At 46.6% G+C, this 71897-nt stretch overlaps 1 protein-coding gene across 1 annotated transcript; it reads left to right on the top strand.

Moving 5' to 3' along the window:
• Positions 1-14665: 14665 nt before the first annotated feature.
• Positions 14666-53551, top strand: APOB (apolipoprotein B). Its single transcript, XM_066235052.1, has 29 exons — positions 14666-14800; positions 15163-15201; positions 16408-16523; positions 17722-17867; positions 19893-20046; positions 20897-21052; positions 22556-22680; positions 23295-23380; positions 24509-24728; positions 25481-25708; positions 25921-26038; positions 26145-26291; positions 27002-27213; positions 27478-27715; positions 28253-28429; positions 29784-29975; positions 30817-30984; positions 31452-31666; positions 34193-34360; positions 35102-35232; positions 37040-37250; positions 37819-37994; positions 38117-38304; positions 38763-38908; positions 40940-41313; positions 42208-49773; positions 50168-50282; positions 50386-50566; positions 51634-53551. The coding sequence occupies exons 1-29, from the start codon at positions 14731-14733 to the stop codon at positions 52876-52878; spliced, it is 13308 nt and encodes a 4435-aa protein (XP_066091149.1). The 5' UTR covers positions 14666-14730; the 3' UTR covers positions 52879-53551.
• The last annotated feature ends 18346 nt before the right edge of the window (positions 53552-71897 follow it).

Genomic DNA, 71897 nt, shown 5'->3' with positions numbered 1-71897 from the left:
TTCTTTGCTGACAAAGTGAGCTGCTGGTCCATGTACCAGAACATTTATATTTCCAATTCTAAGGTATTTTTCTAAATCCCAAAGAATTTTCCAACAGTGAAAATTACATCTCATTACTGAAACATAATAAAGAATTAAAAAGTGGATTCTGTGCTTTTGCTCAGAGCAGAACAATGTCTTGTGGAGTGGAGGGCCAGAAGGCATTTCTTCGGACACAAAGGAAGCACATTCTCCATGTTGTCTGACCAGACAGACCATAGAAACTGCTGAAAGCCATCTATTGCACCAAGATAATGTCTTTTTCTTTCTTTGTTCACTAAATGAGATTTATAGATGAACTGTGTGTGTGTGTGTGTAAACAGCTTTTAAAAAGTGAACTGCAATGAATCTGCAATAGAAGCTATTTTGTTACTCTTTTAAAATGCATTCCAGATGAAAAAAAACTACTCTCTTAATATCCCAGTGTCCTGTCCAACTCCACCTGTGCGTCCAGGAGGCGTCCCTATTAACTCTCTGCTTTAAGTCAAGTGATGCTCTTTCCACAGAATGATGAAAACTGCCTTAGAGGAAAAACAGTCTTATTTGTCACAGCGTCTAGGCAACTGAGATTTGGGAAGGGGACATGTTGTGAATGATAGTTGAGAACTAGTAAGTTATGAATCTCCACTGATCAAGACATGTGATAAAATATTTGCCACCAAAGGTAATAAAGATAGTTCCTTCCCAACCTCAAGATACAGAAGGTGGAAAAGATCTGTTCAACAAACTCATCTATGTATTTATTTATTCAAAAAACATGCCATGCTTGAGATGTTTGTGGAACATCGAAGGGGAGATGTTTGGGTGTGCCCAGCATTGAGACGACACAAATGAGGAGCCACAGCCTCTGCCTGTCAAGTACTCAGAGTCGTGGAGAGATGGGGATCCAGGTAGACAACCAGAGCACAACGGATATAGCTACAATGGAGATATATACAAGCATACCCATAGCATTCGGGGTGCCAATTAAATCTGCTGGATGCATCAAGGGAGGCTACAAAGAGAATTTTAAGTTTGTCAAACTAATAAGAAAGAAGCATTCTGGGCAGAGATAAAATCAGCTTTCAGGATTCCGAGTCATGAGAAAGCTTCAAATACTCAGGAATCTTGTGTGGCTGTAGCTAGGGTTCTGGGGGCTGTTGTATGAAAGACTGGGGAGGTATGACCATGGCAGGAGAGAAACGGTGCAAAATCAGGTGGAAATATTTAGAAAGCAGACTTGACTAGGTTTTGTGATGGACAGGGTGCAGAAGTCAAAGTGGGAACACCAGCCAAATATTTACCCCAGCACCCTGCTCACAGAAAAGACAGGATTTGATGCAACATTTATTTCTCTGTTCTCCATCCAAGCATTCACAGGATCAAAGCATTAATCTGCCTTGTCTCTTCAGCTAACAGAGTGGCTGGTCTGCAGGTACAAAGGAATCCACAGCTCCCCCGGGTGAGTTTGCTCTGCTAGGAGAAAATGACCCCTGAAGAGCAAAAGTCAACAGGCTTTATCATCCTTCTTCCTGGGTCAGTTTGTTGTTCTTGGCAAGCTATCTTACTGTTGCAGGCCAGTAGTTTCTGATTTTGTCTTACCCTTGAAGTGAATGCCATGGGTTTTCATGGCTCTGTATTCCCCAGGGTGCATCAGTGATGCCTACCGGCATGGCCAGAGGCATCCTTCCACTGTAGCAACCACCACAGCTAACCCATCTCAGGAATCAATGGGACACTGAGGAAGTCAATACTTAAAATAGTGGGCAGTTTCAAGACCATCTAGACCAGTGGTCAGCAAGCTCATTAGTCAACAGAACCAAATATCAATAGTACAATGATTGAAATGTCTTTTGAGAGCCAAATTATTTAAACTTAAACTATATAGGTAGGTACATTCCTTATCGAGGTAGTGTCCGCATGTGGTATTTTGTGGAAGAACCACACTCAAGGGGCTAAAGAGCCGTGTGTGGCTCACAAGCCGCAGTTTGCTGACTACTGATCTAGACCATAGTCCATAGTCAGATAGTTAACAGGATCGTCTTGAAGCTTTTCAAAACGCTCCTCAGAAAACACAGGAAGTGTGGGTCCACATCTCCCCACACTGTAAGGAGATTGTGTACTTCTGTTTGTAGTCCCTACTCAGGTATTAGAGGTTCCCCCAAAATTTATGTTGAAGTCCTCCTCCCCAATGTGACAGAATTTAGAGATAGGACCTTTGGGCAGTAATTAGGTTTAGACAAGGTTGTGAAGGTGGGGCCCTCATGATCTAATTAGTGCTCTTATAAGAAGGGTCATAAGAGAATGCTCTCTCTCTCTCTCTCCCTTCTCTCATTCTCTCTCTCACCCCACCCCCTACTCCCACTCCCCAACCACATGAGGACACAAGGAGAAGGTGGCCTGCCCAGCTGTCTGCAAGCAAAGAAGACAGATCTCACCAGACCACACCCTGCTGGCACCCTGATCTCGGAGGTCCAGATGCCCTACAGTGAGAAACGAATTTCTATCTGTGGTACTTTGTACAGCAGCCCTAGCACGCTAATACACACACTACACTACCGTGGGAGTCCCTGTAGCATATGTCACATGGACCTGTATCATGGCCTATAACATAACTCAAAAAAACAAATTATTCCAGCAATAATGTGGTACCCAACTGATGGCAATGATAAAGAGAATGTGAAGGAGGAAGGAATACGCGACAGACAACCTTAACAGGGAAAGGGGAGTTGAGGACTGCAGTTCCATGACAAGGGTGAGACAGTGAGTGAACTGAGAGAGGGTGAGGGCAAGGGCCATGGGGAGGGGAGTGACAAGAGAGATGGGAGACATATAAGTCACACAAAATCCTCTCTCCATGGAAGAGTTTTAGGGAGGGAAAGATTTTGTGGAGGGTAAAAGAGGGGCAGCGGCTGATGTGCCCTAAAGACGGGGGTCCAGTCATCAGTGGGATGGGCAGACCTGCCTGAGTCCACTGACTCCCCGCCCTCCACCTCCCTCCTCTCAGGAAGGGCCCAGTCTCTCTGAACATTAAGGGAGAAGTAGCTGATCTGGTCTCCAACGAGGAGACACAGCTCTGTTATTAATGAGGTGAGGATGAATAATTCTCTGAATAATTCAGACATCCATCACCATTTTCAACTAAAACATCCAGGTTAAAAAAAAAAAAAAGGTCTAAAAGTTAAGAAGAACAGATTGATTTGAATTAATTGTCTCAATTTACCATTTTATATTGGACTTATCCAAACTAAGTGACATAAGTGGCCTTTAGCTGTGCTTGTGGGTCAGCAGTGATGAAGAGTGCTGCCAACCAGTATTCCGCCAAGAGACTCCAGTGCCCAGACCTGATCTGGAAGGAGGGGATGTCCTGCCTGGAGGCATTTTCTGGGTGAGATGCAGGGTGGTAATCCAGTGGGGCTCATCATGCAGAGACCATTATGTGCAGGATAAACAAGGAGAAAGACGTGAGGTGTGTGAGTCCACGTCTTGTTTACCGACGTGGGAACGCCTGCAGTTAGAAGAGGAACATTACAATAAACAGCATTTACATTAAGAACTCATCTGAAGAGCAGCAACCACAGGTGTCCAGGCACATCTGTGCTTTCTCCCTGATCACACTGCATCAGCAACCTGGATGTTCTCCAAGGCAAGCCTAGCAAATGCCACTGAGCTGCCTATCTCCTCCTCGGGCGCTGGCATTTTGATGGTATTTTCATGTTGTCTCTCTGAGTGTGCTCTCTAGAAGCCAGCTGAGGCTCAGAACCCTCATGTCCTTTTTTTTTTTTTTTTTGTCTCTAAAAAAAATGCCACAATTCAGAGACCTAGATTTCCTAATGCTCTCATTGAGATTCAGGATAGTGGAGTATAAACTACCTGGAGTATGAAGTCAGACCCTTGAGTTTGAGGTCTAGCCCAGTTAGTTATTATGTTAGGGGATCCTAAAAGTCATTGAACTCTAGGTATCTCACCTGTGATACATAACATTAAACTCACAGGGTCGTTAGAAAGATTAAAAGGAATAACAAAAACCAAAGCCTTAACAGACCTTAAAGCAATATGCAATTGGCACTCATTAATAAAACACTAGCTGATTTCCCAGAGAGAGGGCAACCTGTGTGTGTGTGTGTGTGTGTGTGTGTGTGTGTGTGTGTGCCCAGAGTCACTGACATGCGGCCCTGCTGGTGTTCACCTGAGCCTCTTATGCATCCACACTCATCCCCTCTAGGTACCTGACTGGCATAACGAAGACAGGAGAATTAGGTTAGTTGTACAGAATTTAGCTCTGGCTTCTTTATTTGTAAGGACTGGAGTTAAAGTATCTATTTTGCAGTTTTTGTCTTTTGAATATTAAATAATTTATATATTAGCTATCACAATGATTGGTACATTTCAGGGTGTTTAATACATATTGGGTTTTTACTAAATATTTATAATGACGTAACTATCGTTCTGTTGCTTCTCAGGAGCAGAGGGATGGCTATTCACCCTTCTCAGCACAAGGGACACTGTTATTGTGTGAAGTGTGAGGGCCCTGTCTCACAGTGTTGCTTTAATTGTTGTTTTGTTGTTGTTGTTTTCCGAAGTGAGAAGTGGGGGGGAGATAGACAGAGAGACTCTGCATGTGTCCAACCAGGATCCAGCTGGCATGCTCACCAAGAGGCGATGCTCTGTTCATCTGGGGTAGTGCTCCACTGCAACCGGAGTCATTCTAGGGTCTGAGGCAGAGGCCATGGAGCCATCCTCAGCGCCTGGCCAACTTTGCTCCAATGGATCCTTGGCTGTGGGAGGGAAAGAGAGATACACAGAGAAAGGATAGGGGGAAGGGTGGAGAAGCAGATGGGTGCTTCTCCTGTGTGCCCTGGCCGGGAATGGAACCTGGGACTTCCACATGCCGGGCCGAAGCTCTACCGCTGAGCCAACCGGCCAGGGCCTTTTAATTGTTTCTTGATTTGCCCACGTAGCTGCACATCTTTCCTTCCAACTCCTGCTTTCCACTTCACCCAAAGGAACCATTCCGTAGTGCTTAATGTCACTTCACTTAATTTATTTATTACTAATTTTGAATGTTTTCTTATACACGTGTTGAGCTGTTTTGGAGGCAGGAAGGCTTCACTTCTCTAACTACTGGATACTTCCCGAACAAAGAAAGAAGGTGGTTACCTGAGGACGATGGATTCTGTAAGCAGGTGGAGATCCCAGCTCCAGAGACCAAAAACATCTCTTCTTTGCCTTCTGAAAAGACAAGCACTTGGGGCCTGGTCCCACAGTGACTGTGGCTCTCAGCTCCAGGTGACTGGTCACTGGTTGGAAAGTCCCTGGGAGGAGCAGCACCCTGAGAAGGAACTGGCCCTGCTCATTGAGCAAGAGTACTGATGTCATCCTCAGGGGGAATAGGTCATGCCCTATTAGCAGGGAGGTGGAAGAGCCTTACTCAGGGCCATGTAGAGATTCGTGGAAACTGTAAATATCTAAAAGCAAGCTCAAAAGGAATCTCCTATACGCAAAATTTGATAGAGCGCAGACATACACACAAAGCCTAAGATTATGAACGTCCTGGAAGAAAATATAGGAATAAATGTTCTCAACTTTGTTTCAGGCAATGTTTCTTAGAAATGACACCAAAAGAAAAATTAGATAAACTGAACTTCATCAAAATGAAAAACTTTTGTACTTCAAGGAATACCATCAAGAAAGTGAAAAGAAAACATGCAGCATGAGAAAATATTTTAAAATTATAAATCTGATAAAAGACAGAGCCAGAATATAACTCATATAACATAATAATAAAAAGCAACTCAAAGAGTTCAAAACTCAAAGGATTTGAATAGACATTTCTCCAAAGAACACAAAATATGCCCCACACCATTAGCCATCATAGAAATGCCAACCAAACTACAAGGAGACACCATTCCACACCCACTAGGATGGCCAAAATGAAAAGACAGATAATAACTAGTGTTGGCAAAAATGCAGAGAGGTTGGAACCTTCATATACTAGTGGTGAGACTATCAAATGGTGCCGTCACTTTGGAAAACAGTCTGGTAGTTCCTCAAATAATTAGTCATTGAATTACCATGGTACCCAGCAATGTCACCCTTAGGCATATACCCAAGAGAAATGAAGGCACATGTCCACACAAAAACTTGTACACAGATGTTTACAACAGCATTACTCAAAATAGCCACTAAATTAAAACAACTATCCATCATTGATGAGTAGTCAAATAAACTGGGGTACATCTATACTATGGAATATTGTCTGGCAATAAAAAGGAATAAAATTCTACAGCATGGATGACCCTGGAAAATATTATACTAAGTGAAAAAGCCCATCACAAAAGACCACACGCGGTATGACAGCATTGATAGAAAATGTCCAGAATAGGCAAATCAAATCAATGGACACAGAGTATAGATTCATGGCTGCTCTGAGCTGGGGAAATGGGGAGTTTAGGAAATGATGTCAAACTGGTACAAGAATATTTTGAGATGATAAAAATGTTTCAAATTTGATTGTGGTAATGGTTGTACAATTCTGTGAATATACTAAAAACCATTAAACTATACCCTTTAAGAGGTGTATTTTATCATATGAATTTTATCTCAATAAAACTATTTTCAAAAGAAGTCCCTTTTTCAGGTGGACCATAGAACAGCGGACGGTAGTCATTTTTTTTAATGACTATTGAAAGCTAAACTCCACTATTAATAAAGAAAGAAGAGAAGGAACCCCTGACATGTTTCTACCCCTTTACTGTTTCAGGGACCAAGTAACGCAAGCCAACCAAGTTATAGGGAGGCCTGACTCCTCCTCCTCATGCTAACAGAGAGACAAGGATGTATAGATGAATACAACATCAGGGGCCTGGCTGATTGACTCAGTGGTAGAGAATCAGCCCAGCACGTGGATGTACTGGGTTTGATTCCTGGTCAGAGCACACAAGAGAAGCAATCATCTACTTCTCCACTCCCCCCTCCCTTATCTTTCTCTATCTCTCTCTTCTCCTCCTGCAGCCATGGCTCGGTTGGAGCAAGCTGACCCTTGGCACTGAGGTGGTTCCACTGACTCACTTCAGGCACTAAAATAGCTGAGTTGCCAAGCAATGGATCAAGGGGCCTAGATGGGCAGAGCATCACCCCATAATGGGCTTGCCAAGTAGATCCCTGTCCGGGCACATGAGGGAGTCTGTTTCTATGCCTATCCACTTTTCACTTAAGAAAAAGAAGAAAAAAGGAAACAACATCAGGCCATCTGGTCAGTATTTGACTTTCACTTCAGAATAGAGGTGAAGACAGTGTCAGAAAAACTTCCATCCCCAAATTGGAACCTTTCCCAGCTCTCCCTGAAGTGAATGGTCTGTGACCCGGATGGGGGACAGAAATAGAAGAAACCTAAGATATGACCACAAAGCATTGCTCTCCATATATGAGACCCATTTGGCCATCTGTAGTTTGACAGGTGAGAGAAGTTTTCCTTTAGGGACTCTTCTATTGCTATCCTGACTAGAGCACATCTAATTTCACAAAATTCTACCATTCACGCAGCCTGTGAATGGGTGGCCAGATACTCTCAGATTGAAGGGACACTCATCTGGGGATTAGATTCAATGACCATAACGGCCCTTTGAGACTCTGAGTACCTGTAAGTCTATATAACCAGTTACATCACAATATTTATTCTGAATACAAACCCACAAAAAAAAATCAATTAAGTGTTTTTACTTTTAATGACTAGTAAATTACAAAGAAATACACTGTCAAAGATTCATCTTCAGAAGGCAATCTCCAAGCAATTTTATGTCATCAACCTAGATTTAGTGCAATTAGGGTAGGATGAATATTCTAGGTATAAACTAGATCTGAGTCCATGCCCTCACTCCTTTCATTTTCATGGGGGGGAGGGGGAGACTCAGGCTGTCCAGGCCTCCGCTTCTCTAGCTATAAAATGAGAATCCTATGTAGAGTCAGTCTCTCAGAACCTCTCTGTTCCCTATGTATCAATACTAAACGGAATGCTGAATATATACTCTGCAGTTATATAGTAACCCATGGTTAAATCAGAGATTGAATTAGCCAGCAAGCTCTGTGCCCAGACCAGGCTCAGCACACCATGCTTCCTCCAGGCCTCTTACTCCACTCTTCTTCACCGTCTCCATGGCCCCAGACTCAGCTGGTGGGGTTCCAGGCCACCAGACATGCCCAATGTAGTCTCAGCTTCCTGCCATGGCTTTTCAGTGGCACCAACTGACCGAACTCCACACATCCTGCCCATCAACCAAGATCCTCTCGCTCCTCACTCCTCCAGGATTCCCAAAACTACCTTGGGCCACCGCAGTCTGCCCGCGCAGACCCCTCACTGGGCACTTCATGTGCGCTCGTTACTACCTGCGATGTGCAGCCCTGCTCTTCTCCGTATTGGTGAGCTCTCAGAGGACAGAAGGCTCAGGGGCTCCCTAAATCCTTAAAGAGAAACAGTGGTTGTGGGAATGGCGAGGCTTGCTTATCCAGTCAGCCAATACGCTTATTTCTCACAAGCACTGTTTGTCATGAGCACTGGTCTCAGCCTTTTGAGAGCAGTGCTGTCTGGAGAGTAGTGCTGTCTGACTCTTAGTCCTGTGAGAACATAAAGAAAACAAAGCCAGACAGAATGGGTAAAGGGTAACTGACAAAAAGCAACAAGCAAACTGCCTTTCCAAGGATAAGCTAAGGAAGGACCCATCTCAACTCAAAGTCAGGATGAAGACTAAAGCTAGACATGAGAAAGAACTTTCAGAGAGTTCCTCAGCACCCCCAGAAGGGCATGCCCTCTTCTTATTTGGAAACCTGTTTTAAATGGATGCAGCATTCAATTTCTCAAGCAACGTGACTATCTGTCTTTGTAAAGGTAGGTGGCCTCCCAGAAAATTCATCCTGCTTAATGATTCTGAATCCTCAGCCTCTCACTGTCATGCATATAATTTATGCATTCTTTTAAAAATTGCCTCATGAAATCAAAGTCCTCATGAAATCAAAGTAATCAGAACTATAATGGGCCTAAGAGGTCATCTATTCCTTGCCACTCGTCATGCAGATGAGGAAATGACAGTCTTCGAGATCGTCCAATGTTCCTGGTTCATAGATCCTGCCCCTCTCATATTGATTGAAATCCACCATACATATGGTGGCGCAGTGGGCAAAGCGTCAACCTGGAACGCTGAGGTTGCTGGTTTGAAACCCTGGGCTTGCCTGGTCAAGGCACATATGGGAGTTGCTGCTTCCTGTTCCTCCCCATTCCTCTCTCTCTCTCTCTCTCTCTCCCTCTCTCTCTCTCCCTCTCTCCTCTCTAAAATGAATGAATAAATTAAATGTTTTTAAAAAAAGAAATCCACCATACACTTTACATTAGGCTACAAACATCTGCAACAGCATCTAAGAGTAAAAATGATGTGCATATGAAAAACACCTGTCCCACAAGGACCACCCCCTCAGAATCCCAGTATTTACTCCTTAGCCACGGTCTGCCTAGCCTGGACGAGGTGCTGGTGAGGGAGAAGGGAGAGAGATACAAAGGTGAAAATTGCACACAGTTCTTGTCCTCCAAGCTTATCTCTCTGGTTGGCAAGGTAATATGTAAACAGGTGAAAAATTAAATCGTATTTCCAGAGAAAAATACAAGTTCAGAGCAGCAGTAGGCGGTTTGTGGGCAGGCCCTTTGGGATGGATCGGGGTCAGAAGGCCTAACTGGGCCAGACCCAGGGAAAGGCTCTTCGAGGAGGTGGGAGCCGCCGGCCAGCTCAGAAAGGGCTGATGGGTAAGATCTGCATCTCGAGGAAGTAACACTTCCTACCCATAGGGCCGCACTGCACATTGAACAGTGCTGACTTCTGGCTTCCTTCCCCCAGAAAGAACCGCTGCTCCACATTCTGACCTTATCTCCTGGGTAGCAGAATGACGGAGTAGGAAAGTTTCTTCTGCCTCTCCATGGGAAGTGCATCATCCGTTGGTAATGTCTCCATTTGGTGGACTCTGGTCCATTCTACCACCTCCCACCTGTACCATTCACCTAAATGCCCCAATTTTTACCTTGACATTTCTCATTCATGTGCATGCATGTGTGGCTGGCATGCACAGAACACACTGGGCCTAGTTCCATCTGCAAGTCTTGCAGTTCACGAAATTTCCAGCTCCTGGGCATCATTTGCAATTGTAATGCTGTTACAGGCAGAAAAGAGATAGACAAATTAATCATTGTCAATACTCATCCCTATTTGCCAAATGAGATTTTGAACAGCATAGCTGAAAAGTAATTTGTAACACATTGTATATCCTTGTTTTGCTTCACTGAAAGAGTTGTTTAGCATCACAGTCAACGTACATAAGTATCCCGGTAGCAAAGGGGTTTATGAATGGCATAGATTCATTCATCTGTAGCCACCAAATTATGTACTGAATACTTACTCTAGTATGTAAACTACACTGAACTCAGAATAATGGGCTTCTGAAGGACTCTTAATAGCTTCCTTACTTCCCTGGACTTGGCTAGGACCCTTCAGGTCACCTACAGATAAACAGAATGCACAGTTCCATGTCTAGAGGCCCTCACTGGCCACTCCACATTATCTAATTCCTGATACTCCCCCAGTCAAGCTGCTTTCTAATGGGTACCCATAATTCTGTGTCTACTCAGAAGGATGGTTTACCCCATGGGACTCTGCATTCATGAGCTGATAAGTCACAGCCACTCACTGAGATTAATCTTTGTGACACCAGAATGTATCTCTGCTAGAGCCTTGGTCTCCCTGCCGTAGGAAGACCTCCTGCCCACACTCCCTACAAGAGAACAGTGATTTCAAATGCCCAGAAATGTTAGGACTCACCGGAGACAAATGGATACTTAGTCACCACTATTCCCAGTCCTCATGAATGCCCTCTTCTGCTTCTGCTCCCTTTCCTCAGCCCTGGTTCCCTGAGTTCGTTCTAAACCTATTTCCATGTACGCTGTGGTTAGCTGGCTCACACAGGTACCCTACACATACACCTCCACGCTAACATACAGATAACAAATGGTAACAGTTACCACTTACTGAGGATCTTTTATTCACCAGACACCATGCTATCCATGCAATCAGTAACATAATTATTTCATTTAATCCTCCAAAAATTCCTATGTGAAAGGCAGGTATTTTTAATCCTGTTTTAAGGATGACTAAACAGAGGGCTGGGCTGGTGAAGTCATTTGCCCAAGTTTCCAACCTCACAAGAAACCCAGCTAGGATGCAACTTCAGGTCTTCTTGAGTCTGGTACTCACCCTGGTTTCCTTTAGGTAAAGCTGACCTATGGACGAGACTTTTCTCTGTTCAGTGAGTAATTCACACTGGAAGGTTTATATTTCATTTGATGTCTCTATGAAAATTGGTTGATAGTCTTTTGAAACTTGAAACATGTTTAGGAGAAGAATTTGAGAACTCTTATGCTTAAAGGAAAGGAGGAAGGGTGATTATCTGTGGTCACAAAGAATACTACATTTTCCAATAGCCTTTTGAAAAAAGATCTCGGTGGGTTGTGTGATTTAAAAAAAAAAGTCTAGGCACTGATCCTTACAGTACTTTTGTGAGTCTGCTCAAGTCAACCCAACAATTCTCCAGGGCTCTGTGGTGTTTGTGCACTTGACCCTGTCAGAGAATGGGTGCCAGAAGCCCAGCATAGGGTGACTTTCCTGAGGACATCAGGGGAAGGAAGAGAAGCTGACCCCAGTCTTAGGCTTTCTCCTTCAGAGACGATGACAGTCAACTCCGGGACATCCAAACACCCCACAGGTTCTCCCTACATCCAAGTTAGTAGACTGATTTATTGATTCCCAAATCGTAGAAGTCACGTCCTCTACTGAAGCTGACTATAAGATAGTGACTTAATTTGTTATCCAACAGAGAAAGCCTGGACTTGGGCTGGTAAATGGAAGTTAGCCATCTCCGTCGGCTTTCTTTATGACCAAGTATCCTCACCAGTGGTGGGAGTCAAATAATTCAACTACCGGTTCTCTGCCTTAATAACCAGTTTAAATATAAAAAAACAATATACTGAAAGGTAGTTTATTTCATGCATTTAATATTTAAATAAGAACAATAGAAGAGGTATACAAAACTAGATTATAAAAAAGAGTTTTAAAATATTAATGAAAAACTATTAAATAATACCTGACAAAAAAACCAATAAAACTGTTATCTAAGGTATTTCCATATTGCTTCTTTTTTTTTTCTCTTGACAAAATGTTTATTTTGGCACTCTTTACATTAAAAATAATATTGAGTGGTTAGAAGTGTATAATTATAAGTTTTAACTGCTAGATTCGAAACATCATTTTAGTTAAAAAAATAGTTTTCATAGAGTGGTTTTAACAATTAAAGAGAAAAATCCATAGGAAGGGTATAGGTCGGAGGCTGGGACCCTGTCAAGTAGGCAATTAAGAAATGTTTGCTAATGTGATATTCAGAAGGTTCTCCTTCTGAATAAACAAAAGCTCAGAGGTTATGGTCCTTACTCTCTGGGAAATATGGAAAAAAATCTTCGTTCTTTTTTTTCTGTACCATATTGCTTCTTGATTGGAGCCCTCACTTACAATTTTTTTCACCGATGGATGAAATGAACATGACTATGGGCATTTAGAATACGCTGTTGCACAGATGAATGTTAAAAAATAGTAAGGAACGTAAGTTTGTGATTTCCACATTGGGCGGCTGCCCAGGCACCTACCATAGAGAGAACCCTGATGACAGTGCCATTTTAACAACCAATTCACTAAACTCAACAAAACCCACACTGTTCTTCACTCACTCTCCCTCCAATGAACACACACGGGGCGGGACCATTTCCCAAAATACAGCAGCCCCTTCTGTGGTAAGTCAGCCTACTTAAAAGAGTTCAAACAAAATGCTCAGAATATATACCTGAAACTAATACAAAATAAGACTGAATGTAAACTGTAAGTGAAATATAAAATTTTAAAAATTTTAATGCTCAGAGAAAGGGTGTTTAGAGACAGTTTTTCCAGAACCTTCACTGTTCAGTGGCGTAGGTTTGACCAGGCTTGGGTTGAGACCTTTGTAATACCCCCCTTTTTATGATATTAATATACCATGGTTGCAGAGCAACCAGCCACCAACGGGGGTTTGGTTGCCCTAGGGATTTGGTGTTGAAAACGACAATATCATACATGAAGGAGATGAAGTGTGGAGGCCCAATGGCCAGCAAGAAGGCACACGCTATAGTCGTTACACACGATCACTGTTTCAGAACATGATGCTTCTGAAATGAACCGTCAGTCTTGCTGCCAGAAGTTATAAACAACTTTATGCTTATTGGTTTCATCTGGGTCTAGCAGATAAACAACAAATTACAACAACAGACGATGACTCTGCCCCTGGGGCTTCGGGTCGTCATTAGAGTCCATTCCCATCTCATTGCTTCCAGCCCCCCCACGCCCACTCGTCCAGCAGGCACACCCCACACCACTCTGCGCTGCTCACAGTCTCCCCGCATGGCTCACCGGAGTCTCCTGTCTATGCATCTTGTCTCCCCAGCTAGACCGGAGGTGCCTGGTGGACACCGCCAATCTCACACCGCCCCATCCAGCCCCCTGATTTTGCTGCAGGGTCAGTCAAACCTACATGGCTGAGCTATCTATACAGACCCTGATTTCCTACAGCTGGGAAGAGGAAGGGGCCTTGTGGAAAGTCTCTCGTGGGTAGTGGTCAGCGCCTAGAAGGGAAGGGAGGGATTTATGGAGAAGGTTCCGGATGATTAGGAGTCCAGTCCACTCTGCTGCTTCTCCTCGCTGGCCTCCCCACCCCTGGAGGAATCCCAGGAACTGGTTCATGCAGGGGAAAGGCTCCTCGCCTCAGTTTCCCAAGAAGACCCTGCAATAGGGGGTGGGGGGACCGCTGGAGGGAGGGCGTGGTCTTCTCAGGGGCCCCACCTCCCTGGGGGTTCTGGAAGATTTGGGCACCTGGCTCCTGCCCGGACTGTGACTGCTTGTCCCTTCGGGGTGACTTCCAGTCAGTCACTTAAAGACCCCCCTCCTTCCCCTTTCCCTCTGGACCGGCTGGAATCAGAACCAGTAACCACAGCCCGGCACCAATCAGGATTAGGGGCACCCACGCAACTCCCAAATCCACGGAAGTGGGAAAGAACCAGAGTGGAGGGAAACTGTCTCCACTGAGAGGACGTGAGGGCTGGCTCCCCAAACGCTCACACCTGGGAGCAGGGCCAGGCCGCCGGTGGGTTCTGGCCGCTGTGCCTGGGCATCTGAAGGCATAGCTGGGTGGGGACAGGCTTTCAGGGGCCAAGCCCACTGTTCCCACGGCCTCAGCTTGGGAAAGGCCTGGCCAGGCCAGGGGAGAGGCCGGGCTGCCGGCCGGGTCCCCTTGAGCCCCTCGCTGCGGGCCCCTCTCGGCTCTGGCTCCTAGCAGAGCCCTGTCCGGAAAAGCAAACAGGCCTCCGGGACCCTGCCCTTTGGACCTTGTGCAACCGGCGGGGCACTCTCTAAGCCCGGGGTGGCCCTGGGCGGGCAGCCCCATATAAAAAGGGTGCGGGCTCCGGACGCGCATTCTCACCTCGGTACAAGCAGGCTGTCGGAGGGCGCCCGTTCTGTTCCGTTCCATCCGTGTGGCAGCAGGAGCTGCGTGAGGCCAGGCAGAGCCAGCGAGGCGCGGGGAGGGAGCCGGCCCAGGTCGGCCATGGGCCCGCCGGGGCCCGCGATGTTGCTGCCGGCGCTGCTGATGCTGCTCGCCGCCGGCGCCGGGGCAGGTGAGCGAGGGGCCCGCCCGCCGGCCCGCTGGGATGCCCGTGGGGGCGCCCAAGGAGCTAGCCAAGGTGGCAACAGCCAGTGGCAGGAGGGCTGGCCAGGACAGCTTGGACTGGGACAGCGTAGGGCAGTTACAGTCGAGGGACAGAGCTAGGTGGCTGGCTCCTCCAGGCTCAGGATGGGGTTGGGGCCGGGGGTGCAGGAGAAGGAGGGGGGGAAAGGAGGGGCAGGGGTTGGGAGGGGCTGCGAAGCAGTTCTCAGAACCTGCCTCGGAAAGGAGAGCCCCGTGCATCAGAGTCCTCTGAGACCTAGGACTCACCTGGAAGACGGGGAAACCCACAGTGTCCTTCTTCATTTCTTACAGAAGTCGAGGTGCTGGAAAATGTCAGCCCCAGCTGTCCAAGTAAGGCATTTGCTCACAGGGCAAGGAGGGGCACCCAAACTCCAAACCACCACCCCACCTGCACCTCGGGATGCTGTGATTGATGTGCATGGCACTGAACCCCAAGCATCCAGGTCCCTGGGCCTCTGCCCACCAAGGGGCCTCAGCTCCTTTCTGCCTGACCCTGTGCTCTGTCCATGGCGTGATGGGGGGGGGGGGTGTCACTCTGTTGGCCCCTGGACATTTTGAGACATCACCATTCTGTTTATCAGTGGCTAATCATTTATACAAAGCACATGAGGATGAGGAAATGCTGACTTTAACCTTTGCGCAGAAACCCAGACCCCCACCTCTTTGTATTTACCTGACCCTTAGAGGTCAAGGGAGCTGGCTTCCAGGTGATACCTGCCACGGTGTTCGCCAGAGAGCGAGGCTGGCCATTGATGGGGAAGCACTGCCATCTCGTGGGCATCTGCCTTCACTGCACCTAGGCTCATGACTCCAGTGTTCTTTTTCTCAAATTGTTCAAAAAATTCCTCTTAAGCGCAGTGAAAATATCCAGATGTCCCTTCTTGGGGATTTTCTCAGTCAGCCAGATACTCCTCAAACTTAAATGACTTTGTCTCAGGCCCTGGCTGGATAGCTCTGTTGGTGACAGAGTCATCCCAATATGCCAAGATTGCGGTTCAATCCCCACAGGGCACATGCAAGAATCCACCAATGAATGAATAAATAAGTGAAGCAACAGAATGATGTTTCTCTCTCTCTCCTTCCCTCTTGCTCTCTATAATTAATTAATTAATTTAAACAACACCAACAACAAAAACCCTTGCCTCAGGTATTTATTGTAATAGAACCAAAGAAGAGCCACAGAATTATGCTCTTTTCAAGCCAAAAAGGCATTAGAGGGACCTGCTATATGTAATCAACCCTTAATTTTTTTACTCTCCTATAGACTTTCTGAGCCTCATTACTTGAAAATCACCTTCTTGTATCTCAGATGATATATTCAGGGAATGCCAGCTAATTTAGACATTAACCTCAGCAAACTGCAGTAGAGAACTTAAATCTATAAAGGAAAATTACATATAATGCAAAGTCAATTAAAAAGAATTTGAGTTTAATTACTTTTTTATTATCATCTCTGCTGCTGCTCCTGTCTGCCCAGAATTGACTCTCAAGAGTGTTATTGCTGCTCTGTGGCTGATGTATTTCTTGTCATTTTAGAAGAGTCGACTCGGTTCAGACACCTCAGAAAGTACATATACAGCTACGAAGCTGAGAGTTCCAGTGGTGTTCCTGTGGTCAGTGATTCGAGCGGTGTCACCAAGATCAACTGCAAGGTAGGCGGGGAGATGGGGGACACCAGAGGGCCCAGAGCCCATGGCCGAGCAAACCTTGCTCGTGCCCAGGTGTTTGGAATCTCGAAGCGCTGGGAGCTGGCCCTCAGCTTCCAAGATGCAATTGTAATATGTGATCTGGAATGTCAGCACCACAGGACAGTGGGTTTCATGTGATGGGAGAAGTCCAGGGGTGACCGAAGGGGTGGGCACCTCCAGAAAGCATTCTGGCGTGCAGTGTTGATCATCTATGTCAAATAGCATTGTTTACAAAAGAAAAAAATTGAAAAACTAAAAATCTAAAGATGCAGTTCTCAAGGAGAACTTTTCTTCTTAAGACTGACACTGACGGTCATGTTCATATGGAACCGATCTAAAGGCCACTACTGAGTTTGTGTGGGGAAGTCGGGGCAGGATGCTGCCCTCTTCTTTCTAAGGACCCCTTGTCCGTATGGTCAAATCAGGTAGCCGTTAGCCACCTGTGCCCATTAAAATCGGATAAAAGTAAAAATTCTGTTTCTTAGCCTCACTAGCTACATTTCAAAGGTCCAGTAGCCGCCCATAGCTAGTGGCTCCCATAGTAGACAGTGCAGATACAGAACCTCTCCTTCATAGCACAAAGTTCTCTGAACAGTTTTGGATAACAACCAGGGATCCATTTAAACTTCAGCTACATCGCTTCTCGGCCTTTTGGCTAAGATCAAGTGTAAACTTCAGCTACATGCAAAGGTGGGAATAGCCCCTAATAGATATGAACGGTTTTGATTTGGGGGATTTTTTTTGATGACTTTAAGAAGACATTTGCTGTTAGAACCAATGACAACCCTCCTCCTGCTTCCTGTTTTTCTTCTTAACTCTCCCCCATAGGCTTTGTCTCTTCCAACCAATCGTACCTCTCTATAACTAAAGCAAGTACATCTAGAACCAATAAAGAGATGTCCTCATAATACCTAAGGGCAGATTAGAGACTTGGTACCCCAGAGCATAGAAAAGATCCAAAATGAGGCTGTGACGAGGCTCATTCATGGAGAACTCATGAGGCCTGTGAAGGCCACATGTGGTTCTGGAGAGCAGATGTCGTGTTCCCCAACAGCATTCCCCTTGGTGTCCTGATTAGGGAGTAATCATGGGTCCCTGGAGTGGGAGTGCGGATATCAATTCTCAGTGGAGGGTCTTAATGTGCCATGACCCTGTCTTTTAGGTCGAGCTGGAGGTCCCCCAACTCTGCAGCTTCATCCTGAGGACAAGCCAGTGCACCCTGAAGGAGGTGCATGGCTTCAGCCCTGAGGGCAAGGCCCTGCTGAGGAACACCAAGAACTCTGAGGAGTTTTCTGCGGCCATGTCCAAGTAAGGCGTGAGCCTATGCATTTCCATTTCTGAGCTTCAGATGTGCTCAGATGTGTGCCAGATTTGTTGTGAGTGAGGGTGTGCGTGTGTGTCCACTGAGGTATGAACATGTGTGTTCATAGTAGGCCTATATATGAGAGCAAGTGTTTGTAGTCTGTATTCTTCAGGGGTCAGGGAACTGCTGAGTCTTCACAACAACCCAGTGGAGAAAAGCATCATTTACTCTCCCCAACCAATGTTCCCCTAATTATCATTTGTGTTTCTAAAAGATCTCATGCTTAAACTCCTGAGCGAGTAAAGCTGAGCTGGTTTGTTTATACACGGGAATTCTTGTTCAGAGAATTAAGCAGGAGTGGGTGCATGGAGTCTCCAGGGAAGGTCCTCGTGTTGTGGTCCACATATGGCAGTGCAGGGTCTGGTCAGCGGGGGTCAAGCCCTGGCCTCCGGGAGTACAGGGAGAGCCCAGACCTGAGAACCTTCCAGTGCACACTGACCAGGCACTCCTGAGGTTCACAGCTGGCCTCCCTCCTGACTGGTCAGTGGCCACATTGTACCAGTTGCTAAATATTTTGAACATCACCCCTGCCTCATCTTCAAATCAGATTGCAATGTCCTTAGAGGGTGTTAATGCACGCAGCCATAGGTGTGTGGATTTGGTAGCATTGGAAATTCCCTGCCCATCTTTCGATCCGTTGACCATGAGACCAGGAAGCCAGTCTTCTGTTGGCGGAGTAAGACTTGACCCTGCTATCTCCCACCACTACACCTGTTGTCTGAGACTTAGATATGTATTGGGGGCAGGTACAGTGACGGAAGGGAGTGAGCAGGAGTTACATGTTGGTCCTTACCCTCCTCCAAACAAAAGGGACTCCTGTTCTTGACCACCTCAAGGCTTTCCAAGCATGCATCACAGTGTCTGGAACTTCCGGAGAGAGTGTAGAGCCATGGGAGACCTGCCTCTTCTCCTTTACCTCCTTCTGACTTAGCGAGGAAGTTTCCAAAAGAAAATCCATGGGACCCAAGTGACCTGGGCTTCACACATGGCCTGAGACCTTATCAGAGACCGAGTAAGCAACCAACCTATGAAAAGAAGCTCAAATTGACTAGCAGTCAGGAAATGCAATTAACATAGCAAGATATTTCTCACATTATACTGATAAGACTGTAGAAATTTAAAACAGCAGTAGCCCCCGCAGCTGGTAGGTCTCTGAGGAAAAGTATACTTTTGTGCCTTCCTGGTGAAATGAAAGCCATTGGTCAATATCAAGTGCAATTAAATATACTGTAACCTTTGACACAGCAAATTCAAACTGTGGGACTCTAGCAGTAATGTGTTAAGACACAAGGATGATTATTTCAGTGTTATTCATGTAGCCAAAAATATAGATGATATAGATGATATAGATATAGATGATATAGATATAGATATAGATATAGATATAGATATAGATATAGATATAGATATAGATATAGATATAGATATAGATATAGATATAGATCCAGAAAGGAAGTGAAGGCCGTTAAATAGGGGAATGTCTGAATAAATTATATGTAAGCATAGAATTGATGTTTTGGAGTTTGGGGGAAGAATCTGTTAGAGCCCTATCAAGTGACTCAGAAGGATTTTCATGGAGGATAATTGAGAAAAGGGAGATGAATAAAAAATGTGCATAGTGCAATGGCATTTGTACAAAACAAGCAAGGACAAAATCTTTGGAGGTGTGACATCCACACACATGTACAGGACAGTCTGAGGGTGGAGGTGTGGCAGCAGAGATGGGAGTGGAGGAGAGAGAGGGGACAGGTGAGACAGAAATAAAGGAAAAGAAATGAAAGAATGTCAAACACAGGCACATTCTTGTGTATCTTTTTTAAAATGTAGAGATATATTCATAAAGAAAAGATGTAAAATAAAAAGCAATAAGTAAAAAAAATTAAAAAGAGGCTACAAAGCCACCCAGTTTGTGTTCTACAGGCTTCTGATGGAGAAAGGACACTTCTGTGACCACACTCTGTCTGGGACAGGTACGAGCTGAGGCTGGCCACCCCCGAAGGGAAACGGGTTTTACTTTACCCCGAGAAGGAGGAGCCTACGCACATCCTGAACATCAAGAGAGGCATCATCTCAGCCTTCCTGGTTCCCCCGGAAACGGAAGAGGCCAAACAAGTGTTGTATATGGTGAGAACTTAGAAAGGGGAGAAGTATGGCCCTTGGAACGCATCGTCACATATTTGAGCTGGGTCCCACTGTCTACATACAGTGAGCCGTTGATGTCACTGCCTGGCTGGGGACACAGGAGGCCCTACATTGGTGGGAAATACCAGTGCCCACGGCTCCCCGTGACCCCTGTGTTCACTGTCAGATGGTCCCAAGCAGATCAAATTTTAAAGCAGTTTCTGGGGAGCTACCACCACCCTCCTCCTTTGTCTGATTCTGTTCTATTCCAGCAAGGTGGGGCAGGGTAAAGCCTCCCAGTGTTGTAAACACAGAAAAATGATCGGGCTGCTTGCCAGCCTCGCATAAAACTGTCAGTTTTTCCATCTGAGAAGTTGCCGTCCTTCAGCCCGGGGGCCATGCTGAGCCCGCGCCGTGCTCTGAGTTCAGGGTTGTGCCACAGTTGGAGAGCACAGAGTCGCACCCCGCAGAAGCCCTTCCTCTGAGACCCACTCAGGATTTGGGGGGAGGACCAGGACGCGTACAACACAAGGCAGACGGAATACATGCTATCAGTGAGCAGAGGAGAAAACAGTCTGAGAGCACAGGGCATAAAGCCGGGCTCAGCTGAGTCCGATGGGGCCAGGCCACTGTGCCTTGGAATCAAAACCATCCCCACCGATGGGCTCACACAGCTCCGGCTGGCGGGGCACCGACAGTGCCCGCGCTGGGCCTGGCAGGAGCAAAGGTCTTCTGAATCCATGGTGCTCCTGCCCTCTCTTCCACACCCCTTGCTCCCTTCCCAGCCCCTCCCAGAGCACCGGAGGAGGATTTCCCACATTGAACGTCCCTGTTGTGTCTTCTGCTCCCGTAGGATACCGTGTTTGGAAACTGTTCCAGTGACTTAACCGTAAAAACAAGGAAGGGAAATGTGGCCACAGAAATGTCCATCGAGAGAAACCTGGAGAAGTGTGATCACTTCAAGCCCATGAGCACTGCAGTGAGCCCACTGGCTCTAATGAAAGGCAAGGTGAGTGGCTAGTCCCACTGGCCTGTTTGTTATTAAAATCACGGCATATAGAGCTAGGAGGGACCTCGGGGAAGAACCTGCCCAGCCTCTTCTTCATATGACTGTAGCGGGAAACTGAGGACCAGACAAGGAAAGGACTACCGCCACATGGCCTGTTACTAATTGACCAGGACTAGTAGCAAGTTTCTGACTTCCCATCCAGAGCTCTGCCCTTTTTGCTGTCATTCTGTCCCTGGCACCAAACATTCTGCCATCACTTGAGGACTGCCCATCCCTGACAAGCCTCCAAGACTTAATGTAGGGGAGCAAGCTACTCACTCTTTGTCCCTGTGCAGGGGCTGATGTCCCCAGCACTCAGCCTCTGGCCTCCGAGAAAGTCCCAAGACCTGTGCTTTGCCCTCCCTAACTCCCACGAAGTGACGTGACCAAGAGTGGTCCAGAGTCCTGTCTTTCCATCCCGTGTAGAACCTTGCTCAATGCCTAGCCCCTCTGCCTCCTGCCGGGGCCACCTCCTCAGTACTAACCTTCTCTGGTGTCCCCTCAACAGCAGTCAGATAGCACTACATTATCTGCATTTGGCTAATGCCTTGTAATATCTTCTGGGACATGAATCACAGCTTATTTCAGTAAGCACGAAGGACTTGAGCAATCATGCCATGCCTGGCAATGTTTTTGGTCACTGTCCTTGAGACCAAGCACTGGGAGTCTGGTGAGCACAGTGCCTCTAGCTAGAAGAGGCCAGTGCCCTGGTGTCTGTTTCTTCCTGAGCAGCTGCTGTGTGCCCAGCCCCACTCAGGTCAGCCCTGAGGGAGGGACCGTGGCAGATGAATGTGGTCCTTCCCCTCAGGGTGCTTACAGTCTAATGCAGGAACATGGTTCACACACATGCCAACAAAGTACTGTAGATGGCATATGCGATAAAATGATAAACCGAAGGGGGCAGACAAGCAGTCCTAGGCCTGAGCACAAAGGAGAAAGCACCATTCACATAGCTCCTTCAGCAAAGCAGCTAATAAATCTAATGAGAAGAAACAATGGCAAGTATCATTGAGGCTAGCTCAGAGTTTCACAGAGAATGTGGAGCATGAGGCTAAAAGATACAAAGAGTATCTAAATGGAAGAGAGACATAAGGCTGCGCTCCAGGCAGGGAAAACATGGGGAGCAGTGAGTAGTGAGTAAAGTGTTCATGTGTGGCGGAGCAAGTACGTGTAGGACGCCAGGCTACATATCCTCTGTGCAGGATGAGATGTCCATTGGGCGGAATAACAAGAGTCTATAGCATGACTCAGTATTGAGTATGCCAAGTTGTTGCATTCCTTTGTCTAAATGTCAAGTACTAAGTTCTCTTCTTTAACTGAGTTTGCCTAACGGGACAGAATTCTCGCTCTCCCCACCCACCCTCACCCCTTCTTTCCTTAAGGTAAATGTCTGTGGCAGAAGACTTAGGTTCAAGCCCTAGGGACTGATCAAACTGCTTTCCCCCCACCCCATCTCATTCACAGACCGACCCCTTGTCAACACTGATCAGCAACAGCCAGTCCTGCCAGTACACCTTGGACCCCAAGAGGAAGCATGTGTCAGAAGCCATCTGCAAGGAACAACACCTGTTCCTGCCTTTCTCCCATAAGTAGGTCACCTGCTGCAGCCCTGAGTCATCAGTGATGGGGTCTGTGTGAGTGCATGCTTCCCAGGCTAGGCTGGGCCTGGGAGGGGGCTGTGAAGAGGTACAAAGCAGAACCCATTCCTGCCCCCCTTTTCAAGCTAACAGGCATGTGTTAGGAAAATCTCACACATGCCAACCAGTTTGAGACCAACAAAAGCTAAAAGCTATCTGAGACCCAGAGGTTAAGGGTTATGGATGAGGAAAAGCCAGGGTCATTGCAGGCTGCCCTGGTCAGAAGGGCTTTGTGGGGGGATTTGGGGTTTGAACTGGAGACCTATGCACCCAATCCATTTTGAAAATTGATCAGTCAACTAATGTTTATTGAATAACTGTAATCCTCTTGGCACTGTGTGGTGGGAGGTACAAAGGAATTTCGAGGCTCAGAGCTAGCTCCTTGCATTCCAGACCAGTAGAAGTTGGAGGTGCATGTGTCCTTACCAGTCTAGATTTATCCATGGTTTGAAAGGTAGGCAGGATTTGGGTAGAGAGAAGACAGGGGTGGGGGGGACATTCAACGTGAAAAGTTGCTCTGGGGAGCCAGCCATCCTTTGTTACCTGATGTCCTTCCTTTATTCCAGTAACAAGGACGGGATGATGGCACAGGTTACACAGACTTTGAAACTTGAAGACACACCTAAGATCAACAGCCGCTTCTTTGATGCCGGTAAGACTTTATACCCCCACGTTCACCAGGGATGGGGAATCTACCCAACATGGTCCATGTATCATGGCTTAGCTCCTCGCTGGGCCCCATGAAAGTTCTGACTAATGAGTCACGTGGGCTCTGGGGTTCTGGCTGTGGGCTACTTTATTAGTGAGAAAGCGTGTTCATTTTAGAGTCTCAAGTGACAATGGCGTCCAGGAGAGGGAAAAGTTTCCCAAAGCTACCTAGGTTTTTGTAAGAAGGGAACTGGACTCTTAAGTCTACCTTTCATAGACCTGATAACCTCATACACCCTGTGATAAGGCCTGGGGTCTTGGGCAAGTGGCAGAGGGCCTTCAAGGTCAGGAATTCGTTTTTAGAGCTGGAAGGGACTTCAGAGATCTCAAACCCAACTCTAGCCCTGATTAGTCTTGTGCTCAAACCTGTCTTTGGCATTACCTCATTGTTCTTGTCAACCTGTGAGATCAGGGGGCACCAATGTGTGCTTTCATAGTCATCTACAGAAGGGAAAATGGCACATAGAGAGGCTTAGTGATGGATGCAAAGTCATAGAATATTAGAGGCAGTACAAAATGAGTCCCTAGGTCTGATCTAAGCCTGGACTCTTTCTAATACACCACACTTCCATATTGAACCAACCTGCCTCTCTAGCAGGTCAGAGCAGGGTAATGGAGGGTCAATAAAAAGGGCTTTCCTTCCCCTACAAGCTGCTCTTAGATTCACTTGAAAGAATGATGGGAGAGCCTCAGCTGTAGCCCTATTGGCAGCTGCATCTCCTCACCAGTTTTTTGGGGCAAAGAGGGAATAGGATACCAGATTCAAATAAACCTGATTCAATTCCAGCTCTGCCTCTTATACCTAGAGAGGTCTTGGACAAGGTGAGTTACTCAAATCTGGGTTTTAGCTTTTTTGTCTTTAAATTGAGGAATAACACTCACCCACAGAGATATACGATGGCTCAGGGAAGTCACATACTTACCCCAGAGCCAGATACATAGAAGGCACTGAATCCGGGACCATGTTCTCTTCCCCTGTGCTCTTACCCGATGGTTTTCAGCTTCCAGTTGACCAAGATAGGGTTGAGATGTGGAGGCAAGCAAGAATCACCTGACACTCTGCCCCTTCCAGGTACCGAGGAGGTGGGTCTTGCCTTTGAGAGCACCAAATCCAGCTCGCTGCCAAAGCAGGCCGAGGTCATTGTGAAGACGCTGCAGGAGCTGCAAAAACTACACATCTCCGAGCAGAATGCCCAGAGAGCCCGCCTCTTCAATAAACTGGTTACTGAGCTGCGTGGCCTTGACCATGAGGCAGTCTCAGCCCTCTTGCCAAAGCTGGTCAAGTTATCCAGGTATGTCTTTAATGGTTGTAGCTCCGTCTTTCATGGGTTGGAAACCTATGGTAGCTGCCAAACCTTGGCCAAACAGAGGATTGCAGGATCTATTGAAATATCAACCCTGTTAGGGAATTGGTCATTTCACGTTGACTAGACGAGAAATGTCAGGTGAGGTACCTAGAGCTCCATGGGAAGCACATGTGTACAAACACACACTGCATCCAAGGCAGATATGTATTTGTGTGTTAAAGTAAGAGGGATATCATTCCCACATTTTGCTGGGTATCTTCTCATTCCTCACTCTATTACCCTGGAAGTTTTGAGAGACAGAGAAGTCTGGGCCTTTCAGAAATCTCGAGCCTAGCGGAGAGAGAACTCAGACAAACTAAAATAATATTGTGATCTCTGCATACGTCAAGGCACTGGTTCTCAGTGCTGTGAAGGTCAGAGATGACCATGCTGATGTTTGCCTGGCAGGTTCGGTGTTCTGACCAAAGGGCAGTGATAACTGCTCTTTTGGCGACAACACCAGGGTGTTCTTCTTCAGACTTGCCTCCACAATGGCTCTTCCATGGATAATGCTTATAAAGCAAACTTCCTGGTTCTTGAGATAATGATTCTTGAGACCTGAGATGGATTTTGGAATGCCATTGGGTTTGGAGAGTAAGTGAGGGAAATAAGGGCACAGAGTAATACCATGGGCCAAGGAGATTTCAGCCGCCTTAGAAGTGATCTACGTAACTTTCTCTGCCCCCTGTCCTTCACAGCCCCATCACCTTCCAAGCCTTGGTTCAGTGCGGACAGCCTCAATGTTACACTCACATCCTCCAGTGGCTGAAAAGTGAGCAAGCCAGCCCACTTCTGATAGATGTTGTGACCTATCTCATGGCCTTGATCCCAGAGCCCTCGGCCCAGAGGCTGCGGGAGATCTTCTACACTGCGAAGGAGCAGCGGAGCCGGGCTACCTTCTATTCACTGAGTCACGTGATCAACAAGTGAGTGTTACCCTGTTTCCCCTCGTAGGAGCTAAGGAAGACCCCACATCTCTGGATGAAGACTATACCCCTTTCTCTACTTCCAGGCTTACTCTTGTTTTTCTCCTGGTCTTTTTGAGAGTAGTGACTGGAAATAAGAAATCAGCAAACACAACTTTGGATTTTAAGATAAACTGAGCACTGCTTACTGAGCCCTAACTCATATTCTATAGGTATCACGAGACACACCCTGCAGACACTCAGAGCCTGCTGGACATTGCTGACTACCTGCTGGAGCAGATCCGCGACGGCTGCACCGGGAGCGAGGAGCACACCTACCTGACTCTGAGGGTACTCACGGCCTTCGTATAAGATGCATCCTTTCGGAAGCACTTTTCCTGGACACCCTTCCTTCTCCCTCAGCGCCCTGACTCCCGCTTGCCGTTTCTCAATGCAGGTCATTGGAAATACCGGCGGAACCCTGGACCAGCTAACCCCAAGACTCACAGCTTCCCTCCTGGAATGCATCAAAAGTACAGAGCCCTCACTGCTGATTCAGAAGGCTGCCATTCAAGCCCTGCGGAAGATGGAAAATAAAGATGAGGTAAAGTCCACCGATGAGGTCTGAAAGTGAGAGTTACTCTGAGGGACAAGGATTTGGAATGAGATTCTAAATCTCGTCATTCTACAGACTTGATTCCTTCTGCTTTCTAAAATCGCAAGTGTTCAGCAAGACTGGGAACATGGGGGAAGTAGTTGACCTTGCTGCTTCTCCAGAATGCGGAAGTCGAGGTTTTCACCACGCGCTCTCCTTCCTCATTGGCTAGCACTCTTCTGCTCATTTTAGGAAAACAAGCCTGATTTCCCCCAATCTACCTAATCTAGGATAGTCAGCCTGCCCACCCCTTAGCCTCCATATCTTTGGACATTACCTTATTTATCAGCCCCAACTCTCACTATCCCTTCCCACCTTTACCCTCATATTGAAATAATTTATATTAAAACACCTTTATTTTCAGTAAGTGGCAAGTCTCCAACACATTATAACTTGGCCATAACTTGCATATTTTTTTAACTTGCATATATTAGTGAAACTGAATTTGACATGCATTTGATAGGAGTCTTCTGTGCACCCTTCCTTGAGCTGGTTGCTCTGGGGAACACCAGCAAGAAGATTCAGTGCCAGCATTTGAAGAGTTATTGGAAATATGGCTTGCACATCATAAATTGCTTGCAAACCACGCTGAATGTTTGCCAGGCTTGTTCTGTGTTTGACCAAAGGACAATGATAATCATCTCCTCTCTTGGCTACAGGTCCGGGAAGTGCTTCTTCAGACTTTCCTGGATGCTGCTGCCCCAGGGGACAAGCGTCTGGCTGCCTATCTCATGCTGATGAGGGACCCTTCTCAATCAGATATTAGCAGAATCACCCAACTTCTTCCAGTGGAAGAGGATGAGCAAGTGAGGAACTTTGTGGCTTCCCACATCGCCAACATCTTAAACTCAGAAGAGCTGTACGTCCAGAAGTAAGTGAGAGTAATTTTCCCCCAATTCTTACAAAGGGCTGAAATTCCAAACCTCCATTTGGATTTAGCCACTGCCTGCCCTTTTGATATAATTCTTTCTTCTGGAGCAAACACTTGTGCAGAAGCACAGAGGATCAGAGCCAAACTCCTGGCAGACTCATGAATTTGTTAGCAATCGAGAATCCATCTTCCCTTCGGGTCAGAGAGGCAGTGAGTAAGTGGCACAATGTGTTGGCTCAAAATATACTCCTTCTTTCCACCTAGTTTGAAAGAGTTGGTGAAAGAAACTCTGAAAAACTCTCAGCTCCCAACTATCATGGACTTCAAAAAGTATTCCCAGAACTACCAGTTTTCCAAGTCAGTTTCTCTTCCATCACTTGACCCAGTCTCGGCCAAAATCGAGGGCAATCTTATATTTGATCCCCATACTTACCTGCCTAAAGAAAGCTTGCTGAAAACGACCCTCACTGTCTTTGGATTTGCTGCGGCGGACCTCTTTGAGGTGAGAGTGAGACTGAAGGGGAGTCTTATGTCTTCTCGCCCATTCTGTTCAACCTGAGTAGAAAGTCCAGAGAAACTGCACCCACCAGGGAAGGGCCAGAATCGTCAGGCAGTTAGTTCTGTGCCATCACTTGGAAGCCTTTTTCTTCCCACCTCCCTTACTCCCTGCTAGGGACCCCCTCAAGCATGACTTATTATAAATGGAAATACAAATGTCCCAGGAAAGCCCTCAGACCCCAAATCCATGAAAGTGCATGGGGGGTGCGGTCAGACCAACCTGGTTGAAACCCCAAATTGGGGTTGAACCCTCCCAACTCTGAGTCTTTGGTTTAATTATCTGTCCTTTCTAAGCCTTAGCTGTCTCTTCTGGAAAAAAGGGCAAATGATAAGACAACTCCTGTGGGGTGCTAAACTCAGTGCCTGCCTTATGGTATTCATCAAATACTTGTCTAAATAAGTGACTATAAAGAGGGGAATGGGGGAATTGACCTACAACAAAGAAACCTGAGAGCATTTCTTGCCTAATTTTCTTTCTTAGCTTGGTTTGGAAGGAAAAGGCTTTGAGCCGACATTGGAAGCTTTCTTTGGGAAGCAAGGATTTTTCCCGGACAGTGTCAACAAGGCTTTGTACTGGGTTGATGGTCAAGTTCCCAATCATGTCTCCACAGTCTTGATGGACCACTTTGGCTACACCAAAGAGGATAAACGTGAGCAGGTATGTTCTTGTTAAGTATCCTCACAGGGAAAGCTTTGGGTCTCAGTGAAAAACATTCTAATCTAAGCCTGGAAGTAATCAAGGAACTATTTAACTAAAGTGGCAACTCTGCCTTTTATTAATCAGTCCTATGAAAGTAAGAACCAGCATCTTCTGCAGCTGTGGGCCTCCCGGAGAGTCAGAGTGCCCAGGAACTGAGTCTTCAGAGGCACTCTGGCATAGTGGCTAAGTGTGTGAACTCTAGGGCATGGGCTTGAATTCTAACTTCACTGTCTTCAAGCTGTGCAACCCTGGGCGTGTTGCTTGATATTGTGTCTGTCTGTTTCTGCATCCCCAGAGTGCCAATCACTCTTCACAAGGTTAAAGACTAAATGAAATAAAGCATGTAAAATATTAAGCGGAGTGCTTTGGCTCTGGTACTGATTGTTCAATAAGCAGGTACTATTATAATGTTCAAATTCATATTTTCATTATCATTAACTTCTTTGGCTCCTACATCAGTGCATTAGCTGATGAAAGCAAAAGTTACTTTGAAGCTAGCGTAACCCCCCATCAAAGAAGGAAGATCATAGATCACGTAATCTGGAGCTTCTTATTCACTAACTGTGCTACCCAGAGTGTGGTCTAGTCATCGGCGTCACATCAGAGCTTGGTAGAAATGCAGGTCCTCAAGCCCCGCTGGGCTCTCCTGAATCCGAACCCACATTTTAATGACGTCCCCTGGTGACTTGCATGCACATTTCAGTTTGTGAAGCAGGACAGTAATTTCCTCCTAGATGTTCACAGATGGCTCCAGCTCCATCTTCTCATTTACTTGCCTCCACATGAGGCTGAGGGCCATTGATCTATTTGGGCCTGTCAGTCACTCTTTCCTCTCTCAATGCCTAAGCATCGCTAAGAACTTATCCAGTATCAGGTGTTTTCAAAGCTTTTGGCCAATTTATTTGGCAGCTAATTGTCCCAAGAACCCACTGCTATTCTTCCCTAGTCAAAGGAGAGAGGGCACAAGCCAGGGAGGATGTGGAAGGACAGAGGACCTTCTCATCTTGGGATCCAAAGGGATTCTGCCATCCGGGCAAGTAGATACCCCCTGCTGTGCACACATTATTCAAGTTATGAAGAGTGTGGAGGCACCTCTGTCCCTGTCAGGGCCTGTTTTTCATCCTAATTTGGAGAAGCTGTTTATCTTTCAAATAAGAGGCGAGAGCCTGATTCCAGTGCCTTCCCCAGCCCCTCATCCTGAATGCTGTTGTTTAGATCCATCACAGCTGCTGCAGGCAGGCCCCACATCAGAAACCTCCAGGTGTTTGACGGTGCCGACATCTCATTACATGCGTTGTTGTTAAAATCCCAGGACCTGGTCAATGGAATTATGCTCAGTGTTCAGAAGCTGATCAAAGATTTGAAATCCAAAGAATTCCCAGAAGCCAGAGCCTACCTCCGCATCTTAGGAGAGGAGCTTGGCTTTGTCAAGCTCCATGACCTCCAGTTCCTGGGAAGGCTGCTCCTGAATGGTGCCCGGACCCTGCAGGGGATCCCCCAGATGGTAAGTGGACAGGCCCTGTCCTAGATGATGAGATTAGCCTTTTGGATGAGCTATTTTAGGTCTCTCAAACGCCCTTAAGATTCTGACCATACAAACCAGTAAAAGTGCTTGGACTTCCTTCAGAGAGGCAGGTTTGCCTTGAGTTTTGGTGAAGAAGGTTCTTGATCACAAGGAATTGGTAACATTTAGAACTTAAGCTATTCATATGGTTAGATGTATCTTTTGAAAGCATTCATTTGTTCACCTGGAAAACAATGGTGAGTGTATCTCCTGCTACCTATCCTATAGGTTTCTCTTAATATTGAAATGTTGCAATGATCATGAATGAATGTATTTGGCAAACTATCATCTACTATCTAAATATGAGCTATAGTTCTTATTATTATTAATTTATTAAGAAAGGAGAAAATATGGACATTTACTCCCTAGGATTTAATAAATAACAATGTTTGCTTTAAGAAAATAGATCTCAAGTTACATTCTAGTCAATATGAATAGCATTTCAATAACTTGTTGTTTTCACAAAATTGGCTTTACCATAATATATTGTACCTTAGGTAAATCTTCATTTACATTTAGACTCCAAAAAACCAGAATGAAGCTATGCCATGCAATGAGACTGAACCTTCAGAAAGCTTGGAGACCCAGCAATATTCTTAAATGCCTTCTGACTTACCAGTTGGAAGCAATATCTATCTAGGGGCAGTACAACCCAACTGGTTAAGATCAATATCATTTATCTTTACTTATTAAACTATCAATCTAATCAAAATATGCTAGACGCTTCCTTTCTGGGTGAAGAAAAAGAATTGTTTAGTGACTTTTCCCATTGGATCTACAGATTGGAGAGGTGCTAAAGAAAGGTTCAAAGAATGACTTATTTCTTCACTACATCTTTATGGACAATGCCTTTGAAGTCCCCACCGGACTTGGGTTACAACTGCAAATGTCCTCCTCCGGAGTCATCACTCCCGGAATCCTGGCTGGGGTGAAGCTGAGGGTAGCCGACGTAAGACTGTTTGTTCACTTCTGGTTCCTCCGGTTGTTCTTTTCCTGCAGGGGGGGTTCCTTGGGCAATTTCCAAATGTGTTTCCAGTTCAAGGTGAAGCACCTCATCAATGGAATCACCTCAGTAATCTTTATGACAAATGTTAGGGTTCCACTGGGATGCACTGCCCTGCTAACTCCCATATGGTATAGCGGTCACGTGAGAACTCAACTATTTTCATAATACATAAGGATTCTTGTCACCTTTTTGCCTTATTATTAAGTGTAACTTGGGCACTTCCCCTGGGTATCAGTGGTGTCTGGCCCTGGAGTACTGAGAATTTGGCTTTTCTCCCTTCAAACACAGTAAGATGTCCCAAGGTGTGAGCTATCCGGAGATGTTTGCCCAGGTGTAGGAAGGGTGCTGAATCCAACTACAGGGGACTAAGGTATTGACCAAAGCTGAATAGGTCGTTTTCCGACTTACAGAAGATGCAGGCGGAACTGGTGGCGAAGCCCTCTGTATCTGTGGAGTTTGTGACCAATATGGGCATCGCCGTTCCAGACTTCACTAGGAGTGGGGTCCAGATGAACACCAACTTCTTCCATGAGACAGGCCTGGAAGCACAAGTAGCTCTCCACTCCGGGCAGCTGAAGTTCAGCATTCCAGCTCCAGAGAGACCAGTCAAGCTGTTCAGCACCAGGTAACGCTTTCCCTCTGGTCTGACCAGCCAGTCTGAGAAAGAACCAAAACTATGTCTGCAAGAATTGGCCAGGCTAGACAACTAATAGGATAATTCTGGCCCCCATGGATCTGGGTAACAGAGAGAGAAAAAGTACTAGATTATCTGTTTTTAACCTAACCTAAACTCACTAAATAACTACAATTTCCCTGACTTTCCACATTTGATTAAATGGTGACTTAAGACCTACTCATTAACTAATTGTTATTAGGTTGTAGGTTTTGTTGTTTGTTTTGAGAATAGAAAAAAAACACTAGCGATGAGAAATCATACTTGGGAGATGAACATTTTTCCCAGAAAAAAATATCAAAGGGCAAGTTGATTTGTGGTAGCTGGCTCAGTAGACAAAGCATACAAGTCCTAATCTCATGTTTACGAGATAGATCTTCATATGAAGAGCTTTATTTTTAATGACATTCTCACACATTGATTTGTCTTAGTTTTCATATTTGGGGCACATTAATTTGTTGATTCAAAAATAATAAAAAGTAGTATTTAATTGCCTATTGTAGACCAAGCATGTTGAACGAGAGCTCAGGGGACACAGGAAGGATGTACAAAGCACACCAACTATGAAGTGCGGGCTAAGTCAGAGGAAGCATTAGAGAGACCATGAAATTCTAGCTCAAGTGGCCTGTGGTAGTTTGGGAAAGCCTTCTGAAGAAACTCACACTTGAGCTGACATCTGAAGTTGTGTTGGAGTTATTCAGACAGACGAAGAGGGAATAACTGTTCCCAGGCAAAGAGAAAAGCTCTTGTAGTGGCCTGAAGGGAAAAGAATATGGTTCAGGAATGCACTAAATTCCATGTAATACAGTCCACAGGGACTGTAGTGAGAGAGGCCATAAGAAGCTGGCAAGGGTTGGTCTTGTGAACCATTTGGGGGAGTCTAAAGGCAAAGGAGTTTAAAATGGGATCATAAATAAACTGAGGGTTGGTGTTTTAGAGGAAGTACTCGGACTCCAGAATGAAAAATGGGTGGGCTAGAGACAGGGATACCACTTAGGAGTCTGTCGCAATCATACAAGGGGAGAGATGGCAGTGGCCCACACTGGGGAAGGCCAGCAGGTAGAGAGGAGGGAGCCCACTCTACAAATTTTTAGAAACATGAGTACTTGGTGATTGACTGGCTGTGGGAGGTGAGGCAGAAGAGAGAGGAAAGGGAGTGGGGGGGTGCCTTTCATTGAGAAAGGGACTGAAGAGGGAGAGAGGCTGGAGTGGTGGAGGATGACAGATCTGAGTTTGGATATATTACATTGGAACCGATTAGAATACCCAGCGGACAATTGGGCCAATGGGTCTGAGCTCAGTAAAAAGGTTTGAGCTACAAATACAGATTTGGGGTGGGGTATATAGAGGTTATGGAAGTCAAACAGTGATTGGTATAGAGTGGAATGTGAAGAACTAGGATAGGAACCTGGAGAATATAAACACGTGAACGGGGAGAGAATAAGTAGCAAAGAGTGGGAAGGAGTGACCAGAGAGGCCGAAGGAGAGCCAAGGTCGTGAAGGGTCACAATAGCCCAGGAGTGGTCACAGGAGTGGCACTTAGGGATCCAGCCACCAGCTTAGCTTGGTCTCAGGGCGCCCCTAATATGAGGGAACAATACTTAGGAAAGAGCATGATTGATCAAAGAAAGCACTCTTGGGTGAAACCAAGACATTGTTGAACTTTCTTGCACTTCCTAATTACTTAAGTGCACACTTGGGAGGAGACCATAATCTTCTCAGAGGTTACGGGATCGGAGGTCCGTGAGCAACTCTGCTGAGCGCTTCCAGGAGATCAAGGCAGAGGAAGCCTGAAAATGTCCCCGGGAGTTAGGAGCAAGCAGGTGATTTAAGATGCTGAAGGAGGCAGTTCCAGAGCACGATACGGTGGCCAAGAGGTGGCAGTTCAGGGAGAAAGTGCTGAGAGAAAGTGGAGAGTGCCAGCATAGACAAATGTCTAGTTTGTGGGGGAGGCAGGAGAGGGAAGAAAGGAAGGAAGGAAAGTGTGTGTGCGTGTGTGTGCGCGCGCGTGTGCGTGCAGATAGGGAGAGGACACTCAAGCATGTATAATGCTGGTGGACAGAAGCCAGTAGAGACTAAGATTTCAGATGAAAATGAGACAGGACCTCCTACCCTGCAGCATCAGAAGGAAGGAGCACACCTGAAGTCAGGTCCCAGCAATGGTTACTTAACACCTCTGAGCCTCTGTTTCCAGTGGAAAAGGAGGCTTTTCATGTGTACTGTTGTGGGGGTTACAGGTAACAAATGTCAAGAACTTAGTGCAGTGTCTGAAACATAGAGCCACTGTGATTGCAAACCTTGTTGGTGTTCTTCTTCCTATGATTTGTGTCTGAGTAAATCAGAGATTTCGAGGTGGGTGTGGACAGATGGGAAATAGAAGGCAAGATAAGAAGGCATTTCATTTGCCCTGCAAGAATCTGTGATGTTCATTTCAATTCACGAATTAAAGGTGACTCAGGATTGTTCTTTCTTCACTAGTAACACACTGCATTTGATCTCCACCACCAAAGCGGAAGCGATTCCACTTCCTGTGGAGAACAGCAAGTCCTGGACCACTTGCAAGCCTTTCTTCACTGGCCTGCACTATTGCGCCTCCGGCGCTTACTCCAGCGCCAGTTTCTATTATCCGCTGATCGGAGACACCAGGTTAGACATGCTCAATATCCCACCCAGCATCTGTGTACCTTCTGTATCATGGCCACCTGGCAAGGCAAAGAAAAAATGCTGTGTCTTATAGGCCTGTGTCACCAGTCTCAGAAATCTGTACCGTCCTTTAATTATTTAAAAGAGTAGTCCTCTACCCAATACACCTGAAGGATACACGAATTCCAGGCTAAAGTTTGAGTCTATGACTGGGTTCGTCCATAAGTGGGTTGGGAGTGGCAGTGTGGAAGGTGAGGATCACTGAGAGAGGTCTTAAGTCAAACAATCACCCACTGCCATTGAGAATCCCTCCCGTAAAAGCACCTCTTTATAGCGCATTAGATGAGTGGGTCAAAGCACAGACTCCAATTTGCTTCTAATTCTCTGTCTGAGTTTCTGAGCCTCCAGACACATTGGGGCAGCCTTTCCTGGAACCCACTGGTGTTCAAAGCCCTTACCACATTTAAAAGCAATTACACACACACACACACACACACACACTTCCTCTACCTGTTCTCAGCTTTGCTGACACAACCAGCAGCTCCTGCTCTGCCAGGAACTCTGGGAAGCCTGGGTCCCGCCCTTGGAGGGACTGAAAGGGATCACAAAGCTCAACATTAGTGAAGGAGAAGAGTGGAGGTTAAAATAAGGAGCAATTATTTTGTTGTTATTGAGGCTGAGTTGCTTTGGGGACGTTCTCATTATCATGGGAAGTTCTAACATCACTCACCATATGTATTGTAGAATCTTGAGATTTGAACTAGAACTGAAGCCAACAGGAGAAGTGGAGAAGTATTCTGCCAGTGCAACCTACAGACTCCAGGAAGAGAGCGACTCCTTGGTGGACGTGCTGAAGTTTGTGACTCAGGCAGAAGGCAAGTACCCAGAAGAGAGCTCCTCCATCTCTGCCCTCAGTCTCAGGTCCAGAACTCAAAGGGGGACATCCCTTATGTTAATGCAAGTAACAAATACTGAGTTTCTGATAAGTGTCAGGCCCCTTTTAAGAACTGAGGCTAGAACAGTAAACAGTGGAGATCATCTCTGCTCTCGATGGAGTGTATAGTAAGTACCCAAACAAGTAAATATTTAGAGTGTCAGGTTGGTGCTGAGGAGAAAAACAGGACACAGAGGAGTCCAGAGGATGTTGAGAGTGGAGGGAGGAGGAGGATGGGGGGAAGGCAGGGCCATTTTGAATGAAAAGGTAAGTCTCACTGCTAAACGGAGCATAAAAGGAAGACTTGAAGGTGACAATGGGATAAGCCGTATAGAAAGAGCTTTACAGGCTGAGGAGCCAGTAGGTACAAAGGTCCTGAGGCAGGTGCACGGCTGCTGTGTTTGAGGGAAAGGAAGGCAGCCAGTATGGCTGAAGCCGAGAGAGCAGGGAGAAAAATGGTGGAAGAGGAGGTTGGGGAGACAGAGGGAGGGAGGGGAAGGAGAGTCGAGTCATGTAGGTCTTGGTAAGGACGTTGGGTTTTACTAAGTGAAATAAAAAGCCACTAGAGAGTGTGCATGATTTGATTTATGTTGATGTTGATGAAAGGCTTGAGGGGCACAGAGGCGGAGAAATTAGTGAGTAGGCTGTGGCAATAATCCAAGCCAAAGATGGTGAGGCTCTGGCTCCGAGATTTGAGAAGTGATTGGACTCTAGCCACATTCTGAAGACTGGCTGACAAGATTTGCTGATATAGTGGGTGTTGAGTGTAAGGGGAAAAGGAATCAGGACGACTATTGGCTTTTTTGGCCTCTGCAACAGAAGGGTGGAGGTGCTATTTACCGAGATGGTAAAGGCCACTGGAGGAGTGGGTTTTAGGAGCAAATTTAGATGTCCACTTTGAAAGGTTTTTTGGGTTTTTTTATATAGGAATAGTGTGTTACCAAATCAAACAAGAAAAATAAATCCACAGGGTGCACGCTGGAAAAAAACATGTCACGTAACGATTTTACAAAAGACATAAAATAAATGAGCCTGTGAACTGAAGGAAACATGGGGATCTTGTTACAGAGAAAGGAGGAGTCGGGGAGGGGTGAGTGCAGGGCAGGGGGCACGGAACCAGGAAGGATGTCATCAGTGGAGAGTCATAGAGAGATGCCACCTCTGCCTGACACGGCAGGACCTCGGGCCCTTGCTGTCCCCTGAGCAGGCTGAGTACTTCCCATGGCACGTCCTTTGCATTTCTGATTCTCTCTGCCTGGAGTGCTTTCCCCCCAGAATGTAGCAATACTCAGCCCTTTCTTACTTCCAATCTCTGCCCAAATATCCCCTGATCAGAGAACTTTCCTGAATGACCACCACACATGACATGGTGCCTCTTTGATGCCTTTCTAACGTTATTGTCTTATCCAGTTATATTTTCTTTATAACATTATTTACCATTGGGCATAAAAAGTTGTCTTGGCTATTGTCTGTACTCCTCCACTAGGATGTAAGCTCCATGAGAGCAGGGACTCCTTGGTGTCAAGGGTAGTGCATAGCAAACACATGATAGGCAATCAATAAGTAGTATGTGCAGATTGAACAAATGCATGAGCACCTCTGAGATAAAATAAATAAATAAGGTAAAATCCTGCGGTGTGTCCTCACTGAAGCCCATGGAGAACTTGGGGTTTCTCTGCCTTATCATCTCTTTCTTCCTAAACAAAGCTTCCAAATGCACACTTCAGTTATCTTGTACACTCTTTCAGGTGCAAAGCAGACCGAGGCCACGATGACAGTCAGATATAACCGGCAGCGTATGACTTTGTCCACTGAAATGCAAATTCCAGATTTTGACGTTGACCTCGGGACAGTCCTCAGAATTAGTGATGAATCTTCTGAGGAAAAAATGTCTTACAAACTCACCCTGGACATGCAGAATAAGAAAATCACTGAGGTCACCCTCACAGGCCACATAAGGTAAGGAGGGCTCAGGGTGATCTGACCTGAGTGCTGACCCTCATGTGTCTTTCCTATCTTGCTTTTCACCTTTAGTACTGACCAGACTATGCCATTCCTGGTCAGCAGTCTGAAGGGCAGATGGAGCCCTCAACATTCTGACCCCTGCTCTCGTCCAGTTAGACCTTCCTTCCATTCACTGGGCACTTGCTATTCATCAGGCACTGTGCAGAGCCCTTTAAAGAAATTATCTCAGTCTTTATAATAAACTGCAAGGTAGACATGAGCTTCCCTGTTATACAGGTAAGGAGACAGTAGCTCAGAGGGGTTAAATAATTTGGCCAAGGCAATAGAGCTAGTAAATGCAAGAGCAGCTTTCAAATTGTTTTGGAAAACCTTCCCTTTCTCCCATACCTCCTGAGTCTGCACTAGAGTTGATTGTAGACGTTAATGAGTTGAATCCCTGGTCATTTCTCTGAGTCATCCGTGGATCTCGTTCCCATCCTCACAAGTCGAACTGCTGTTTAATCCTGGCTATTTCCTTGAATTGGACAAAATCATTGATGTCAGCTGATTTTCTCTTCAATAGTTGTGACAAAAAGGAAGAAGGCAAAATCAAAGGTGTTATTTCCATACCCCGTTTGCAAGCAGAAGCCAGAAGTGAAACCCTCGCCCAGTGGTCTCCCACCAAGCTCCTCCTTCAAACGGATTCATCCGCTACAGCTTATGGCTCAACAATCTCCCAGAGGCTAACGTGGCGTTACGGTGCGTGCCTCTTGCCATCGGAGTGCTTCCAAGGGCGCTCTGTACTTGGGGACAGTGCTGAGAACCATTGGTTGGGGGCTGACGTGGTGTCATTGACAACTGTGTCACATATGTGTTTTCAGATGAAGAGAAGATTGAATTTGAATGGAACACAGGCACCAACATAGATACCAAAAAAGCAGCTTCCAATTTCCCGGTAGAGCTCTCTGATTACCCCCAGCGCTTGCATGCGTATGCCAACGGTCTCATGGATCACAGGGTTCCTCAAACAGACATGACTTTCCGGCACATGGGTTCCAAATTAATAGTTGTAAGTACAAACCAGTCAATAAATGCATGCTTATAAGTGCTAATTATATACTCAGCCCTGCATTAGGTGAAGGAGGGGAATCCAAAGATGGATAAGGCATGCTTCCTACCCCCAGGGAATCTCTGGGGAGAAAAGAAACATGCACGCACAGTTGCCCTATTAGACAAAGCTGTCTATGACAACTGCCAAACGAATACACTACCAAGTGGAAAAGTTTTCTGTGACTAAGACATCACATCAGGATACTGGGTAGGAGTTTGACTGCATTATGTGTCTTTAATAAAATACAGGAAGCGATCAATGACCAAACATTTGTAACTTTCTAAGATTTACTTTTACATTTCAGTGCACCATCCTGCTTTGTGATTGATCTGTCAAATATGGCTCATCACCCAATGTTAACTGCACTTTGAGGCCCCTCTCTGCCCATTGCTCTTAAAGTGTCTATTATTTTGTAGGCAGCAAACATGTGGCTTGAGAAGGCACCCATGACTCTGCCTTCTGCCCAGAATTTGCAAGATTTCCTCAGCGGCCTGAGAGAGCTGAGCCTCCGGAAGATGAAGTTTCCAGACTTCCACATCCCAGAAAACTTCTTCTTGAAAAGGTATGAAAAGAAACCCCAGAAACATTTCCAGAACCATGCCAAGTAAATGGAAGATTTTACTTAGCATGCCTTTGGCTCTAACTCGCTTTTTTTTTTTTTTTTTTTTTTTTTACAGAGACAGAGAGAGAGTCAGAGAGGGATAGATAGGGACAGACAGACAGGAACGGAGAGAGATGAGAAGCATCAATCATCAGTTTTTTGTTGCAACACCTAAGTTGTTCATTGATTGCTTTCTCATATGTGCCTTGACTGTGGGGCTACAGCAGACCGAGTAACCCCTTACTCGAGCCAGCGACCTTGGGTCCAAGCTGGTGAGCTTTGCTCAAACCAGATGAGCCCGCGCTCAAGCTGGCAAGCTCGGGGTCTCAAACCTGGGTCCTTCCGCATCCCAGTCCAACGCTCTATCCACTGCGCCACCACATGGTCAGGCTCTAACTCATATTTTTAAGGGAAATAATTTCAGCATTTTTAGGGAGATTAATGACTGCGTCATTTTTGCATTATTAAACATGAGGTTAGAATGAGAATGCCAACCCAATCAGAGAGAACCTAAGAAATAATTAAGGATTATAGGTCTTTCACCCTAAGATTTTTTTTATTCACTACAACTTGAACTTGAGAGGCATTCAGTTTTCCTCCATTATAAGTGCATTCCATTTCCATTCAGGATCAGGATGTACCACTAATTGTTTGAGTGTGAAGACTTCAAGACTATCTAGGGTGATCGCTGACCCCAAGTTTGCTTCTGAGCCCCAGAGGGTCGGAACAGCCACTGAGCCCTGAACAAAGGCAGCACACTGAGAGACCACTGCACTTGAGCAATGTAGCTTCATCCTTACAGGGACGGCAGATGCCGAACTGCTCAGGCACTTTCGTACTTACAGAGCTACACGTAATGCTTTGCTTCATTTCCAGAGAATAAAAAGACAACAGTCTTTTCTATATTGACTGTTCTCTGTATGCTCTTCGGGGTTAGGAAAACAAGTGGCCTTTCCATGGTCTATGGCTGAGCAGCCACGACTCACAACTGACCACGTCAGTGTTGAAGGACTGAGGTCCGCCACAGCGCTCACAGGGACAAACCTATGGAAGAGAACAGGAAACAGTGGCAGCTTCGGAGGGTCCGGAACCTCTCCCTTCACTGCTAGGGCCACCGACCAGTAGTCTTCTCTGTGTTGTGCTGAAAAGACAGGACCGTAGACCTTAGAATCATCCAGGGTCGTATCACACATCCTGCTGCTAGAGTCAGGATCCTGGATGGATCATATCCAGCCCCTGTTGGAGTAATGCAATGAATCGTTGATCTACTTAAAAAATTTAAAACTCTGCCATCTTGCTTTATTCTTATAAGCTATTGTAATGGTCCATGATATGTCAGTAGTATTCAGAATATTGTAAACTGGTTTGGGTATTTTTCTCACTTGCTAGTTAGCTCCGTGAGATCAGCACTGTTACCCTCACTGTACCCATAACCTCACTGAGACTCAGAAAGGTGAATTCACTATCATGGTATCACCATCAGCGGAAACTAACACTCTACCCCACACCTGAGTTCCTTCCACATGTCAAGTTGCTTGAATTCAGTTTAGCAACTATGTATCAAGTGTCCCCTAGGTGCAAGATACTAGATGAGGTGCAGGGAGAAGAATGACCTCCCAGCAAGATATCGTGTAGACACAGACAGACAGAGGGCGAGCAGATAAGTTCTAATTATATTATATAAGCAGAATTATGACATGCTCTTTGAGGTGGGTGTAAGGGACTTTGTCACTATCCAAACATGAGGAATTAACTATGACTTAAATAGGTTGGTACTGAAAAGGAAGTGGTCTTGGAAGGATTTCGAATGAATGTGAGTGTGTGATAGATGAGGGGTAAAAACAGAAGGATTTGGGTGTAAGAAGTAGCATGAGGAAAAGTGAGAATGGGCTAAGGAATGGGGCATATACACTATCACGTGGAAGGTCAGATGGCAGAAGACTTTTGAGTGTTTGATATCTGACTACGGGACGTTATCTTTGTTTGTTTCAGTGATGGCCGGGTCAAATACATCTTGAACAAGGACAGTGTGAAAATTGAGATTCCTTTGCCTTTTGGGGGCAAATCCTACAAAGATCTAAACCTGTTAGACACTATTCAGACACCGTTGATCTACTTACCATTTTTGGGATTATACCAGCCAGTTCGAGTGTTCCAAGTTCCCAATTTTACCATTCCCGAGCTGTACGAACTTCAGGTGCCTCTCCTAGGTGTTCTAGACCTCTCTACAAATATCTACAGCAACTTGTACAACTGGTCCGCCTCCTACACTGGCGGCAACACCAGCACAGACCACTTGAGCCTTCAGGCTCGGTACCACGTGAAGGCTGACTCTGCGGTCGACCTGCTGTCCTACAGTGTGCAAGGTAAGCTATGCTTGGGTTTAAGAGTGCACAGGGCTCTGATGGAATAGCCTCTTCCAGGAGAAAAAAGACTTGTACTTTCTTACAGATATTTTTCTGCTACTTGGAAGCCTATTTATTCCTTTGTTCATTTATTCAACCAATAGAAATATTTATTAAATATATAAAATATATCAAGTATTCTATTAGGTAGTAACAGAGAAAACAGACAGATAAACTGGCAATTATAATTCAATATTAGAGGTGCTATGATAAGATACAGTGTGTAAGAATAAGGTACAAAGTAAGCACTTAATAAGGGAACCCAGCAAGGTCTGCAGTGGTCAGGGAAGTCGCCCTGCAGGAATGGCTTTTGTCATCTAATTTTTGCTTAAGTTATAGATGGAGGAGACTGTTGCACAACTGACTCAGATCAAGGGGCTTTAATACTGAAACTTTTACAACACAGAAATTATTCTGGCCTTGGCCAGTTGGATCTGTGGTAGAGCATCAGCCTAGCGTGTGGATGTCCTGGGTTAAATTCCCAGTCAGGGCACACAGGAGAGCTGACCATCTGCTTCTCCAACTCTCCCCTCCCTTCTCTCTCTCTCTCTCTTCTCCTCCCACTGCCATAGCTCAATTGGTTCAAGCACATCGACCCCAGAGGCTGAGGATGGCTCTGTGGATCCTCTGCCTCAGGTGCTAAAAATAGCTCGGTTGCAAGCATGGCCCCAGATGGGCAAAGCATCGTCTCAAAACAGGGGTTGCCAGGTGTATCCCAGTAACGGGTGTATGGGGTAGTCTGTCTCTCTATCTCCCTTCCTCTCACTTTGAAAAAAAGAAAGAAAGAAGAAAGAAAGAAATTATTCTGGACATTTATTGCCTGAATTAACCAATGTGATTTAATTTTTATCTTAGGATCTGGAGAAACAACCTATGACTACAAGAATACGATCACATTCTCATGGGATGGATCTCTGCACCACAAATTTCTGGATTCAAATGTCAAATTCAGTCATGAAGAACACGTTGGAAACAATCCAGCTTCGAAAGGTTTGCTAACATGCAGCGCATCCAGTGTCTGGGGACCGCGGATGTCCGCTTCAGTACATTTGGACTCAAAGAAGAAGGAGCATTTGTATATCAAGGAAGTCAAGATTGATGGGCAGTTGAGAGTCTCTTCATTCTACGCTAAGGGTGACTATGGCCTGTCTTATCAAAGGGATCCCACCACTGGCCAGCGAAGCGGAGAGTCCAGCCTGAGGTTTAACTCCACCTACCTCCAGGGCACCAACCAGATAACAGGAAGATATGAAGACGGAACTGTCTCCATCACCTCCAGCTCAGATCTGCAAGATGGCATCATTAAAAATACAGCTTCCCTGAAATATGAGAACTACGAGCTGACTCTGAAATCTGACACCGACGGGAAGTATGAGAACTTTGCCACTTCAAACAAAGTAGATCTGACCGTCTCCAAGCAAAATGCATTGCTACGTTCTGAGCATAAGGCTGATTATCAGTCACTGAGGTTCTTCACCCTGCTTTCTGGATCGCTAAATTCCCAAGGTCTTGAACTAAATGCTGACATGCAGGGCACTGACAAAAGCAACAGCGGTGCTCACAAAGCAACACTCAGGATTGCCAGTGATGGAATGTCTACCAGTGCGACAACCAACTTGAAGTACAACCCCCTGGTGTTGGAGCACGAGCTGAATGCAGCCCTTGGACTCTCTGGAGCGTCTGTGAAATTAACAACAAATGGCCGCTTCAGGGAACACAATGCAAAATTCAGTTTAGATGGAAAAGCTGCCCTCACAGAGGTGTCCCTGGGAAGTGCTTATCAGGCCATGATCCTGGGTGTCGACAGCAAAAATATTTTCAACTTCAAAATTAACCAGGAGGGACTTAAGCTTTCAAACGACATGATGGGCTCGTATGCTGAAATGAAACTCGACCATACAAACAGCCTGAACATCGCAGGGCTATCGCTAGACTTCTCTTCAAAACTCGACAACATTTACAGTGCCGACAAGTTTTATAAGCAAACTTTTATTTTACAGCTGCAGCCCTATTCTCTCGTATCTACTTTAAACAATGATCTGAAATTCAACGCTCTGGATCTGACCAACAGTGGGAAATTGCGGCTCAAACCCCTGAAGCTGAACGTGGATGGGAACATAAAAGGGACCTACCAAAATGATGAAATAAAGCATATCTACACCATTTCTTATGCCGACTTGTCAGCGAGTTACAAAGCAAACACGGTGGCTAAGGTGCAGGACACAGAATTTAGCCATCGGCTCAACACAGACATCGCCGGGCTAGCCTCAGCCATCGACATCAATACAAACTACAATTCGGACTCACTGCATTTCAGCAACGTTTTCCACTCTGCAATGGCCCCGTTCACGGTGACCATCGATGCCCGTACAAACGGCAACGGGAAACTGGCTCTCTGGGGAGAGCACCTTGGGCAACTGTACAGCAAGCTCCTCCTGAAAGCAGAGCCCCTGGCCCTGACTTTCTCTCATGATTACAAAGGGTCCACAAGTCACCATCTCATGTCCGGAAAGAGCATCAGCACTGGTCTTGATAACAAAGCTGGTGTCCTGCTCACTCCTGCTGAGCAGAGAGGCACCTGGGAACTCAAGACCCAGCTGAACAAAAATGAATACAGCCACACGTTTGAGGCTTATAATACTAAAGACAAAGTCAGTGTGGAGCTTACTGGACGGGGCCTGGCTGACCTCACCGTGCTAGACTCTCCAATTAAGGTGCCATTTTTACTCACTGAGCCTGTCAATGTAATTGATGCTTTGGAGATGCGGGATACTATTGACCAGCCTCAGGAATTCACTATGGTTGCTTCTGTAAAATATGACAAGAACCAAGATGTTCACACCATCAACCTCCCGTTCTTTAATGCCCTGCCAGAACATTTTGAGAAGAGTCGAGTAGTACTTGTAACTTCATTGAAAACCATACAGAGAGAACTTAAACAAATCGATATTGATCAATTTGTGAGGAAATACAGAATTGCCTTGAACGAACTCTCACAGCAAGTGAATGACTATCTGAATGAAGTCAATTGGGAAAGACAAGTTTCAAATGCCAAGGAGAAACTAACTGCTTTTGCAAAAAATTATAACATTACAGAAAATGATCTAAAAATTGCACTAGACAATGCCAAAATCAACTTTAATGAAAAACTACAAACGTATGTGATACAATTTGATCAGTATATTAGAGATAATTATGATTTGCATGATTTAAAAACAGCTATTGCTAAGATTATCAATCGAATCATTGAAAAATTAAAAATTCTTAATGAACATTATCAAATTCATGTAAATATAGTAAAAACAATCCATGATCTATATTTGTTTCTTGAAAAGATTGATTTTAACAAAATTGGAAATAGTACAGCATCTTGGATTCAAAATATAGATGCTAAGTATCAAATCAGAGTCCAGATACAAGAAAAATTGCAACAGCTCAAGACACAAATTCAGAATATTGACCTCCAGCACTTTGCAGAAAAGTTAAAACAACAGGTTGAAGCTATTGATGTCAGAGTGCTGTTAGATCAGTTGAGAACTACAAGTCCATTTCAAAAAATAAAGCAAACGATTGAGTATGTTGAATACTGTGTGAGAAATCTCATTGAAGATTTTGAAGTAGCTGAAAAAATCAATGCTTTTAGAGCCATGGTTCACAAGTTAATTAAGATGTATGAAATAGACCAACACATCCAGGTTTTAATGAATAAATCAGTACAGTTGGCCCACAAATATAAGTTGAAGGAGACTGTTCAGAAGCTGAGCAATGTCCTACAACAAATTGGGATAAAAGATCACTTTGAGAAATTGGTTGGGTTTATTGATGATACTGTCATTCAGCTTCAGGCATTGTCTTTTAAAAGATTCATTGAAGAATTAAACAGATTCCTTGACATGTTGGTAAAGAAATTAAGGTCATTTGATTACCATCAGTTTGTAGATCAAACCAATAATAAAATCCGTGAGGTGACTCAGAGAATCAATGAGAAAATCCAGGCTCTGGACCTCCAACAGAAAGCAAAAGCACTAAAACTGTTTGTAGAGGACATCAAAACTGTGCTTTCAATCCATCTGGAAAACCTAAAAGGCACCAAAATAACCTTATTCATTGATTGGTTACAGGAAGCTTTAAATTCACCATCTCTAAATTACATGAAAGCCAAATTCCAAGAGACCCTTGAAGATATACGAGACCAAATGTATGAAATGGACCTTCAACAGGAAGTGCAGCAATTCCTGTACCTGGCCAGCCAAGCTTATGACACACTTGTTACTTACATTATTGACTGGTGGAATCTTGTTGATAAGAACCTTACTGACTTTGCAAGACAGCATTCCATCGAGAACTGGGTTAGAACCCTGTTAGACATTGCAGGAAGCGATTACTTCTTTTCTGAAATCAAGACACCCTTTGGGACCATGCCTTTCTTTAAAGTCGGTCTCAATGCCCTTCAAGAGGCTACATTTCCAACTCCTTATTTTGTAGTCCCCCTGACAGACTTGAAGATTCCATCGGTTGAGATAAACTTCAAAAAATTAGGCGATATAAAAGTCCCAGCCAGGTTTTCCACACCAGAATTTACTGTCGTCAACACCTTCCTCATTCCTTCCTTTACCGTTGACTTGGTAGAAATCAAAGCGAAGATCATCAGAATCATTGACCAAATGCTGAACAGCGAGCTGTGGTGGCCAGTTCCAGAAGTGTACCTGAGAGACCTGGTGGGGACGGACACCATTCTTACTAGAATCACTCTGCCGGACTTCCATGTACCAGAAATCACAATTCCAGAATTCATAATCCCAAATCTTGACCTCAAAGATTTTCAAGTTCCTGACCTTCGTATACCAGAATTGCAGCTTCCCAACATCTCACACACAATGGAAGTCCCTAACTTTGGCAAGCTGCACAGCGTCTTGAAAATCCAGTCTCCCCTTTTCACACTGGATGCGAATGCTGACCTTCAGAATGTCACATCAGTGAACGAGGCAGGGGTGATGGCTTCTGTCACTGCCAAAGGAGACTCCAATTTAGAAGTTCTCAAGTTTGACTTCCAAGCCAATGCACAACTTTTGTATACTAAGACGAATCCACTCCTTGTTAAAAAATCCCTGAGTTTCTCCAGCAAGTACCTGAAAACAGAGTATAAGAGTGAAGTGCTGGTTTCTGAGAATGCTATTGAAGGAAAAGCAAACACAGTGGCAGGTTTCCACACTAAAAAAAACACAGTGGAACTTAGTCACAGCCTGCTCATTAGGATAAACCATCAGCTTACCCTGGACAGCAACACTAAGTACTTCCACAAACTGAACATTCCCAAACTGGACTTCTCCAGCCAGGCTGACCTACACAATGAAATCAAGACCCTGCTTGAAGCGCAACAGATAGCCTGGACTTCTTCAGGGACAGGATCGTGGAAATGGGCCTGCCCCAGCTTCTCAGATGAGGGAACACATGACTCACAAGTCAGCTTCACAGTGAAAGGACCCCTCACTTCCTTTGACTTGTCTAATAAGATCCATAGCAAACACCTGAGCGTGAACCAAACCTTGGTTTATGCGTCTGACTTCCTCGACCTTTATCAGTTGGAAATTCAGTCCCAAATTGAATCCCATCATATAGGCCACAGTGTTCTTGCTGCTAAAGGCTCAGCTCGACTTGGAGAAAGGAAGGTAGAGGTAACTGGCCACCACGATGCCCATTTAGATGGTAAAGTCAGTGGGACTTTGAAAAATTCTCTTTTTTTTTCAGCACAGCCATTTGAGATGACTGCATCCACACTCAATGAAGGCAATCTGAAAGTTAGTTTCCCGTTGAAATTGACAGGGAAAATAGACTTTCTGAATAATTATGCACTGCTTCTGACTCCCAATACCCAGCAAGCTAGTTGGCAAGCCAGTGCCAGGTTCAATCAGTATAAATACAATCACAATTTCTCTGCTGGCAACAATGAAAACAGCATTGAGGCCCACATAGGAATAAACGGAGAAGCCAGCCTGGATTTCCTCCACATTCCTTTAACAATTCCTGAAATGACTCTACCTTTTACAAGACTAACAGTTCCCCAGGTGCAAAATTTCTCCTTATGGGAAAAAACAGGTTTGGAGGAATTCTTGAAAACAAGAAAGCAAGCATTTGATCTAAATGTAAAGGTTCGGTACAAGAAAAACAAAGACAAACATTCCATCCTCATGCCTCTGGATGTGTTTTACGGGTTTATCAATCAGAAAATCAACTCCTTCAACAGACGTTTTGAGAAAGTCAGACACAAGGCATTAGATTTTTTTACCAAATCCTATAATGAAGCAAAAATTAAATTTGATAAGTACAAAGTGTATAAATCCCTGAACATGCAACCCAGGACCTTTCAGATTCCTGGATACACTATTCCAGTAGTCAACATCGAAGTGTCTCCATTCACAGTGGAGATGTTGACATCTGGCTCTGTGATCCCAGAAGAGATCAGCATCTCCAATTTTACCATCCTGGATTCTGGCTTCCACGTGCCCTCACATACATTAGCCCTACCATTCCTAGAGCTGCCTGCCCTTCATGTCCCTAAGAATTTTCTCAAGTTTTCTCTTCCAGAATTCAAGATATTAAATGTCCCAAACTATATTTTAATTCCAACCATGGGCAATATCACCTATGATTTTTCCTTTAAATCAAGTGTCATCACACTGAATACCAATCTTGGACTTTACAACCAATCAGATATAGTTGCTCATTTTCTTTCTTCCTCTTCTTCTGTCATTGATGCACTGCAGTACAAATTAGAGGGCACCTCAAGTTTGACAATGAAAAGAGGGCTGAAGTTAGCCACAGCTTTGTCTCTGAGTAACCAGTTCGTGGAAGGTAATCATGACAGTACCATTAGCTTAACCAAGAAAACCATGACAACAACAGCTTCAGTGACAACAAAGGTGAAAGTTCAAATTCCAATTTTGAGACTGAATTTCAAGCAAGAATTTAATGGAAACACCAAGTCAAAACCTTCTGTCTCTTCATCTATTTACTTAAAGTATGATTTCAATTCCACCAAGCTGCACTCTACTGCTACAGGGACAGTGGGCCACAATCTCCGTTTAGAAAGCCTCACGTCTTACTTTTCCATTGAGTTAGCTAACGAAGGAAATGTTGAGGGTTCAGTCCTTTTACAGGAATATTCGGGAATGATTGCCAGTGAGGTCAGCACTTATTTAAATTCCAAAGGGACTCGGTCTTCAGTGAAGCTACAAGGGGCTTCCAAAGTTGATGGTATCTGGAACCTTGAAGTAAAAGAAAGTTTTGCTGGTGAAGCCACTCTCCAACGCATATATGCCGTCTGGGAGCGCAGTACAAAGAACCACTTACAGCTACAGGATCCCTTTTCAACATCCGGAGAGCACACAAGCAAAGCCACTGTGGAACTCTCCCCCTGGAAAATGTCAGCCCTTGTTCAGGTCCATGCAAGTCAGCCCAATCCCTTCCTTGATCTCAGTTACTTTGGCCAGGACGTGTCTCTGAATGTGAACACTGAGAACCAGAAGGTCAGCTGGAAAAGTGATATCCAGATTCACTCCGGGAGTCTTCAGAGTGACATACAGCTTTCTAACGACCAGAAGGAGGCACGCCTTGATGTTGCTGGTGCCATAGAGGCGTACCTACAGTTTCTTTACAATATTACCCCACCAGTTTATGGCAAGAGTTTATGGGAACTTTTAAAGCTGGATGCAACCACCAGCTTGGATAGGAAGCAGCACCTTCGTGCTTCAACAGCCCTTGTGTACACCAAAAACCCCCGTGGCTATACCTTCTCTGTCCCCGTGCAAGAACTGGCTGATAAATTTGTTATTCCTGGCCTGAAACTAAATAATCTGAATTCGGTTCTTGTCATACCTACATTCCATGTCCCATTTACAGATCTTCAGGTTCCATCCTACACACTTGACTTCAGTGAAATAAAAATATACAAAAAGCTAAGTACTTCACCATTTGCGCTCCATGTGCCAGCCCTACCCAAAGTGAAATTCCCTGAAGTTGATGTGTTAACAAAGTATTCTGAGCCAGAAGACTCCTCAGTTCCCTTTTTTGAGATAACTGTGCCTAAAACTCAGTTAACGGTATCCCGGTTCACTTACCCAAAAAGCATTTCCAGGGGTGCTGCTGTATTGGATCTAAATGAGATGGCCAGCAAGATTGCAGACTTCCAGTTGCCAAATATTACCATACCTGATCAGGCTATTGAGATTCCTTCCATTAGGTTCTCTGTGCCTGCTGGAATTAACATTCCTTCCTTTGGGGCACTGACTGCACATTTCGGGCTGGCCTCTCCTCTGTATAATGCTACTTGGAGTGCTGGTTTGAAAAACAAAGATCACATTGAAACATTCCTGGAGTCCAAGTGCAACTCAACCCTACAGTTTCTGGAATATGACCTTAATGGTAAGGGACTGTCTTGACTCTTCCTATATAAGAATCCTATATGTTACATCTTTTTTTGCAGCCAGAGTTGTGAATCATTTCTTACATACTTAGATATGACTTAAGGCACAATTACTCACTGTAGCAAAATTTAAAAGAAGAGATACAATATATATCCCCATGTAATACCCTGTAGAAAACCTACTGACATTTAAGAGGAATAGGTTCAAAGAAAATAGACTTTTCTGTAATGATTTTAGGACTGATACTATCTCCTCTTTTTTTTTTTTTTAATGCAGGCTGCATGTTTCAAATATATAAGTAAGCCATTGAAGTTAAGGTTTTTCCTGGCTTCCTCAGTAAAAATGTCTGTGTCCTACAGTTACTAATCAAATGAAAAATCTCTCCTGTGCAGCTGTGGGAACACACAAGATTGAAGATGGCGCATTAGTCAGTAAGGCTACGGGAACATTTGCACACCGTGACATCAGAGCAGAATACACAGAAGATGGCAAATATCAAGGACTTTGGTATAGAACTTTTATTGAAACTTCATTCCTGTTCAGATCATTGTGATTTGTGCCATTGCCGCCCCCCCGTTTCGTGATCACTCCTCTGCTTTTCTGCTTGCAGGGACTGGAAACGAGAGGTTCGCCTTGACGTCACCAGCCAAGCGTTCACTGATGTCCATCTGCACTACCACACAGGTGACAAAAACTACTACTCGGCAGCCTCTCCAGCCATAGGCACAGTGGCCATGGACTTGGAAGACAATGATGATACTATAATATACAATTTCTACTACCGCCCTCAGGTGAGTCCCACCTAGTGGGTTCCACACTGTAACAGCAAGCAGAGACCTGGGACAGATAAATGTAATTCAATACGAAGTATTTTTTCCAGGATTTCCCAGGTTAGACAAGACAAAGCAATGAGCAAGTTGAACATCTTCTCTGAGAAACTGTTCTCCAGAAAATATTATGATGAGCCTTTTATTGATTTTAATTATTAGATGTGCATATGACATCCTATTACCACTCTTATTTTATTAAGATTGGGCAAATCTAGAAAAAGGAGGGTTATGGCTCACCACCTAAGTCACAAGCAAACTCTGGCATATGTGGGATACGTTTGCAGATACCCTGTGTCCCCAAAAATAAGACATCCCCCGAAAATAAAACCTAGTGCAATTTTTTTCAAGCTTAGAAATATAAAGCCTCCCCTGAAAATAAGACCTAGTGTGTCTTTAGGAGCAAAAATTAATATAAGACCCTTTTATTCGGGGGGAAACAGGGTAGTGGTGTCTGGAGTATTCAAGGCTTCGAAATGCTTCCCCACAATAGAATTTTTAAATGGGATCTGCCAGGTTTGTCCCCTGTCCTTTACAAGCTCTGCCCAAATCAAAGATGCCATTAAATTTAGTGCATGAGAAGTGACGAGGTTCTATTTTTCAAGTTTGTCATAGGCTTGGAGAATGCATGCTCCTGGCGCTGGCATTCTAGATCTCTGCTGGATGGACTGTGGGCATTTTCCTTTCTCGCTACTTCTTTTTTCTCTGAGTTAGACTTCTCCTGTCTGTTTCTCCCTTCCTCCCCCTCCACCTCCTCCTATGAAGGCCTTAATGATAAGTGTTACTGTGTAAATGCCATGCATAATTTTATCCTTTCTAAAGGCACGCGCTAAAGAGGAATTAACAACAGTAGACTTGTTTAACCGTAAGACAAACACATGAACTGACATAAAAAAGATAAATCCCCTTCAAGACTATGAAAGATCCTCTGATCTTTACTTTTAACTACTAATGAAGTTTTAGTGTAGTATATTATGTAATCAGGATAATTGAAAACTTGTTCTTTTATTCTTTTTTTTTTCTGGTTTTAGTCATCACCAGATAAAAAACTCAGCATATTCAAAATTGAGTTGAGGCACCAGTACCCTGAATCTCATAAGAAATTTCAGGTGAAAGTTAACTGGGAAGAAGAGGCAGTGTCTGAATTGCTAAACTCCCTGAAAGACAACATGCCCAGGGCAACAGGGGCCCTTTATAACTATATCGACAGGAACCACCAGGAATACACAGGACTTGATCTGAGAGAGGCCGCTTTAAAACTAAGAAGAAGTGTGCAGAGCACGGCTGAGCAGACCTATCAAGAAGCAGCAGTTCTGGTTGATGTGGCGGGAGAGGCACTGAAACTCAGCAGGGTAACCAGAGGTGCTGTGAGCACCTACCAGCTGTGGAATGACAGGGCCCAGAACCTGTGCCAGGAACTACTGGATCAGGAAGGCCAACTCAACCTCCAGGGACTCCAAAATAAGATGATAGACAGCCTAGTAGGAGTTACTAAGAAATACACAATAGCCGAGAGCGTGATTGACTTTTTCAATAATTACCTGGAGGGGGCCACGTTTCGGCTCCCAGGAAGAGCCGACACGTACAGGATGAGTGAACTCTGCACTATAATCATAAGGGAAGTGGGGAAGGTACTGTCCCAGGTACATTCAAAACTCCACAGTGGGCTAGAAACACTGTTTTGCTATTTTCAAGACCTGATGGAGAAATCTGAACTAATCAAGGACCTAACAATTAAATCTCCTTTTGATTCAAAACGTTATAAACTAACAGATGTTACCTTGGAGTATGGGAAACTGTTGAAATCTTTATCACAAAAGATCCAAAAGTTATTTCATGACCTCCAGTCTAACACAACTACAGAAATGCTAGGTGAACTTCAGTGGTATTTACATTATGTTTTCCAAGAGATAGAAGGAGAAATAAACCGATTAAAGGAGAAGACATTTGATAATCTCATTAATGATATCAACCCAACCATCAACAGTTATATTCAATGTGTGTTTAGATTCCTATCCCTTAACTTTGGTAAGTTGAATGAACTTGTTCAAAAGAAACTTCAAGAAGCTTCTCAAGAGTTAGAACAGATCCAACAGTACATAAAGGCTCATCTCAAAGAATCTTTAGATTCAGGTGTGCTCAGCTGGGTGGCGAAATATTATGAACTTGAAGAAAAGATAATCGATCTGATTAAGAAATTAGTAGATGTCCTTGAAGATTTCTATTCCAAATACACTATCAACTCTGCTGGCTTTGCATCCCAATTCTCATGTTAAGTTGGCTGGTTTGTGCAGAGGGATGTGCAGAAGCATCTCAGCATCCTTGTCGATACAGATGGAAAAAGGAAAGAGAAGATCGTATAGCTTTCTACCAGCGCTCAGGAAATAATTAAAAGCTGGACCGTTGCAATGAAGGAAATCATTTTTGATTACCACCAGCAGTTCAACGATAAACTACAGGATTTTTTCAGACCAGTACTCTGATTACTATGAAATATTCATTGCTGAGTCCAAAAGATTGATTGACCTGTCCATTCAAAAATACCACATGTTTGTGAAATATATCAGTGAGTTACTAAAAATGCTACAATTGGTCACAGGCATTGACACGAGCCATTACATAAAGATTGCTCTGGTACAAGTTACTATCACCTCCTAATTATTTTGAAGCAATTCTCATTTATTCTTCTCCTTCAATTAAGCTTCCACATAGTAGAAAAACTTCAAACTGTATGCACTGATGTAATTATACACTGAGCCAGACCTGTAGCAGGCAGCAGACTACCAGCAGAAACACGTGGAACTGGGCCCACACTGAGACCACAGTCTCTGAACTCTCTGGGAAACAACAGGGTTGGTTTGTTTGTTAGTTTGTTTATTTTTGCAAGTTAAAATCAGGATCTGAATTATTTTGCTAAACTTGGGGGAGGGGGAGGGAGGGGAGGGGAGGGGAGAAGAGGGGAGAGAGAACAAATAAATGAATTCTCAAAAAAAAAATTCTCCTTATGGTTCATTCATATTGAAAAACACCAAATTAGGGTATTGACTTAAATGTGTGATGTTTCAAAACTTCCAGAAGAACATTCACTGTGTTTAGAGTGACAAAGGGAAAAGGGAGAATTTGTAGAGGGATATATTTTGCCACTAAAAAAAAAAAAAGGTAACTGGTCTCAGAGACTGTGTTTGCTGAGTAGAAAGAAAAAATGATCTGCAAAGACTTTCACATAATTCAATCACAGAGAGCATCACTTTTGTCCTCACGTACCACACAACCTTGCTCGCCGACCATCTGCCTTTGATAGGCAAGGTTCTCTGCTAGGCTCTGAGCTAAACCGACAGGCCCTGTCCTCTACCCGGCCTGCCAGGAGTGGGGAAGGGAGAGCTAGTAGTCCAAGGGCTTCTGGGCAGGAGGAACCCCAGAAGTCTCCCTGTATCTCAGCCAGGATCCATTCGATGCAAAGACAGTAAGAGTGGGCAAGCAAGCAGGGGGACAGGGGTGCCCACATTTCTGCCACCAGGACATATTTATTCTTCTAAATTCAGTATCTAACCATCCCAAGCATAATTAAGACCCGAGAATGTCCCTTGCCACATCGCTCACTTCTAACTCTGATCTCAAACATCGGCCAGGTCCAGTCAGAGCATCCAAACTGAGCGTTAGTAAAGGAAAGCTTCAAAAAGCTGGTGCAGCTAATGCCATTGGGAAGGTTAAATATGGCTTTCCTGTTAATGGCACTGAAGAGTGAAGAAAATTAGAGATCATCCCCCATCCCTTCAAGTCCGACATGAGATCTGTTTGGAAAAGACTCTCTTTTTCTTTAAAAATATCTTCGTCCTCCACTATTCTTTCATAAAACCTTCACATTCTCTGTGAAGCCCACTGTTAAAAATAACCAGGTATTACCTAGAAGAGAGAACACATCAGCCCATCAGGAACTTGGCGGATTCTTCTGCCTGGAACTGAAGAGCCCGAAAGAGCCCCAGGGAACTGGAATACTTGGCAGCGTAAGGATCTGGTACTCCAGAAAATTAACCAATGGATGGCTGGATAAGTGAATGAATGAATGAGTGGGAAAACGAGGGGTCTGTCCCAAGTGTGAGAAAGGGGGGACAATTAGGCCCAGGTCCCAGAGCTGCCTGATGAGCTTTTAGCCACCAGAATCTACCGAGTGTTCAGATTGAAAGAAGGCCTGGAGTTATGGCTTAATCTGGAGGAAAGAGGAGTCCAGGAGTTCCTGGTGCTGGCGTGATGATCTGTGTATCTGGGGCTGAAAGGGAGACACCAATTTAAAGTGCTCATGCAATCACACAACGCCACCTGCCCAGCTCCCCGACTGGTAACCCCCCACTAGGAGCCCCCAGCTGGCTTAGAATATCTTCAGTACACTCAAGGGGGAAGGGGAGTGGTCGCTGGGAGAGCTTGGTCTTCACCTGCTCTCTTCCTTGGCCTTCAGCTGCATGCATTTTAGGGTACTTCTCCGAGTTCTGCTAATGGTGGCATTCTTTACCTGCTTGTAGCTTTGGGCCACTTCCTTCCCCTCCGTGAGCCCCAGTGTTCATATCTATAAAATGAGCATGATATCTATCCTGCCTGCCTCAAAGGCCTGTTCATGAAATCAAGTGTGGAAGAGTTTTGTAACTTTCAATGTTGTAGAAGCGAAGTGCCATTACTCTCAGCTGTTTAAATGGTTGCGGGCAAGGAGAGAGAATGGAATCAGGGAGACCGACCCAGTTCAATGAACACTCATGAAGTGTGTCTATGTGCGAGCACCAAGGCTCAAGAGAGGAGACAAAGATCCATGAGATGCAGTTCCTGGATGTCTGTCTGTCTGTCAGAGTTGGAATGTGTTGTCCTATGACGGGTATAAACAAAGTACTATGAGGTTTAGAACAGGAAAAAATAAAGATCAGGAAGTCTTCATTAAAAAGGTTGAAATGTGGGCTTGAAGATACCTAGATTTTGACACGTGGTAAGGGAAAAAGGACATTGTAGGAAAAAGAGGAACACGAGGGGAGACAGACAGGCGGATATCTCTGAAGGACAGTGGACCATCTCGTCTAGCCAGAGCATGTTAGAAGTTGGGGAAAACAGGACTGGGAAGGCAGGCGTGGCCTTCTTGAACAGGGTTTGGGAGCGGAAACGCAGCACTTACTCTCTTTGCTAAAAAAGGGCAGCCAATGAAAGTCGTTGAGCAGGAGGGTGCTACGACTTGTGATTTATAAAAGCTAATAAGGTCATTCAAGCAGGGTGAACTGTACAAGGATGAATCTCAGTATGAAGTTGTGCCAGGGGCCAAACAGAAGGTGCTGAGCACCTCAACCAATCAGAGATGCTGGGAACGATGAGGAGGGGTCTGATACAAGAAGCATCATGAAGGCACACTCCCACAGACTCAGAGGCCCACTTGTTTAGAAGGAATGGGTACCAGAGCTTCTAAAAGTGGAGCTGCGTGGTAAGTCATGGAGCCTAGAAGTAGAGAAACGAGAAAAGGGAGAAGACTGAGTAGGGCAGACTTCAGAGTTATGAAGTTTTGCACCTGCATAACTTGAAGCACTGTGGCACCCATAGAAACAGGAGGAATGTGGGGGGAGGGGATTCCCTGTAGAAGGCATGGACTCGGAGACTATCAGAGCTAGAACGGGGCGGGACGAGACCACATGGTGAGTTTCAAGTTCCAGTGGTACATGCAAGCACAAAGGTCTAGCAGACTATTAAACTGGAAAAGTGGGCTAGAGAAACAATAGCCAAAGGAATATTTTAACCAACTATTGTACTGATTTGAAGGTCTTATAAGTACCTTTTACAAACCAAACAAGAAAACAGAGCTCTTTCTCTTGTACAATTAACTGGCCTGTTGTCCTGAGGGTCAGCCAATGTGTACATCTCCTCAGGACATAGTGTGCGGGGGACGTGGGAAGTCTTGCTATAAATGCAGATATTCTGCCTGGTTTTAAACACAGATCCAAGGTTTAAAACCAAAGAAGAAATGGATTAATGGGGCCCAGCCTGGGTTCGGGGAACTTTGGAAGAACTTTTCAGCTGTGTACTTTGATTTGACTCCCACATCCTGCCTAGACCCAGTCGTGCTATCCCCAGGACATGCCTTGGTAGAAATGGGTCCGCCTGGGAGTGGGTGCCACCAGGTGCCTTCAAAATTACTTCCATTTTCTTTGCTCTTCACTTGAAGGCTGGTCAGCTTAGAAGTCTAACTGCTCTTTTTTTTTTTTTTTTTTTTTTTGGTGAGATGACCAAAACCCCCTCTGACTTTGTATTCTAGGTCCCGCTTGTGGGTTTTTTTACGACTTAGTTCCCATTCTGTCAGAGAAGGGGCCAAGTCGGCCCTCACATGGGGCAGCCAGAGTGGACAGATGTTCCTTCTAAAAGTCTCTAACAACCAGAGATAAATGTGCAGAAACAGACCCTACCTCTTAGCTTGCTCGCTGTTTCACATCAAGAGTTAGTGACAATGCCCTTCAGAGCACTCCATTTGTTGGTGGGACGGCTGGGTGGTCACCAGCAAGTAGCATCCCAAGGCCTCATCGAAGTTGGTGGAGTAGGTGAGCGTCCCCTCAGGGAGCAGCCCTGCCCTCCTCCTGGGCAGACGGACTCACCCACCTCGGGTCTGAGCAGTGCGTGTGTCAGGTCAGTGACAGCTGGCACTGGGCACCAAGCTCAGAACCCTGTGTCCATTGTACCCCTGACCGGCACCACTCAGGTCCAGTTTGGGGCAAGAGGAATCATGAGCCTTGGAGTGGGCCTGGCCCATGGGTTGTCAGCCTGGGTCCCATCCTGGTCTTTTAGCTACAGCTAGGCTGCAGCGGTACCCAAGTCCACCCTGAGCAGAGGCCTCCAGAGTGTGGACTGTAAACTAGAGAGCGACCCGCGGGGAGGCGGCTCAGTCTACAGCCCGGGCCCACCAGCTCTCCTCAGAGCGGGGCTGAGGTTCCCTTTCCCACCCGGCCCCCTGTGAGGGCAGGGCTCAGTTGTACTCCCCCAAAGGACAGTATGCTGGCCCAGCCCAGCCCTGGCGGCAGCCCTGCCTCAGGCCAACCAGCAATTCCTTTGTGGTGGAAAGGGCCAGTTAGGTTGAAACAAGATTGGATTTAGCAGTCAGTGGACCAAGTTCTTATCTCATCTCTGCCTCCGTCGTGCCTTTGACCTCAGTCTAGGAAATCACATAATGTCCCTGAGCCTCTATTTCTTCATCTGGTAAAATCAGATAGCCTAGTGGCTGCAGAAGGCGTTGCACATGCAGCCTCCTGCATATCGCCTGGCCCACGGCCCTGCCCAGGGAGGGTGTGCTGAGGGCGGAGGGTGGCCAGCTGTCCTCACTGTCCTGTCCCCTGACCCGGCCCCGCCTGGCTCACCCACCTGTCCACACAGGACTGCTCCCTGCCCCATCATCATTCCTGCAGAAACTTTCTCTTGTCGGACAGAACACACGCTTCCCGTCAGCTTTTATTTCTGTGAGGGCTTGCTTACGAGCAGGGCATTCTGTTCTTGGAATTTCTTGTTAAAATATTTCATTTAATTGTTTTTACAACCAGCTCTGCGTTGTGTCTGTCAGAAGGTAGGGGTCAGGGCAGCCCCTTCCCCAGCTCTCTGGGAGGCCAGGTCATAGAGACTCTGGGGAGAGATGAGCTCAGGCCTGGGGCCGCATCCCTGGGTCTCGAGCACGAGGTCTGGGCTTATCAAACAGGGGACTTCCACACAGGTCCCACTGGGGACCTCAGAGCCACCAGTGAGGCTGCCTGAGCCCAGTGAGGCTGCCTGAGCCCAGTGAGGTTGCCTGAGCCCAGTGAGGCTGCCTGAGCCCAGTGAGGTTGCCTGAGCCCTATCAGGTAGAAATCTCTCCTGGCCCAGGAACCACCCGTGTCTGAGCCACAAACACATGTGATCTGGAGCAAATATTCTGTGGATGACCATAGCCACCTCTTTGCACCCCCAAAACTCCAGTCAAGACCCGTGCCTTGTCCCCTTCCTTCCAAGGACCCCTTAACTGCTTCTCTGGCCTCTTCAAGCCTTGCTCCATCCCTTCTCCCTGGGGGCCCTCCCCAAGTCCGAGCTGCCTCCCTCCTCACCTACCCCGTGCGGTGACCGCACCTCCTGCCCAGCCTGTCCCTTGCCCCACCCTCTCCCCCCCCAGCCAGTGCAGAGACCCAGGCCACAGCTGGGCACTCTGTCTTCTGCACGGGCCCCTGCTCGGGCCCTGCTGCGGAGGGCCCAGGGTGTCGACCCCAACAGAACACATCCTTCCATCTCCCCACAGAGCCCACTGCCACAGGACAGGAATCTGGGCTCAGAGGTGTGGCAGAATGTGCCACTTTGGAAGGTTACAGACCATGTGTGCCCAACAGGTGGAACAAGATGTCACAGTGGGGAGGGGAGGCGGCCAGGCGAGCAGGCAGGCAGGTGGCTTTATGCACAGCGTTCCTGGCAGAGAAGTAGCTGCACCCAGTACCCAGCATGGAGCCTTGGCAAACCCTCCTCACAACAAGCAGGCCAGGGCTCCCCTGTTAGTCTCCAGGGTTCTGAGGCCAAACTCCCCCAAAGCTGCTGAGAAGCCAGGACCCATGCCACGGAGTGCAGAGCGGGGCTGCTCCCATGCCCTTCCCAGCTCACCACCTGGCTAAGGACACGCCCTGGCCTGCCGCAGGGCTGCACTGGGGGCCGAGGCCCTGCCTCCATGGGGTCCCTCCCTGCAGCAGGCCTTCCTCGGACCGGCCCGTACTCAGCCTAAGGAAACCACTGTGGACCCTGGGTAATTCCAGGCTCCTTCTGCCGTTGCTAGGAGCCCACTGCCACCTGTCAGGAATCCGCAGTCAGGGTTGTGGCAGAATGCACTGTTTTTCCCACACTCGTATTTTAAAAGGTTACAGACCATGTGTGTGTAACAGGCAGAACATTAGGTCACTTGTCTCACTTAGAACAATAATTCGTTTTGCTAGGGGTCAGGTTGACACAAAGAATCTGTCCAAACCAGGTCTCTGGATGGGACTTAGCCCTCCCCTCAAACTAATGAAATTTTCAACTCGCGGGTACTTGAGTTAATAAAGTGTGCCACACATCTGCTCAGGCCGCTGGCAGAAGAAAGCCCTGGGGTTCAATTTTGAGATCACTGACATAATGTTTGAGTGGCTTCCCGCTGGTGCCCGGCGGGACACCAAATTAAGGAAAGCCGCGCAGTGAATGTGTGAGAAAAAACATTAGAGTCTAAACACAGAGGCCCTGGCTCCCCAAGGGGAGGGCGCGCTGCGGGGAGAGGGTCCACTTCACACCAGCGGCCTACAGGTAATGAATTATTTTAAAGGAAATTGGCACCAACATAATCTTAGGTCAAAAAGGCGAAAAAAGTAAAAAGAGTACGTTTTCTATGGCTGTTGGATTAAGAGCTAACATATAAACATGATCGGTGCTGAACACAATATAAAGCTGCGGGTGAGGATATAAAACTCCCCCAGGGGAGGTGAAGGTTCGAGTACCATGGCCCCCTGAGGACCTAGCCTCCCTCCTCCCATGCCCCACCTGGGGGGGGGGGGCAGTCAGGTCTAACAGAGGCCTGCTCAGGGGCAGGGAGGGAGTGGCCCCCCTCCCTGGAATATAAACTCTTCACTGGCTTTCCCAGGGGCCCACAGACGGAAATCAAACTAAAAATCCTTCACGGTGTGCTGACCCCCTAGAGCAGGGGTCCCCAAACTTTTTACACAGGGGGCCAGTTCACCGTCCCTCAGACTGTTGGAGGGCCAGACTACAAAAAAAAACTATGAACAAATTCCTATGCACACTGCACATATCTTATTTTAAAGTAAAAAAACAAAACGGGAAGAAATACAATATTTAAAATAACAAACAAGTAAATTTAAATCAACAAACTGACCAGTATTTCAATGGGAACTATGCTCCTCCACTGACCACCTATGAAAGAGGTGCTCCTTCCAGAAGTGCGGCGGGGGCCAGATAAATGGCCTCAGGGGGCCGCATGTGGCCCACGGGGCCGTAGTTTCAGAACCCCTGCCCTAGAGACTCGCCCATGCTGGAGCTCAAGGAGACAGAGGGCCCCGAAGTTTTCATGGTCTTCCCCTGGGGAGGAGGGGGAAGACTTCTTCATTTCACAGGCTGGCTCCCAGGAAATAGGATTGTGTTTGCTTTGAAGTCATTTTAAACCAAAGTGAGGCCGGGTGCACCCAGAAAGCTAAAGTGGGAGGGGCACCTGTCAGGACTGAGACCACTGGCACTGCCCCACCTCTCCCCTAGTCCCGCCTGGTGGGAGAGAAGGTGCCGAGGTCTCCCCACGGCTGCGGAGCAGGCCCCACGCAGGAGCCTGAGACTGGGAGGGCTGGGGAGGCGCACAGCTGAGGGAGGTCAAGGCCACACCTCCGCCCTCATGGCTGGCCCAGTCCTGCTGCTCCGGGGCTCTGCTGGGGAACCATCTTAAGTGGTTACTTGTCCTTTTTTCTTTTGTTCCTTCAAGTGCCTCCCGTGTGCTTTGAGGGCCTTCTCCATGGGGTGAACAGAGGGCCAGGGTGACATGGGCATGCCGGGGTGAATAAAGGAGCCTGCACAGGGTCTCTGTGGCCCAGCACTAGGGGGGCTCACATGTGAGAAAGGAGCTTCAGCTAATGTGGCCCCAAGGGCTTTGCAGCACCCCTCAACCTCACCCTCCCCTTCTACAAGAGCACGCCGCATCTTGTCCGGCCACCTCCCAGAGTCTCCACTCTGGGAAGCCTTCTCTGACCCAGTTCCCCAGCCCCAGGGACCCTTGTTCTTCTGAGCCATCAGCCCTCTCCTTTCCTGGCTCTTTGACCTATACACTCCCCCAACAGGCCTGGGCTTCACACATGTCAACCCCTCTGAGTGCACCAGCCCAAGTCCCTGGCAGGGGTGCTGCAAACCTTTGAGATCAACTTTGGGCATATTTTGGGGGGTGCCAGAAGCCCACTCTCCAGGGGAAAGCCATAGCCCCTTTCCGGGTGAGAATTCAGCAAGTGAGAGAGGAACAGCATGGGGAGGTGGGGCTGGCCCCCATGAGGGCCACACTGTGATTAATGATGCTCCCTGGAGGCTTCTAAGCAACTGCATGTGGCCGCCGTGGAATGCAGGGTGAGCTGCCTTCCCTGCTGCCCAGCCCGCAGCAAGCTCCAGGGTTTCTCTCTCGTTGGGAGAAATGTCCACGCTTATAATTTCCAACATTCAGCCACAATTTCCAACATTCAGCCAAGATCTCCCCAAAAGGAAAGAAAAGAGCTTTTTCCTTATGTCCCATCCTCCAACTAGGGACACAGAGAGAACAGACTCCAGGGCCTCGACTCTTGGATCTGATTCCCACTCCCTCGTGAGCCAGAAGGTGGCCTTGCGAGGTCACTGGGCTATTCTGTATCTCCATCTGGTCTTATGTAAAAGTAGGATAACAATAATAATAATACAGTAGCTCTCCTCCCGTATCTGCTGAGGATTTGTTTCAAGACCTCCAATAGATGCCTGGACCCTCGGATGGTACCTACAGTCTAAACCACATTCTATGGCTTTTCTTATACACACATACACTTTACAGCTTCTGTTTGGAGTATCCCAATTGCCAGCATCACTACTCTAGCGCGTTGGGACCATTCTCAAGTAAAATAAGGATGATTGAAGCATAAGCACTTAATACAGGGACAGTCTAGCTGATAACCTGGACAGCTACTAAAAGATTAAAGGGCAGGTCACACATACAGCATGGATGAGCTGGACAAAGGGATGGTCCTTGTCCTAAATGAGACAGAATGGGAACAGTGCAAGATTGCATGTTACTCAGGATGGCGCTCAACTTAAAAGATGAATTGTTTACTTCTGGGATGTTCCATTTAAGGTTTCAGGCCACGGTTAACAGAGGTAACTGAAACCATGGAAAGGGGGACCTCTGTACCTACCCAGGTGAGGTCTTGTGAAAATCATAAACCCTAATTGGTGTCACTTATTCAGAGTGGCCAATGTCCGACACAATGGAAGTGCTCTATCAGTGACTGCCATTTCTACGCTTGGATGGTCTGACTTCGGAAACCTGCTGTTCCCTGAGCAGCCTCTGCCTCCGTCACCATCTCCAAAACAGCAGCGAGCTCCTGTAACATGTGCTACCCAGGGAACCTGGAGGCCTTGTTGGGACTGTTCTTGCCTCTGCCCGCAACTCAGAAGCAGCATCTACACAGGCCTCAAAACGTGGAGAGGAGGTTTCTCAGGTGACAGGGCCAGTGTAGACGGCTGGCCTGGGTACCAGCTGGGCTACTCCTGCATGCAGCCAGGAAGAAGCTTGGTGACATCCTCCCATCCTCCCCACAGTCCCTGGGAGCCCAGGCTCCAGGGAGAGTGCATAGAAGATGGGAGCAAGCTATCAGGGAGGAGCAACAGTTCACAAGATTATCAAAAGTGATGTAACGTGGGCCTGGCGCAAAGTCCCCACGTCAGCTGTGGAGCCCAGAACTCAGTAAAGTGAAGAGGCCACTCTAGGAGAACCCCCTGGCCTTCTCATGCCCTAGTCAGCCCCTCAGGCCTCAACCCCAGGGGACCTGACATCAGTCCCATGTCACACATCTCCAGACCACAGCAGTCCTATTTGTACAATGAGACCATCGAACCAGGTGGTCTCCAAACACCTTCAGGGGCTGCTAGACTGCGGAGGGGTCCCTCCCGTCACCATCGTAGTCATCATCAGGAATAATAACCGAACTCACAGATACGCCACTTCCTGTGTGCAAGGCAGTGTTAACAGTATTACAACAAACCTGTAGTAATGTGGTCTTTATTTTACAGGTAAGGAAACTGAGGCTCAGAGAGGTTGAATAGCTTCACTTTTCACAACTTATAAACAGCAAACTGGGCTGAACATCTAGATCTGTATGATCTCCAGACTATACCTGGAAACATATCATCATACAGTACATAGTACAGTACAAATGACACCAATGTGAAGGTCCCCGTGCCAGGCACACCGCATGGATGCCACCCCGTTTCCCCTTTACAGCAGCCTGACATCAAGGGGAGTGTGGCCGTCCCAGTTGTACGGGGAGATTAAATAACTTGTCTAGAGCCCACAGTGTGCCCTTTCTAACGTGCAAGTCCCCCCTGCCACCTTCTTTACTGAAACACCGACTCACCTTACCAGAACCTACTTTCCTAGTCACATACCCAAGTTCATGTCTGGTGACAGCAGAACTTCTGTTCCCCCTCTGACACAAGGAGCACCATGCCAGCTATTAAAGTTGCAAATACCTCTGAACCAACTGGTACATAGCAGCTTCACAAGCTCTTCACATGCTCAAATAAATTGTTAAAATGTTCAGTATGACTCAGGTGTCCTTTTAAAAACATCAGGCACGTGCGTGCACATGCAGATACGCACTGGTTCCTCTCTGCGGGTGGCCTTCCTGGGACAGTTACAGGAATTCCCACAAGAGTGCGTCACAGGACTTTGCTTCTCAAACGAATTCCTGTGCAGTTCAGTCGACACCCCCCCAACCTGAGCACAAATGGGGAGCTCCCTCAGCTCCCTGGCTCCGACTCCAGACAGAATCACGGGGCTGAGACAGGCCCAGGAGTGGAGACGGGCTCTACTCTTTCCGTCAACAAACATTCAGTGTGCACCTGCCCCACGCCAGATGCTCTTCTAGGAGAGAACAAACATGCAGATTTGGTTCTGTCTGAAGCCCACAAAGCCTCAGTGACCTGTCAGTCAGGGGCTTGGGGACTCTTCCTGATGGGGCCACAGACTGCACCTCTGTTCTTTGAGGCGTTCGGGTCTCAGAACCTCTCACATCTCTCCCAGCTTGGACTTTCATCAGGGTATCTTCCAGAGACGTCTAATCTGTCACAGCCAGCAGAGCAGCTGAGCCTCTGAAGAAAGGCCTGCAGGGTCTGAGCAAGGTGAGGACAGCAGCCACTGTGGTCTCGGCCACAGGCCACAGGCTAGAACTTCTCTGGGGAGTAGGTCACTTGAGTGAGATGCTCCTGAAATAAAACCCACCTCACCCAAAGAACTCCTGCCGGCTGGAGTCCTACTGCAGGGGACACACACTGCCGGGCACACGCGTGCTGTCTCTGCTTCACTCTAGGAAGAAGGGCCCCCAGGGACTTCAGAGGTGACAGTGATGAATGAAAACAACCAGGCCTGCCTGTCAAGACCAACAGGGCTGTTTGAAGACAATTCCAACCAAATTTCTGTGCTCTGGAGTCATTCATTCCCCAGGGCTGCAGCCCCTGGACCAAGCCACTCTCAACTGGGACCACCTTCTGTGGACAGTCTGAAGAAGACCTGTGTCTTCCCCAGCATGCCAGGGTCACACCCCATGTTAGCCGCCAGCTCAGCGCCAGGCACGGAGGGTAACCCCACTAGTATGCTGACTGCATTTGCCTCCAGCAGACTCAGTTCAACAGAGGCAGGGTCTTTGTCTCAGACCCTTCCTTGCATCCCCGTGTGTCCTATCCACCTCCCTTCCCCTGCCACCCATCAGCCCTCCCCTTGTGCCACCTCACTCCAAGTCCACATCTGCAAACAGGGTCAAGGCAGGTAGCCGGTTTGCTGGACAGATCCTGCCTCCAGGGAGGTAACTTGAATCTTCCGTGCTGCTCACCTCCAGCCCCCCCCCCCGCCTCTGCACCTGCAGCCACTCCAGGCAGAGGAGGCAACATCTGCACACCGGCTGTCCCTAACCCAAGAGACAGATATTTTATACACAACCTCGAGGTTCAGGGAAAGGCCCACAATTGGCTCCAAGCCAACTTTCAAAATTGAGCTAAAGCTTAAAATGTGCCAAAAATGCTCAGCCCAAGATAGGAATTTACAGAGTGTTGCTCAAGCCATGGTCATTAGGCCGGCTGTGCGTTCCTCACAGGACAGAGGGCTCATGTGGGTCAGTGGTCTTGGAGCTGCTCTGGGCCCCCAAATCCTCTCTAGCATGGGGATCTTCTCCCCTGGCCTCGCCACCCAAACTTGCACTTCACAGGGGTCCTGTGTGTCCCGTCTCTGCAGTCCCTGCCCCTGACAACCAGCTGGACACCAGAGAGCCTCAGGCATGGCCAGTGGGAAGGAGGCTTGCCGAGCAGCCTGCTGGGCAGAGATGCTGCTCCTCCCCCTCCCGTCCTCATCGGGAACAGAACAGGATGGAAAAGACAAGGACGAAACATTGCTTTGACTCACCTTGGTATATTTACCATTTCCTCCCGAGAAAGCAAACTTAGAAAAAATTCAGCCCACTCAGTAGCATCAAGACTTTGTAAAACATAAAGTGTGCCCATTGAAATGACCGGGTCTGGTGGTCTGGAGGCCTGAACTTTGTACTCTGACCTCAGTGCCCAGAACCAGGTGGTCACTGGCGTTCAGCGGAACCACCCTCTGGGGTGCCCGTGAGCATCAGTCTGGGTTCTCTAACGGGGGACAGGACTAGGGTTCTCTAACGGGGGCCAGGACCCAGGTGGTCACTGGCGTTCAGCGGAACCACCCTCTGGGGTGCCCGTGAGCATCAGTCTGGGTTCTCTAACGGGGATAGGAACCAGGTCGGTTCTCTGACTCGGTTTTGTTTTGGTCTGTTGTTTACATCTCTCCCTCTTCAGACTCTCACCATATTAGGTTTATGCCACACAAAGAAGGCTCTAGATCTCCAGCCCAGCCAAGAAGGTGAGCATCGTGGGGCGGGCGAGAACTCAGATTCGTGGGAAATCGGCGGCAGCGAGCTAGGGGCCCCACCACCTCCTGACAGGAGCGAGCGTGCCCCCCGGCCCTCCACAGGCTGTTGGCACTGGCAGTTTCTGTGGCTTCAGCTCTCTCTATGCACGTTAGGTGTTTCCAGCTTCTAGCTTTTTACTCAATTACGTCTCCCATAATTGTTGCCTGGTAGATGAAATAACGTCTTGGGGGAGGAAAAAGTCAGGCACCCCCAAGTTTTACCACATGTCTGGAGCCTTAAGGAAAATGACCACTTGCCATGTGGCAAACAGAAGGGCATCGGAAAATGATGGAAACAGAGTGGGGACAGGTGTCCTGGCTCTGCTCCAGTGTCCCCTGATGTCTTGGGAAAGTTCCTACCTCCTTCATCTTCAGTGTCCTCAATTTATTCAGAGGGAGGCCAAACAGCAGAAAATCTCTGAGGGCCTGGAGAGCTGCCTCCCCGGAAAAGGTGCTGAGGCAGCGAAAGCCCAATCGGGGGCCACTGAAGGGGCCGCTGCACTGGCTGAGGGGCGAGCCCAGGGTCCCTCCCCTTGGCCCTCAGAACCACGCGAGCAGCCAGGTTCCCTGGACACACGAGGAGGAAGACACAGGGAAATGAGAAGTAGGACAGCCCAGGGGGCCCTTCCTCCCAACTCTGGGGTATGTGGCAGGCTTCCCCATCACTGCACACAGCAGAGGCCCCAGGCAGTGACCTGGGCCGCCCACTGGCCTCCCTTTCCCACCCAGCATTGTGCACAGGCTTCTTCTGATGGACAGAGGTCCAGCCAGCCCGCCCCAAGCCAGCTGGCCTGTTCTATGACTCTGTGCAAGTAATACCGGTGTTTAGGCTCAAAAAGACCTCAGATCACCATAACCACTCCGTGGGTGAAATGGATGGTAATCCCCACGCTCCAGGACCCACATGGTGTCTCTATGACACTGTGGATCACAGTGACACACAGCCAGCACTGTGACAACCATGCTCTGCTCCTACCTGATTTCCTCCCTCTGCCCTGGGAGACAAGGCTGGGCTGTGTTTGCATATCAAGCAGTGGGGATTCGGGCTCCAGAAAGACGGCAGAAGAGTGAGCAAGGAAGCAGGGGAGTGCTTGCCCACACCAGACTGTGAGACAGACTAGACCAGCACCTTCCTAATCCTCTCTTCAGTCCCTTTGCTCCAAGTAAAGCCCAGGCATTGAGGATTCAAAATGTGCCTCACAGGCATCCTTAGGCCCTGGCTCCTTATTAAACATTTCCATACTCATTTAGGCACAATCAGAATTTTTTAATCATCTTTTTGAGCATCAAATTTGGGGGATAGATCATTTCCAGATGTGATTGTACATACCAAAAAAAAAAAAGAAAGAAAGAAAGAAAGAAAAGTACCCTCATTGATTAACAAATGGTTTCTAGATGGAGAATACATGTAACTAGCAAGTGCCAGTTAAAACCTGCATCAAGCTTTGCAAGCGGTAGAGAAGCCAGGTCCCCCTGGGTTAGTCTGTCTCTTTCCAGCTGAGGGCTCTTTCCCAGGCTGGCTCCAGATGCTCCTGTTTCAGACCAGAGCAAACAGGAGCTGGGGAAGGAGCTTTGGCCTCCATCAGAGTCTCTCTCCCACCTCCGTTAGTGATTTCCCACCGCCCCCCATGCTTTGAGTCAAGGGCAAGAGCAAATGATATGTGGAGGAAGAATTCAGAGTTGCCGATCCAAGGAGAGCTTTCTAGTCCGTACTCTACAGCAGTGATTTTCAACCTTTTTTGAGCCGCGGCACATTTTTTACATTTACAAAATCCTGGGGCACACCAACTACCAAAATGACACAAAAGGACACTCTAACACAGTACATATTATACATATAGTCAATAATAGAGTTTCTAAATGTATTGATATTCACTTAGTGTGAAACCTGGGCCTGTTTCGATGAACACAAAAGGGATACTCTGGCAGGAATGGTAGAAAGACACACACGAAGCTCTTCCTCAACAGTTCTCAGTCTCTCTCTGTTTTTAGTTTTTATTGCAGTCAAGCTTGAGAAGCTCAGCTCACATAGATATGTGGTTGAAAACGGGAGCAATGTCAAAATAGCTTTGTTGGCCAGAATGGGGAACTCCTTGGCAACAGATAACCAAAAACTGTCCAAAGGAAGATCAGCAAACTTTAGCTTTAAAGTTAGATAACATTGTGATGCATTGTGATACATTGTTTATCACCCTCTGTGGGGGCCTCTTTTAAAAAGAAAAAGGTCAAATATCTATATACACCATCAGGATAGACATAACCAGCTGAGGCTGAGGCTTCATCTAGTGGTGGCAACATTTACCTCCAGTCCTGACCAGGATTAGAAATCGGGACCATGGGGAGGAGTAGCAGCTTCAACTACTCGCCACGGCCACACAATGACAAGTGCGCGGCAACCCGAGCGGGGGACCTTCCTGGGTGTGGATGAGAGGCACCCTACTATTGGTTCATCGCTAGTGGTCGGGATGAATCCCAGAAGGTGATTGGGTCAGTGAGCATTTCCTGTGCCTCCACTCTTCCTATTGCTGATAGCTGGAGGGATTGTGAGGGGAATGTTTATGTTCGGATGGAGGCGGCTGGCGGTGGCCCGGATAAATAGCCTCCGTGGGCCATATCTGGCACGAGGGCCGTAGTTTGGGGACCCATATTTAATTTCCCCACGGCACCCCCATGTCTCACGGCACACTAGTGTGCTGAGGCACACTGGTTGAAAAACACTGCTCTACAGCACACTGCCTCTGTGCCTATGGAACCTTTGGGAAGACACGTTGCCTCTTATTCTATTCACTCCTCACTTGGCAATTCACTTTAAAGGCATTTCTAAATCACTTACTGTGCACGGGTCCCAGATTCACCTATGCTGAGTATAGCCTGGTTTGCCGCAGACATTGTTAATTGAGGACTGCACGCTTTCCCAAAGATCCTTCACTTGGGGCACGAGGCACCCACTAAACATCTAGTCCTGCCTCATGAGCTGAATAGAAGGGTATCCTTTGGGATTCAAAGCTGGGTAAGACTCGGTTCTCAGCCTTAGCTGGTAATTCAACAGGCAAGGCAGGTCCAGGCACAACCACCACAGAGACAGCACGAGGTCAAACCCACAAGCGAGAAGGGACTCAAGGTTCCAAAAAGCGGGGATTTATTGGGCTTGTTATTCAGGCACTGATGTAGAAATTTACTGGTTCAAAGAGAGCTGTGCCCACCTAGAAAGAAAATAAGAATCCAGAGAACTTGGGGGAATGACCCAGGGCCCCTGGAAGCCACCGGGCTGGCTTTAGTTTGAGCAAACGTAGCAGCAGCTGCTGCTGAGGCCTGTCCACTTGGGGATGCACTTTGCTGCTTTTCCTGGCTTTTTGGAGCCCCTGCAGTTCCCCTGGATGCTCCACATTCCACACATTAATTGGTTAGTTCCTTCTATGCTGTGCATAGCCGATGTCACGTGACATTTGCATTACTCTCAACCCTCTTTTAAAGGGTATCGGTTCCTCCAACGACTGACCGTAAGTGATTCTCAGTTCCTGCCTGTTTCACGGGGCCACTGGAAGGGCGGATGCGCCTATCAAAAAGGAAAACGTCTGCATCTTGGGCTGCAACCAAGCCACAACTTAATTTCCTCCTCTGGCTGTACTTCTTGAGAAGTAAATATGAACAATGGGGCTGGAGTGACTTTGTCTCAGATAAATAGCCCACACTCCAGCGCTGGACAAACAAGGTGGTTGGCTGGAATTTAGATGTTCTTTGGCTGGCATCTCCAAAGCATACAAGATCCTTCCCAGATGCTATTTAAAGCAGGTAGCAAGCAGTCCCTGCCTCTTTGCATTGTCTACACCAGCCGCTAAAACTTGGGCAGAGTGCAAATGCGGTACCAGGAACGTCGACACAAATTATGCTTTTTGAAGACAGGCTAGGTAGCAGTCAGTAGTAGGAGAAGCATTTGGCCTGTTTTTTCTCACTTAATTTTCACCCTCTGAAGTCGGCATTAATTATCGCCATTTTTCAAATGAGAAAACTGAGGTTCAGTGAGGGTAAGCAAATTACCCAAAGACACACAGCTAGTAGGTGATGCAGCAGGGACTTGTACCCAAGACTAACTCCAAAAGCCCTGGTCTTGGTTGCTAGAAGCTATGGCTATGAACTTTACGTCCATCCCTCTGCTGGCCACCCCATGCCCAGAGGGTCCTGGTTGAAGCTTGTCACCATGACAACAAGCATTTATTTGGGTCATGGTGATTCAAAGATTCTCAACAAATCAGAATTCGTTTCTGTTCTTCTTCCAGAAAGTTTGCGGCCATGCTACAGGCGGGCCTCTGGCTGGCCTGGACAGCACAGTAGCCTGGGTGCCAGGTCTCTCCCTCAGCAGAACTGTCACGGCTCTGGTACAAGGACAAGCATGTTTCCGCTGAGCTGTGGAGCAGGCACGAGAGGGTATGCGGCGAGTTCCTGCCTCCCACTGGGGAAGGAAGTGCAGTGTGAAGGCCAAAACACAGACTACTGACCATGTGCCACTTCACAGCCAAAACCTAGGTTTCTATTTTGTTCTTGTTGCTTTTATTTTCCCAGGCAAAGCAGAAATTCCACATTGAACATACCTCTCTGTCACAGCCCAGAATAGTGACTTTGAAATGCAAATAGAACAAGGTAACACACAGAAATCTGTCCTGGATCTCAGTTAGTGACTCATTTTCACCCTCCAAGTCTATCCATTACAACTGGTGGGCTTTTCCATTTCAAGGGAGCTGAGGTTTCTTTTCAGCTCCCTCCATATCTCCAGGGGCCACGCCAGAGAGACGACGGGGCTGGTGTCTGTGCAGACCCTTCTGAGGCAGCTGCCCAAGAACGTCCAGATGTGTTGGACGGCTGACATCTGTTCTGCCCTTCTCGTTATTCTTGTCTGAATCAAATGGCTTTTTCATGGGGCAAGCAGCTTCTCACTGCGCCACTAGGGAGGTCTATGTGGGAGGAGAGGAGTATCTTTTCCCTTCCAGGATATCAGTTCAGCCCAGAACCTGTTTCCTGGGTTAAACTGTATTCTCTGGGTACAAGCTGAAGTTCCCTGTGGGCCACCTTTGGGAGGTCAAAGGTTTGATCTTCTCTCCAAGTTTCCTTGGTCTTGGGGACTAACTACTTGGGCTGTAGAGGACAATCTTGGTGACTTTTGACCTGAGGTTTCCATCTTGGAAAGTTGCTGAGGTTTTAAGCCCCTAATGCTCTCCCCTGTCTTATTGGACCCTGGGCGCACATGCTCTCCTTTTTAGTCACAGACTTACCCTGCTATTTCCTCCAACCTGCTTCTTGGGCTTCTTCCCTGTGGTTGCCCTTTTGCCTCTGAACTGGTCTTGAAAGTAGGGCTTTCCCAATAATGAGCTCAGCTTCCTGACACACTTCAAATGAGTGGAGCTCCCAAAGCAAACTGGCTTTCTCTATATCAATAGCCTCTCAAGGCTCTTGGGACAAGTTTCCTGGGACTTGGTCAAGATTGGAGGAAACCAAGAGGCCTGATTCTCTTTCCCTCCCAGTTAGTAACCACTGTCTGATCCTTTCTCTGAAAGGTCTTCATCTCTACATCCCAGAGAGCCAATCTGGCCCAGGTATTTGTCCTGA

The sequence above is a fragment of the Saccopteryx bilineata genome, chromosome 6 (assembly GCF_036850765.1).
Source record: "Saccopteryx bilineata isolate mSacBil1 chromosome 6, mSacBil1_pri_phased_curated, whole genome shotgun sequence".
Classification (NCBI taxonomy): Eukaryota; Metazoa; Chordata; class Mammalia; order Chiroptera; family Emballonuridae; genus Saccopteryx; species Saccopteryx bilineata.
Note: the sequence above shows the minus strand (reverse complement) of the source record. Positions and strands in the feature narration are given on the sequence as shown.

Bases quoted from the DNA above. Each gene is read 5' to 3' on its own strand.
- APOB (XM_066235052.1), top strand. From the start codon at position 14,731: ATGGGCCCGCCGGGGCCCGCGATGTTGCTGCCGGCGCTGCTGATGCTG. The intron at 30,985-31,451 runs GTAAGACTGTTT...TCCGACTTACAG, and splicing joins TGAAGCTGAGGGTAGCCGAC to AAGATGCAGGCGGAACTGGT. The intron at 35,233-37,039 runs GCAAGTACCCAG...ACACTCTTTCAG, and splicing joins GTTTGTGACTCAGGCAGAAG to GTGCAAAGCAGACCGAGGCC.